This window comes from Lepidochelys kempii, chromosome 4, assembly GCF_965140285.1.
Source record: "Lepidochelys kempii isolate rLepKem1 chromosome 4, rLepKem1.hap1, whole genome shotgun sequence".
In the NCBI taxonomy this organism is placed as follows: Eukaryota; Metazoa; Chordata; order Testudines; family Cheloniidae; genus Lepidochelys; species Lepidochelys kempii.
Genome location: NC_136383.1, coordinates 125,767,708 through 125,839,796, shown reverse-complemented (window position 1 = coordinate 125,839,796; position 72,089 = coordinate 125,767,708).

Sequence of the window (72,089 nt, the reverse complement as noted above, 5' to 3'; positions counted from 1 at the left end):
TGAGAAGAGAAGACTGAGTGGAGACCGGATAATTGCCTCCGAATACGTTAGGGGCTATAATAGAGAGGATGGTGACCAGTTGTTCTCCATGTCCGCTGAAGGTTAGACATGAAGTGATCAGCTTAATCTGCAGCAAGGGAGATTCAGTTTAGATATTAGGAAAAACTTCCTAATGATAAGGGTAGTTAAACACTGGAATAGGCTCCCAAGGGAACTCCTAGAATCACGATCATTGGAGGTCTTTAAGAACAGCACTGTCAGGAATAGCCTAAGTGTACTAGGCCCTGCCTCAGCCCAGGTGGTTAGACTAGATAACCTCTCAAGTTCCCTTCCCTTTGCTGCTACAAATCCAAGCAAAGGGCATCTTTCTCATAGCTTTTAAGGCCAGAAAGAACCATCAAGATCATCTAATCAGACTTTGTGCTCATTGTAGGCCACAGAACCTCTCCCACTCCCTCCTGTAATAGACCCATAACCCCTAGTGGAGTTACTGAAGTCCTCAAATCATGATTTAAAGACTTAAACAGTGGAGTCTCTGTAACTTTACTCGAGTTTAAACCAGCCCAATGCTGCAGAGGAAGGTCAAAAACCCCGAGGGGTTCTGCCATTCTTACCTGGGGGGTGGGAAATACCTTCCTGACCCAAATACTGTGATCAGGTGACCTCTGAGCACGTTGGTAAGACCCACCAGCCAAACATCTGGGAAAGAATTCTCAGTCTCCAGACACTTATGTCCTTAACTACTTTTTCTTTCAAAATTTGTTCCAAGACCTTGCATACAACTGAGGTCAAAGTAATGGGCCTGTAGTTTCCTGGATCACTTTCCCCCTTTCTTACAAATAGCCTATCACTAGAGAATTGCTAATATAGCATCTATGACCCCTGAGTTTACAGATTCATTTAAAAATCCTTGCTTTTGGGCTTGCAAATTATGTACCAGTTCCTTTAGTATTTTTGGATGGAGGTTTTCCAGGGCCCTCAATTTGGTCCCATTAAGCTGTTTGAGTTTCACTTCCACCTTGGATGTGGTAATTTTTACTTCTGTATCTTCATTTTCATTAGCCACCCTACCACTACCCCCTAAGCTACTTATTACCATTATAAAAATGGAGCCAAAGTATTAATTTAGGTATTGGGTCATGCTCAGATTAACTTTAATCTCCACCCCTTCATCAGCATTTAGTGGTCCCACTTCTTTCCTTGTTTGTTTTTTCTCTTTTTTTTTTAAATATGGCTATAGAATCTTTTACTACTGATTTTAATTTCCTTTGCAAGGTCCAACTCTGTTTGGCTTTTGGCAGTTCTCTCTTTTTCTCTGTACTTTCCGACATCCAAGAAATTGCTTTTCTTGCTGATTCTTCCCATCTTCCATTCCTTGTAGACTTTCTGCTTTGTTAATAACCTGTTTTGAGATGTTTGCTCATCCAGCTTGGTCTGCAACCCTTTCTATGATTTTTTTCCCTGTTGCTTGGGATGCAGGCTTCAGATAGTTTCTGCAAATTGACATAAGCAATTCCAGGCCCTCCACATTCAGCTCCTTGAGTTCTTCAGTACAGCACTTCCCTAACGAATTCGCTTACTTTTTCAAAGTTTGTTCTTTTTGAAATCAAGGACCCTCGTTGCAGATCTATTTTTGTTTATCCTTGCATTTAGTTTTTAAACTGAATTAGCTCATGATCACTCGAACCAAGGCTGTACTCTACAACCAGGTCTTCTATGAGGTCCTTGCTACTTACCAATACTAAATCTAACATAGTATCACCTCTTGTAAATTTGACTATTTGGCAGAGGTGAAAGTAAGCTGGTACGGTCCGGTACTGAATACCGGCAAGACCTGGTACACAGCCAACCGTACTGGCAAGGTGCAGCTTCCCCAGGCTGGCAATTTAAAAGGGCCCTGGGCTCCCGGTGAAGAAATCTGGTGAAGAAATCTGTCAGCTATCACATCCAGGTATATCTGAGCCCTACCATTATTAGTAGCACATATCCTCCAGTTTGTATTTGGGAAATTAAAGTTTCCCATAATCATGATTCCCTGTAGTATTTATTTCATTAAAAATATTAGAGATCTCCCTGCCCAAATTGGATCCTGGGGGTCTGTAGCAGACCCCAAGCACTATCCCAGTGAAGCCTCTGTTACCTTTCTTCCCCAGAGTACTTTTGACCCAGACAGATTGCTTTATCCATTCCAGCACTTCTAAATTCTCTAGTTTACCTCATCGTTAATAAACAATGCTACTCGTCACCTTTACCTTTGTTTATCTTTCCTGAACAACACAGACCCTTCAGTATGTGTGCTCCAGTCATGACTATTATTCCACCGTGTTTCTATTATCCCTGTAATAGCTGGCTTCACTTCCTGCATCAGTACCTCTAGTTCCTCCATTTTGTTACCCAGGCTCCTTGAATTGATGTACAGACCATTGTTTCCGCTCAGCTTCGCCTCAATTCCTGGACTGAGGCATCCTCTCCTTTCACATGCATGAAGGTGCTGAAAGCTTTTCTCCTTTCCCCAGTCCCAAACTCTGCATCTTAGCTGTGCCAAGATCCAGAGTCAAACTGGATCCCAGAGCAAAGATATCAATGAGTAACTTGACTCTTTCATTTCCCTGTTGCTACATTTACAACGTGGCTTTTGTACCTTTTGGAAACACCTTGTAAAGCTACTGTGGCCTAAGAGTCCCTCTCCACACTCATTCCTGAGAATTTGTCTAACCAAGTCTAATTGCCTTGATGTAATGTCTCTCTCCTAGCCAATGGCGTATTATGGCCTAGGCCGACAAATTTGCAGGGGCGACAAATTTATAAAAGCAGCATTTTTGTAATCGCGGCATTTTTGCACAAGCCCACTGTCTGTTGGACGCCGGTATCGCCGTTTGTTCATGTTGTAACTGCGCACCAAACTGAAGCATCGGTGATGCTGCGATTCTACCAATCATAGCGTGTATTGAAACCATCAATGACTGCGCGACTTCATTTAGTAAACATACTCGCAGCAATCCTTAACATTAATAATATGACCGGAAGGAAGAAATTAAGCTGTTCTTAGTTTAAAAAAAAAAAGAAGCTCTAAGAAAGAAAGGGAAAATGAAATGATAGCAAAAATGCGCAAAATAGATTCCTTTCTTGTATCAGTTAGTGCCATTCAAGTTCATATAGGGGCAACAATTATTTCAGGGCCTCGGGGCAGCAGAATCATTCATCCGCCACTGCTCCTAGCCTGTGCATTTGGACTTCTGTTACTTTGGGCTGCAGTGTGATGGGATTGAAAGGCAGCTAATGGGGGACCGATTCACTCATAATACATTCCGGACTAGATCCTGTGTTGTGGCTGCTTCGCACCCCACTGGTGGCGCAAAGTGGCCCTTCTGCCATTGTAGCTGGCCATGAGAGGATCACCCCATATAGTGGGATCCTCCGAAGGTATAGAGAGTCTGTACAACGATTCCCTTCTCCTTGCAGGGGGGAAGCAGGGGTGCATGGCAGTGGCATCCTGATGATTCCTGACTGCCTTATCAGTCCCTTGGTTATGCGCTGAAGAATTAGCTTGGCACACAGTTGTCCCTGGAACAGGAGAGCACAGAGATGTCTTCTAGCAGCAGCCTCCTTCCTGAGCAGCCTTGCAAGTTCCTTGGCCATAGCTGTGGATTTGGCTGTTGTCTCTGATCTGTTACCCGGGGGGATGGGCAAGAACAACGATGAAGAAAACAGAGGCTCTAATCATTTGAAAAGTGTGGACAATGAGAAATCAACTGAAGTTCACCCTCATCTAAATCCTTAAGGCCAAATTGTGCCTTTTGGTGTCCACAGGCTACTCCCATTGTGTCACATTCAGCCTGGTGTAAGCCCAGTAGCTTCACTGGACCTGCAGATGCTTACCTATGGCTGAGTTGGGCTCATTGACTTCGAGGGTAGTGCTCAGGCATGCACGTCTGAGAGCAGCTGGTGTTCAGAGGTCTGATTCTGCCAACAGTGCAATCGACGAACGGGGCTTCTTGCAGAGCACAGCCCTGCATCCATGTGACCGAAGAGGACCTGGGGAGTTGGGGAAGAATAGATGAAGAGTTACTCAAACTTAAGTAGGCTAAGCTAGAAAGAGGTTCTTGTGGTTTCTGTGTATCACAACAAGCCTCCCTCTCTCCAAAATAATACCTAAACGTACAAGTATCAAGGGCCAAAGCATGCTGCTCTCTGCGTGGGTGGGTGCTCTAGAGGAGCAAGAGAGCGTTACAGGGAGAGAATCTGTGCAGAGGCCAGGCTAAATCTGCCTCCTTGTGCTGGGAAGCTCAAGGTGTGTCCAGGCAGAGAGTCCTGACCCCGCCTTGTGTGTCAGGATGGGTGTCCTGGGGGGAGAACTGGTTGCACCTGTCATGCAGATTTCATCAGAGGCTCCTCCATCCAGTGCCCAGTAGGCATTCTGCCTTCCAAGACAAAATGATCCCCCAGCCACCTTTGTCAGGGTCGTGTCCCTCCTTGTTCTCTCCAGCTTGGCTCGGTCATAATTTAGGCCCAACTAACTAACCAAGAGTGCAGCAGCTTGATGTTTAAGATCAATATTGAATCTCCTTTTCCCTTGGCTCACCATAGTTTCCTGTTCAGTTTGTCAGATGCTGCACACACTGATCCCAGCTGTCTGTAATAGGAATGGATGGTGGGCAGCACCTACTAGGAAAATAGGGCCTGACTTTCACGGGGCTGGAGAGCACCATGGAAAATGGGCCTGGGGCAGTGTTTTCCCCAGGAATTGAAATGGGGGGGGGGAGGGTCAGGGCCGATGAGGGGTGAGACTGTTAGGGAGAAAGTGGCTCTATGGCATCATAGTAAAAACTGAAAAATGTTTCATGACCATTTTATTCGATTTAACTCATGTTTTAAAATTCTCACAAAAATTAAAGTTGGATACTCAAGCCTTCTATGAAGCACTACGTCTTCATCCTTCTTGGTTTCTTGTTATAATTTTGCACAACTCTGTTAATGAACTTCTTGAATGCAATGCATTCATCTTTGGTGGCTTCTCATGTGTCCAGTACTTCCATTCCTTCAGTTGATATGCTCATTGGTTCATTCACATGATCAGGCAGAAGGCAACTTCTCTTAGAGCACAAAATTCTATTCAATGAGGCAAAAGAATGCTCAACTGTAGCTGTTGTGACTGGGAGTAGCAAGAGATAAATTCCTTCTTCTTTCATCCCAAGAAACATAGCACAAAGATTGGGTCAAGCCACTAGCAATGATAAAAAAAAAAGTTGAAGTCAAATCTTCATTCATTTGTCATATGATATTCCACTGTAAGTTCAAATTCTGTATTCTGTCCTGAGCACATGGCAGCCCCATTGCTGGTAGTGCCTCACTCCACTCAACTGTTGGTGTTTTATAGGACAGGGATCTGTAAAAGCTACGTAGAGGTTGAGTAGAATCTAGAAGTCGCCATTACAGATTTTTAAGAATCAAGTCTGTGTACTTTTTCAGTTATGTTAACAAACACTTCTTGTCCTCTTCACTTAAGGATTCAATATAAATGCCTTCATTACTCAACTTATGGACTGAAGTCTTTGCTTCTTCCAGTACTTTTTCAAAGGATAGCTCTCTGATTGATCCAAATGTAGCTTTTATGCTGGACAAAGATCTACTAGTGTTGTAGCAAATGCCTGGATGGCATTGTTTAATGACCCAAGTGGTTTCGGCAGTAGACTTACAAGGGAGGAGCATGGCAATAGTTTTCTCTGAATGTAGTAGCAAATATAATCCACCAGCCTCACTACTTAGATCCATCCCATCTTGGTAGATACTTTCCAAAGCCAGTAATAATGGCTGGCATAATTTTAAGACAACAGCCAAGGATGCCTCATGAGAAAGCCAGAGGGTTTTCCCAGGTTGGACTAATTGGAACTTCAGTGCCAGTGTATCTTCTATATTTTTGAAGATATTCAGTCTTTTTGGACTCTTGCTGAAAAAAGAATATAATGAAGACATTACATTTACAGCTTTTTAAATGTCTTTTGAAGATTCTGCCGCTCGTACTAGTGCTAGTTGGAGTAGATGGCCTCTGCGGTGTGTATAGGAGAGATTAGGGTTACACTTTTCTCTGAGCAAAGCTTGTACTCCACCATGTCTTCCAGAAAAGTTTGCAGCTCCATCAAATGCACAAGCAGCCATCTGTTTGGAGTCCCATTGACAAGCATTTAACTCTAAGATGTGGGCTGTCACAGATGCAGCCGATGTGTCTTCTATAACTTGAACATCTAGAAATGCATCTACTGGCCTACCCCTGACATCAAGATAACGTACACAATGACTTGATGCCCATTCGCATCGGTGCATTCATCAGCCATGTATGCAAATTTTTTGAATGTGGTGGGAGAGTTCTTTACTTTTTCAACTGTTGAGTCTTTCACTGTCGCACCACATGCGTCTAGCCAGTCAGTTGAGTTTCTTGCAGAAAGACAGTGAGCGTTTGCTGGTGTTGTCCGGAACCAGTGTTCAACTTCAGGATGAACAAGCGACAATGCACTTAACATTGGCCTCCAGTTTGTAGTGTGTGTGGTATCTCTTGCTTAAATAGAAAGTAGGATGCCACAGCCATGTTTGTTCGCTTGAATTGTGTTTGTGTCTCCAGCGTTCTTAACAGCCTCATTAACACTCACCGGTGTTGTCCTTGGTCAGTGGCGACTCAGAGTTCACAGGTGCTTTCACATGAGTTCACTTCCCAGGTGCGGGGCAAGAAGGCACCTTGCTCGTTCCTCCAGCTGCTCACTGTTCACTCCAACCACTGTTGTTCGTTGTGCCACTGTTCACTCCATTGCTCTGTTGCCAATGGCCCTGCGCTGTCACCTTCTGCTGCCACCTGCCTCTGCGAGTTGGTCTCTTGAGGTTCCACCCAGCTCTCAATGATTTCAGCTGAGCTCTCAGTGAGGGAACCTCACTGCTAGTGCAGACTGGGCCGTCTCTTCCGCAGAAACACTGTCCCACAGCAGGTCTAAGCACTTAGACCTGATTATTAGTGATTTCAGCTGTAGTGGTCACTTAACAGAACAAAAGACTATCTGTGGAACCTAATCAGCTCTGTCTTTTAAACAGTGGAGGGGGCAAGTCTAAGAGTACTTGTGACTCAGGCAGACCACCAAGCAAAACACCTGTCCCCACCCCCTCTCTCCATGCCCTCAATCAGCACAGGCTAAGTACAGATCTACTGCCCTTTACTCAGACCATAAGAATAGCAACATTTCATTACCCCTCCACTCCGCATTCAGGTGATTTGTAACCCAACCCCAGCCAAAATCTATTACTTGGGCAACACAGCTCTGTTTGCTGGATACCTAGGCAGATTAGGTGTGAATGTAAATACAATCTGGACCTGAAGCCTTTTCCCCCCAGCCCCAGCTCATCACTCGCTTTCAGGAAGAGCTCATTTAGACTTTACTTTCAAATCATCATTTGAAATTATTAGGTTGGCCAACATCACCGAAATGGATGCACTGACATTGTCATAAAAAACAGCTGTATAAGGAAGCTAGTCCATGTTTATACTTTTCAAATCTATGATACTTTTTCAGATACACATATTTTATCATACACTGTATATGCTTTTAGAGTGTGTATTAATGTTTCAATTTCAATTCACATTTCCAAACAATCACTAAACAGGCAACACTGCATGTAATTAGTTCACAAAACTGTGTGTGTGTGTGTGTGTGGGGGGGGGCGTTTGGAGAACCCTGGCCTGGGGTGTAAAAAATCTTCTTGGCTTGAATCTCAAATGGGTGACATTTCTCTCCCCTCCTCTGTAATCTTCCTTAAATTGTTGCCTGCCCTCCTTCCTTGAAAAGATCAATGGAATATTTCAGTTTACATGACCTTACAGAATAGGGGATGCTGGAGTGGCTTTAAAAGGATAATGATTTTAAAAAGGGAAAAGGAAAGACAGCATTAGAGATTTAAATAGCCACAAAGCACCCCCCCATCCCAAAACCCATGATACTAATAAAATCATGGCGCTTTACCTTCTAGATACATTTTCTCCACAAGGACTGCAAGTTCATTTGTTTGTTTTTTTACATCACCTGCTCAGAACACTGTGGCTCGATGAGGTTAAAAAGATCCTCCGAGAAAGATCCTATTGATTTTAATTACCGAGAAACAGCCCACAGGGACAAAAGGACTTTGGCTGTTTATTTAGCCATCGTTGTGCTGCAGTGTGGTGTAAGGAGAGATCAAATCAGTTGCCCTCATTATTACAATAATAATAAGGCAGAAAAGGTGCTTCAGGGCCTGAGGATTTTTTAAAAGGCAATAACCTCCACCCCTCCTCCCACTCATACAAGGCAGGCTTGAGGAACAAGGAGCAATTACTAGTCGTCAATATTAATTCAATTAAATGCATGTTATTTATATCATGAAAAAGGATTGTTTAATATTTTAGAAATACGCTGACCAAAAGAACCGACGCATCTGTTTTACTAGAGATTGATTTTTATCGCTGCTAAATGCATATTGAATGGTTTTACTTCCTTTGGACTGATGCTAATGTTAATTAGTTATTCAGGATAAACAGCAACCTAATGTACCCAATGGTACAGTAAGTGTTTATAATAGTGATGGGGTTGACAAGACTCCTACTTAGGTGTTAAGCTGGAAAGATCTCAAGGGATCAGGGAATGTTCCTGGGTTGGATTCTATTAATTTTATTCTGGAGTAATTCCATTGACTACATTCACTTAATCCTTTTAGGGCCAGATGTTCCACTGGCATAACCTCATTCACTTCAGTGGAGATTTACACCAGCTAAGAATTTCACCTTTTATTTCTGACATTCCCTTGTGGGGTTTTTTTTTCCCCTTCAAATTTAATGATCGTTGCATATCTTCATTTACAAAAGTACAAGGGGCCAAATTCCAGACCCATAGATGAATGCTCCATACACGGACAGGCATGCACACGCGCTCCCAAAGAGTGTTAAGATATGATGCCAACCAGAAAATGGACTTAACCCTTGCTAAAATTGTTCTTGAGAGGAATGAGTGAGCCATAGAATAGGACTGCAGGCCGTGGCCATCGTTGCATCAGTCCAGCAGCTGCACATAAAGACATGGATTATAGATTCTCATTTTGTAGGCCCCACGCTTCTCTCTGTGGAGGCCTTGCAGACTGGCTGTCCTGTCTGTTTTTTAACAGAGCTAGACTAGGGGTGGTTGACTTCTGCTCCATTCTTCCCTCTCCACATATAGATTGTCTAGCACCCTTCTCTGCATAGGGGAGTGTCCAAAATTGACTCAAGGCTTTTAAACTGACTGAGGAACTGATTTCATTCTTGTGTGTGTGTTAAACCTCTGAGTTAGACTAAGGTTCTCGACCTGCTTGCAGCTGTCTCTTCTGAATGTCACATGACATAACGTGTTCTCAATTGATTCACTATAAAGATTTCAAATGCAATCTGTAGTGATTCTCTGGGCTGCCAAATCAGTGTTTCAGTGAGCACTGCTGTGACTAAAATGAAGACCCCCAAGATGTCTCTACACCACTCAAGAAACCATGTTTCAATCCTCGAGGTTAATTCAGCACAACAGGAGGCAAAGAATACTGTGTTCTGCTTATGATGCTTCCATGAATGTCCATCAAAGTGGCACGTGTCTGGCCAGAAGGCTGCATTCATATTGCATGTTTCTGAGCTATTTAGAATTTTGTCATGGCACGGTGGGCGCCATATGAAAATTCATTGTGTGCAGCAGCTTTGGCATTTTCTTTTTTTATTTAGTTCTTTCTTTATTTTTTTTTTTAAGAAGGTAGATAGAATCAGCTGATCATCAGAATACACTAGTGTTCTCTTATCTTTTTTTCAGTTTGGAGGGAGGGGGTCCAGTAACTTAGCCTAGTGATCAGTGTTATGTCCATTCTTATATAGTATTTCAGTTAGAGAGCTGGAAGGAGAAACAAACATCTTAATTAAATAAGAAGGATTACTAATGAGGCCAGAGAACAAATACATAGGAATTTAGAGAGATTAGAAGCATGAGCAGCTACTAACTGAACTAGATACATCTTGGAGAATCATAATCCAAAATACAGGCAGTAGTATTGCCAGCTAAAAGTATTTGTTTAAAAAAAATTAGTGTGTGCTCCCCCCAATCCTGAGACTAATAAAATTATACATTTTAAGTCTGTTTATTTGCCTTCCAAGTTTTCAGGCTATAGCATTCACATTTTCCAGCTTTAATCTGCAACAATGGCTAGAAATTTACTACATACACACACAAACATCTGAGATTTTCACAACTCCGGGAGATGGGGCTTTAAGCAAAAACCCAAACACCACAAGACTCAATGACATGAGGATAGATAGTCAATGGGAAGGAAAAAACTGGACAGTAAAAATGCTTAAGGAAACTGGGGATGCGGGTGGTGGTAATTGCAGCAGGTTAGTTTGCAATATGATATAATTTAGTGGTTGGATTAATGTTGGCTCTGAGCCATCAAATTCCCTTTTTATGAGCATTAATTTGAACAGAATTCCAACTATACGTAAATAGTGACTACAAAGAGGTACAATGTGGCATACAGTCAGCGTGAAATTCTGTTTGGAAATTGGTGTAATGTTTGCAAATAATATTTCATAATATGATTCACACAGGAGGGATTCAGCAAGAAAACAGACCATTGTCTCAACCTGTCCTTCAGTTTACAATAGGATTGTTTTCATTATAGTATAACAATGTTTCCTCATGGGGGCTAATTGGGCATAATTGATTGATTATTTGTACTACAATAATGCCTAAAGTCTCCAGGCGAGATCAGGGTCCTATTGTGCTAGGCATGGCAAAAACACACAGTAGACCAATGTTTGTTCAGGGCAATGAGATCTTTAGCTGAAAGAATCTATTTAAATAGAGAATATGGTTTTTGAGTTTTTTATAATTTTTTGATAAACACTGGGTGAGGTTTTTATTGAGGTATGTGGCTTAAATTGGATCTTTTAATTGTCTCCATTAAAAATGGCTGGCTGCCTGGGAGTTGAAGGTTTTTGATTTAAAACATTGTGACTAAGATTTCCCCCCCCCCCCAATCAATTGCTAAAATAGGGCTCCTAGGGGTGTGACTTTCAAAAGCACCTAAACAATTTAGAAGCACCAGTCCCATTGACTTTCAGTAGGCCATGTGCTCCTAAGTCATTTAGGCACCTTTGAAAATCTCACACTAAATCCATATTTAGGCAGCTAATTAAATAAATGGCCTGTTTTTTCTCTCAAAGGTGCAGCGCACCCCTCCACTGCCACTGAAGTTAATGGAAAAAAATCAGGCCTGACTTCCTGTATGACTTTGGGCAAAATCATTCAATCTCTCAGTGCCTCAGTTCCCCAGCTGTAAAACAGGGATGTAAACGATATTCCCCTTGCCAGTCTTGTCTATTTAGATTTTAGCCACATTAGATCAGGGACAACTTATTTTTAAATTATTTTATTCTGTATCCCTTCACGCCAATCTCCAACAGTAAGTCCTCCCTTTTTACTTTTTTTTTTTTTAAACTATCAGGTCAGTCCTTGTATTCCCACCCTCCCACCGTCCATTATCTTTACCTGCTCTATCTTTTAGTTCCATTTCATCTGCCTACAAGCTGGCTCTTGTTTTCTGTATCTCATACATGCTGGCTTTTACCCCACCTGCCTCTGACTTCTCCACGAACTTCCTCTTCTGCGTTATCCTTCCAAATACTTGAATATGCCATCTATACCAGCTACCTTTAATTCCCTCATCTGGCTCCTGCTATGGTACATCTCCCCAGTCCCCTGAAATACTGTGTGTGTTTTTACAGTAAGTATAAGTAGCCTGTGGAACTCATTGTCACTGGATATCACCAAAGCGAAGAGTTAAGTAAGCTTCCTAAAAGAATTAGGTATTTGTATGGACAATGGGCTTGATCCAAAGCTCAGTGGGGGTAAGTGGAACTCTTTCAGTGGGGTTTGGATCAGGCCCAACATCCATAGTAACATTAGACGGGACACAGTTTTTGGAAGGGATATACCTCCTCAACTGATAAGGGTGAAAAAATCTTTCTCTGCATTCAAGTCATTCCATAATTGTTTGAGCAAAGTTTTCATGTACCATTCTCTGAAGCATTTGGTGCTTATACTCTCTGAATGTGACATTGTTCCCAAAAAATCCCATGCTCCAAATTTGAGACCATCTTTATGAATAAACAGTGAAGGGCCATAAGGAAAGAATGTTTTTCCTTTGTTGTTGTGCAACCCATAGAGTGATATGTTCTATCTTGTAACCTCATCAGAGCCTTCCCAGAAGTAATAAACAAAGGCAGGAAAACCCCAGACAGATCCAGAGATACATACATCATTCCATTTTTGATAGATAAATCACTTACGGAAAGTAACTCTCCCTGGATTATCCTACAGCATCTCTGGCTCTGCACTCAGAGCAGAGCAAGGTTGGGCATGCACCAGCCCTGGTATATAATAGAGGGAAGTGTGCAAGGTGCTTCACCCACTTGCAATCCCACCTCAGGGTTGGGTCCATTGACAGTCCTTCTGTTCACTCCAGCTAAAGGCTTTGGGAGGGTGGGCGTGTTGCCATTAGTAGCTTCTTCAATGTGGATAGGGAGGAGTAAGTGCTTTGGCCTTGTTCTCTTCTACCTCGGATAATGGAGCTGACCAGGCACTGAGGACTGACCATGTTGAAGACCTTGATGTAGGCTATATAGTGGCCAAACTTGCCCTGTTCTCCTGGGAGGTTTAGAAGACCTATTGTGTTATCTTTATGCACAGTGCCTCCCAGTGCTCCTGCTGGAGTGGCAAATCCATGCACAGCCTAAAATGCACAATGCATCCCAATCCTAAAGCTTGTAAATTCTTCAGGGCAGCGACTGTCTCTTTGTGTGTGTGTGTCCTGTGTCTAGCACAATAGGGCCCTGACTTCTAACTGGGAGCCCAAGGCACTACTGCAGCACAAATAAATACTAATTAATTTACAATCCATCAACGTTGCTGATCAGGAAACATTGTGGCTTCCTAAAGAAAGTGAGCAGGGCACACAATTCTAAGCCCCACAGACCTGCATTTCTTGCGGCATTGTTTCTGAATACTGGGCAATGCAGGATGGCTGCCCAAATCTTGGTTTTTCACAGAGGTTTGCACCAATATGTTTTGTTTGCTCCAGTTCTTAACCTTGCAGGCAAATGTTCATAACCTTAACTGGCGCCTACCTGGGCTGTGTAGACAAAATCTTTGGAAAGGAATTGTACTGGCTTCCTATGGAAATTCACACAGTGGACTCAATCCTGATTCCCATTGAAATCCAGGGCAAAACTTCCATTGCCTTTGATGGCAGCCCATTCTTAGCATTATGCTCACTGGATTGATACAAACATCAAGGAATGGAAATAAACATCTATTTTGAAGCACTGCAATATAAGGATCACTAAAGAATTATCTTGTTATATTCTCGGCCAGGGTTTTTTGCACTCGGGTCTAACCAGCAGAACAAACAACTGTATTTTGTTTGTGATGACCTACATAGTACCCCATGGATGGATGGAAAGACAGAAAAATCTAAGGCTCTTCTTAAGCTGTGCTCATTGTCCTGCTATCTGAGCACCTTTCTAACCTGTGTATATCACTGCAGACAAGGAAACCAATTGCTAAATGTAAACTTTATTGAATTGCCTAGTAATAAAACTCCTAACTAGCATTATGTTCTAAAGGCAAACCTATCAAAATTACTTAACATTCAAAAATGCTGCTAATTTTTTACTGCTCCTTCGTATCAGACCTAATTAAAATATGCCACTGATTTTTGTCAAAAGCTCTCTCTCTATAAAACCACTTGTGCATATAGCTAAAAGTTATCGATAAAAGCTATGCGGTATACAACTAGTTTAATTTCAGAGCGGGATAAATTTTTTTTTGTTCTCTCTGTTTAAAATTCATATTACGTACGCGTGAATGGGATTTCTCCTCCATAATTTATAGCAAGGCAAGCCTTTAAACAAACATGTTTATAATTTATTTTGTACATTTTACTGTGGTAAGTGGTTAAAGTTGGTTCATTCTCCCTTGTCCCAAGTTTAGCACTCTCAATAACTCACAAGTTCAGGTCACCCTGCAATCCCTATTTTCCACTTTGGTCAGATACCATGTCTAACGGAATGAAATTGACCTGTTTAGGCCTCTTCACTCCAGCTAAATTATTTGATCATAGCCACAGACATCTGTTTGGGGCAGTAATTGGTTGTTTATAAGACCTATAGGAGGAGAGCCACCAGCAGCAGCAGCAGTAGCAAGAAAATAAAGGCAAGGGACAAGCATGGAGGGCATGTAGACAGGTCCTGACAGACCACTGTCTGCTTGAGATAAGCAATGCAGATTAGTTATATGCACTCTATCTCACCGCTGGGGCCTAATAATCCCCTTTAGCACTCATTCAGTTATGTAGCAGACAGAAAACTAATACAGGAGAGAATCAGGTCCTACTGCCTTTCCACAAATCTCAGACACAGTTTCTGGAATCTGGTAGATTTTACCGTACAATTAGTTTTAAATGTCAATTTCATGGCAGCTCATGAGATGGAAAATAGAAGAATACTAGGTAAAGATACCCATTGCAAACTAGATTATTTGTAGCGCGAAAGATGGGTATTCAAGATGTGGCTGTCACTACTGCTTCTTTGCTTGACAGCAACAACTTGAGCAGTAGGGTAAAGGCAAAGAATGATAAAAATTTAACTTGAAGGGCTAAATCACTGCAAAAATGACATGTAATTGATGTGCTCTTTGTCTATATCACTAAGACCATGTGAATTTTAATTGATTTGTGAAGGCATGTTGCAATTATTAGGGAATGCAATATGGTCGTGCTTCAGGAAGACTTGCAGCTACAACAAACACGAAGGAGTGTGCAGTTCACTGTTTTTGCCATGTTAGTGCTGTGTATGTGCTCTCATTTGTTGTCAGACTAAGACATGACACCTGAAACAATCTGCTATTCTAAAGGAGCTGGGAGATGCAAGAATTTGACGAAGGGAACTCATGTCTTTTCTATCGGAGTTTAGAAGTGTACCATATTCCATTAAACTCGTAAATAATGGGGGGGGGGGTGCATACGCAGTTTGTGTAGATAACAAACTCTCTCTCTCTCTATGTAGTTTATATTTTTTGTATGTGTACATACACACCACACACATGGAGGTAGTACCTAGCCTGTGATAAATTGCACAGCCATCTGATAAATACATTTATCATGGACCATTGACCACATCACCTGCACTCTGCCTATTAATCTATCCGTGTGTGTGTGTATTATTAAACACACACAACTGTGTTCAAAGAACATTATTAAAGTTGCAAAGTCAAGCACTCAAAAGAATGAAGGCTGCCTGTGCAGCCTTAATTTGGCCTGGTTGTGTGTTTACACTCTTTAATTAGAGGATCACGTACCACTTTTTCCCAAAGGACCTCTGCACAGGCATGCTTAACGCTGACATGTCCTGACTTCTGAGTGCTTAACTTTGCAACCTTAATAATGTTGTTTTTTCTGTGTGTAACTTACGTATACTGCTACACCCCGAGCCATCCCTTGGGTATGGCGAATTGGGGTGACTGCTCTGGGCCCTGTGCTTCGGGGGCCCCCGTGGGCTGGTGCAATTGGCTGGCACGGTTGGTCCTGGAAGTGAGAGGTCGGTTTTGGAAGAGATGGATTCGTCACTTCCACCCTGTGCCCCGCCCCCGGGGACGGCCCTGGCTATACCTATGGAAATTCTAGTATGGCCGGATACAAAACTCATTTGAAATCAGTGGAGAGACCCACCCCACTGACTGCAATGGGTTTTGGATTAGGCCTGTAAAATGCACCATGCATACCCAGGAAGAGAGAGAATATATAATTGTGTGGTACCAATGTAAAGGTTTTATCAATGCGTTTGGAATGGTTGCCTTGCTTATCAGTGGTATACTTCTGACACAGGTCATCCCAAATAGCACTGATTATAATAACCTTTATACCCACCTAACCTTCAAGTATTCTGTACATGCCGCATTTTTAAAACCATCTACTATATTTTGGAAATGTTTAGGATTTTGAAAATGTATTGATGCTATTTTTCAGAACCCTCGACCTGAATTTTTATTTCCTGTATAAGAGTAATACCTGCACTCCACAGTGAGTTTGGGGCTCCACTGTGTGAACATATAATAATAATAGTAATAGCTAGCTTTTATATAGTGCTTTTCATCATAGATCTCAAAATACTTTGCAAAGGAAATCAGAATTATCCTCATTTTACAGATGGGGAAACTGGACACAGAGTGGGGAAGTGACTTGCCCTGGGTCAGTCAGCAGGCCAGTGGCAGAGCCAGAACTAGAACTTAGGTTTTCCAAGTCCCAACCCAGTGCTCTGTCCACTAGGCCAAACTGCCTGAGCGACCGTTCTTGTCCCATGGAGTTTACAATCTGAATGAAAGCGAGATGCAGCACGGTGTAAAGACAAATGGAGGAAGTGGGGAGGGACATAGCTTAGTTACCACGGGCCTGTGATTTACATCAATGGGGAATCTGGCCTATGCATGAGTCTATGCATGAGCCAGGCACGAGGGCTTTGAAAGAGGAAAAATTAAGACTTATATATATTTTTAAAAAAAGCTTTTCCATAAATAGTAGGGTAATTATTTTAAGCTTAAAAGTATCATTTGACCTTCCAGGACTAGAAGCAAGTGCTATTTGTTCCATTGAAAAACTGGATTTTTCTCTTTTCCAGAGGCATAAAGCTTCCACTTGTGCCTTTGTAGAATTGTCAGATGCTGTTGATGTTTATCATTGATCCAGGACTGACTACTGCTGGTTGTGGGGTTCAGGGCTAATGTAATTCCAGGGAGGAATATTAACATTTATAGGGGAAAAATATTTCCTTGGTAGTCTGTTGGAACCTGGTCAGTCATTTGGACTGTTAGAAATAGTCCTGGAGGAGATGGCTTAGTGGGCAGAGTGCAGGTGAGGTTGTCTAAAGCTGCCTCATGATGCAATTTATCATATAGCTATTCCCCACCACACAGCTGGTGTATATAAAAGGATTATACAACAGTGTAGTTTAAAGGTTTCGTTGTCATAAGTTTGGGATGGCAAACAACTAAAAGCTTTATACTCCATGTTTTCTCTCTGCATGTAGATGTTTTAGGGATTTTTAACTTTTTTTTTTAATAGAACTGTTTTTGATACTTCTTCTGTAAAACTGGGGGTGCCAGAGTACAAATTGACAGTATTCAAAGAACAAAATATATCTAATAAAAGATCTCTAAAATGAACCAAAATAACCTTTTTTCTATTCATAAAAATGTCATCACATTGAAGTGCCATCTCCCAGGACCTTCCCTGGTTAGGCGCAAGAGCTGTGCATTCTACTGTACTCCAGTAAAGCTCTTATTTCTAGATTTGTAAGAGTTCAAGCCACAAGCCTTTTGCTGGCCCAGACATGGATGTTGTCTGTAGTCTCAAGTTGGTGGAGGAAAGAAACAAACATTTTTGTGGCAGGTTGACTTAAAAAAAAAAGGGGGGAGGGGAGTGAGGGGAGCAGGGGTAGCTGTCTTAAACTGCTTAGAGATTTGGAATGTTAGAATAAGAGTGGGGGAACATCTCTCAGAGGTGTGAAAAGTCCACACCCTGAGAGATGTAGTTATACTGACCTAATCCCTGGTGTAGACAGTGCTAGGTCAATAGAAGAATTCTTCCATTGACCTAACTACCTCCCCTTGGGAGGTGGATTAACTACACTGGTGGGAGAACCAGGGCACCATTGTAGTGTTGTAAGTGTAGACATACCCTGAGTTCCAGAAGGATGGATTAGTTGTCAAGTGACGGTGATGACATGGGCACACACACACAAAATAGCTGCAGTAAAACCAGTGGGAGAGTGGAAGTTTTGACTGCACAAGGAATGCAGCACTGGGCCTTGAATTTTTCAAATGAATCTTTCTGAAATGTATTCATTCTCCATGCAGTAAGTTGTGAAAACCTGTCGTAGGCATTGGATAGAGAGGAAATGTCATTTTTAAATAGGCTTCTTTAAAAATCCTTTTACTCCAAGGTGACATTCTTTTTACTGTATTATTTTTTCAATTTATAGTTTTTATTGAAATTTTTCAAATTAATAACCAAGAGCCAGCAAAAGGAACCATGGTGCATTATTCCATTAATGACAAAGTACTGCACCTTCTGCTAATGACATCTTTACTTCGATGTCCAATTTATTCTCTTTATTAGCTGAGATAAACTTTCATGAGCCAAAACTCCTTTTGTGTTCTCAGCATGTTCACCTCTTTTCTACCCTTACTCCCTCTGTATCCAGTGTAGAATTAGCAACACGCTGAAAACCATGTAAGCCACCATTCTGAATCACTTACTAGTAGTCAAGTAAAAGCACCTGCCTGCAGCTAATATATGGTACCTGCTACCTAGCTAGCAGAGGTACATGGTTTTCCTGTACATATTACCAGCAACCCCCAAAATATTTCTCAGTGCTGTTTTCTCCTTCCCCTTGTCTGTCTGTCTTCCCCTATGCTGTCCTGCCTTTGCCTGCCACTAGTCTCGTGGGGTATATAGACCCTATTCAGAGGTTAGCAGGGAAGGGATTACCCTTCTCCCTCTGGTTAGAGGGAAGATCACAGCTGGCTGCTTTAAGTGCAGACACAATCCCTGAATAGCTGACAGAGTAACATCACATCATGTGCATTTTTTTCCTCTCTCGGTGACTATTGCATAATAGAAATCACTGACCTAATTCTTTAAGTCCTCTTCAGTGCTCAAGTGTGACCCTACCCTGCCTTTTTCCCCGAATCAGATGCCAGATTGGTTTCAGCCCCCGAGACATTTTGCAAGCATCTTATTTGGTCATCATGGGAGAAAAAAAGAGATTCTCTCTGATTCCATGATCACATTAATGCCTGGACTGTGCGTATAACTCTCCCTCTGTGCATCTATGGAAAACTTGCATCTCTGGCATGGATCTCACGTGCAATCTGGAGTCTGATACAAAAAGCCCATAAAATTTTCATGGGACATATGCGACTCACATGCAGAAGGCATTTTTATTGAGTTTCTTACTTAATTATAGGGCTTTATAAACTCGCCAATACAGAGGTGGATCCTTAGCTAGCGAATATTGGCATAGCTGCATTGAAATCGGTGGACCTTCTCTGATTTATGCCAGCTGAGCATCTGGCCCATGACTTCTATCCTAGAATTTTTTTTATTCTACATTGCCAACCAGAGGCTTATTGTGTAAGCAGGCAATAAAGCAGAGTAATATTTTTTTACTCTATCTGCATGCCTTTATTTGTTATCTAATTGCCAGTAGACCAAACTGCGAGGGGACACTATTTTTCAGCTAGATGACCTGCAAGTAGCAGGAAATCATATACTCTCTTCTTTTCAATCAAGACAAAAGCATTCACACTTATAATGAGAGAACTCCACTGTTTTTATCAGTGCTTTTTGGGCAATTGCAAATCCTTAAAACCTAGCAGCTTTTTGGATTTGACAACTGCACTGCAACCCACCTTATGTCTTGGACATGCAGGTAGTTTGTTTATAATTGCAATGAATGTGATAATTTAGAACTGCGTTGGGCTAAAACATACCTCAAGATGTGCATGCAGGGCTCTCATGGAGGTCAAATTGGAGTAATGAATGCACATCTGAGAGTGGATTTTGGTATTTTATTAGCCTACAAAACTGATGTTTAGTCAAGTTTAATTAAATAATATACATTCATAGATATTAAGGTCAAAAGGGACCATTATGATCATCTAGTCCAACCTCCTGCACAATGTAGGCCACAGAATCTCACCCACCCACTCCTGCAATAAGCCTCTCACCTATGTCTGAGCTATTGAAGTCCTCAAATCGCAGTTTAAAGAGTTCAAGGAGCAGAGAATCCTCCGGCAAGTGACCCGTGCCTCATGCTACAGAGGAAGGCAAAAAAAAACCCCAGGGCCTCTTCCAATTTGCCCTGGAGGAAAATTCGTTCCCGACCCCAAATATGGCGGACTATTGGCCTGAGTCTCCTTTCACTTACACCAATATAAATCTGGAGTAACTTCACTGAAATCAATGGACTTACACGAATGTAAAACCAACGTGGGAGGAAAATCAAAGCCTGCCAGTCTAGCATTCTTTTTGGAAGCTGAGATTATTCTGATTGCTACTGCGAGGACTGGGTCTAGATTTCTGGGGGACTGCAGATAGGTTGGTCTTAAAATACTCTGCTCAGCTGCTTCCTAGACCACTCATAGTTACTCCCACCATCGCTGATTGAGTGGGCCCCTTCAGTGGAACCACCTGGGTGCTGAAAGTTAACCATGTGTTTAAGTGCTTTGCTGAACTGGAACTAGAGTGTTCAGCAGCGGCTTGCAGGATTCAGCCCCAATTTCTTAGTTGCAATAGGCATTTCATATTGTCAACTGAGAGCCGAATTTGACCTGTTTGGGCCTGATTCACCATTGCTTTTCTTCAGTTTCACACCATTGTATTTCCATTGGTTTAATGCAGTGCAATGCTGCAGTGGTGAATCGAGTCCCAGGTATGTGTATCTTCAGGGGAACACTGGGAAATAACCAGTTCAACTCTGTTCTGCACATGCATGCTGGATGAATGGTTTTCTTTGCAAATGGGACATTTGTGAGACATAGCACAGAAGTTACTGAGCCTTATGTAACTCATGAACTGGAATTGAAGATGTTAAAGGTTCTTGGTATTACTCCAATCTTCCAGTTCATTCAAATGAATAGTCTCACCAGTCACACTTCCGTTTGCCTAGGACCGATAAGCCGGGTAGATTTGCTGGTGTTTTCCCCTGTTTCTTTTATCCTAATGCAAATGTAGATATCCCATATAGGGTGACCAGACAACAAATGTGAAAAATCGGGATGGGGAGGAAGTAATAGGAGCCTATATAAGAAAAAGACCCAAAAATCAGGACTGTCCCTATACAACGGGACATCTGGTCACCCTAATCCCATGTTTTACATAAAGCTCTCATTAGAAGGATAATTCAGCTGAATATTCCATCTAGTTTGTCTAATTTTTCAAGCATGGGTTTATAATATCTTAGATTAGCCAGATCAGAAGGTGGGCTCTAAATGGAAAAATATAATTGATTTCAAACTGCCCGACCTGATCAGCAGGGGCTGATTAGTATCTGTTTGAATCTGTGCTTTTGTGTTGTGAATCAAACTTTCAGATTGAACCAAACCATTTCAAGGAACCATATTATCACCAGTTGGCTTTAGTGGCCTGTGTGAACTTTGTAAGATCTCTCTAGATAGAAGGCAGTGTGTTCTTTTCAGTTGTTCTGTTTAATTAAAAAAAAAAAAAAAAAGCCTGAAGAAATTCTGATGGATCTCTGTTATACTCAAATACATGGTCAATTATCCAGATGCCTGGTCACAGCATACCTAGAAGGTAAACCTAGATTATTCTGGATAGGTTCTTACACTACCCTCATCATTTATGTGGGGAGGGATAGCTCAGTGGTTTGAGGATTGGCCTGCTAAACCCAGCGTTGTTAGTTCAATCCTTGAGGGGACCATTTAGGGATCTGGGGCAAAAATTGGGGATTGGCCCTGCTTTGAGCAGGGAGTTGGACTAGATGACCTCCTGAGGTCCCTTCCAACCCTGATATTCTATGATTGTAACATCTGAGCAACTTCCAGTAGTGCATTAAATAATATGACAACGGTCATGTGTGGTTCATTTTCTTCCCAATGGGAGAATTTTGCATGCAGGGAGAATTTTGTTTTGGTAAGTGTTTTAATATCTACATGCTGCTAGAAAAGGCAGATCAGAGAAATGTGCCTTGCATTTGCAGTGGAAGGTGGTGAGATTTGTGATGGCCCTTAGATCCTGTGGGGAGCTTGTTCCATAGACTGGGAACAGCCCCTGGAAAAAATTCTGTTTCTTTACAGATGAACTTTATGCTTATTGCAGAAAGTTCCACTATGCCAGAGGAGTTATTTTGTTGACCATGGTCTTCATCCCGAAGTTTCTGGTGGTCTTTTAGATATGCTACTGAGTGCCTTTGAAGATCGGGATGGAGACCTTGAATTTGACTTGATATTCTATGGGAGGCCAGTCTAGAGAACCGAGGACTGTTCTGATGTTCTCACAGTAGCCTGTGATGCTGAGGACACAAGCTAGTAGTGTTCTGTACTAGTTGGTGTTTCCCAATGGCAGATGGCTTCATGCCCAGGCATATTCTATTGCTGTAGGCCAGCCAGGAGGTGAGGAATGCATGAATAATTGAAGCCATGTAGCGTGACCAGATGTCCCGATTTTTCACACTTGCTGTCTGGTCACCCTGAAGCCATGTCATCATCAGGAGGGGACAGAGCCTCCTAGCCAACCTAGATGGCAGAAAGTGTTACTTGCAGATGCTGCTGTGTGAGAGGTTGGCGTCCGCATGGAATGCAGGAGCGCTCCTCGGTTCCAAACTGAATTGACCAATTGTGGTTGTACACCATTTCTGACCAAGCATTGATCAAAATTGCCTTCTTGTTGCATACCACAAAAAATGGGGAGAAACACAATATATCTGTCCTCTCTTACTGAGATTGTAAGCTCTTTCAGGAAGGGGTCATCGTTCTGTTGTGTTTGTGCAGTGCCTAGAACAGGTGCGACTGCAACACATAATAATCATAACCGTCTCTCGCTAACTGACCGTGAAGGGTACAGAATGGCTAATTAGGCTAAAAACAATAAACTTGGTTAGCTGACCACTTAGCTATTACATGGTTTTTATACTGAGATTCAGTCCCATTTGTCTACTCAGATAATGCCATATTAAGATGTGCGGTATTGCTTAGGAAGGTTGTGGGGAAAATGCTTTTGAACCCAGAATTTAAGAGTATTTGTTACCTGTGTGGCAAACAAACTGACATGTGGGAAATGTACTGGGATCTTTCCAAGGAGAAAGCAAGTGGAAGTTTGGCTATATTGCCATCATTTCTTGATGGGCCACTTAATTTTCCATTTCTCCAAAGAGAAGCACAAAGTGCAATTTAATATATTATACTTTGCACTTCTGCAGAGCTTTTCACTGGACTATAACATAGTGCTTTATAAACGTTAATTTTCACAATTCCCCTGAGAGTTTGGTGAGTAGTAGAATCCCAATTTTACAGATAGGAGGAACTGAGGCAAAAAAAATAAGGGATTTGACTAAGGCCACATAATGAGTATATGGTGGAGGTGGCAATAGGGCCCAGCTCTTGGCCTTCCAGGCTTGTGTTTTAACTTGTAGCTAATGCTTCCTCAGTCAGTGACAGAGCCAGAAATAGAACTCAGCTTCCCAATTTCCTACTTTAACATTTTGACAGCACTTACCTCCTTTCTACTTCTCTAATTTCTAGAGAACTGTGATATGAGGGAAGGTGGAAAGGAGCAGAATTTGTTCCAACACTTACACATGTACCATGTATTCTATCCCCGCCCTACCCATAATTTCGATGAATATATATTTTCATGGGTATAATACTTGGCAATAAAGGATGCTTGCTTTCCTACATACAGTTGTAAATGGTAATAGTATAACAGTAGAATTAAATGAATGACTTTAATTGTTCTTCAGATTCCAAAAGGAACCAAATTAATAGACTGGCTGTACTTTACCATATGTGCATTTTATTGCTAGATGAGCATTTTGGAAGCTTTATTGCTAGATGGGCTCACTCTTTTTAAATTTAAACTTATGATTTCTTAGCATTAGGGAAAAACCAAGCAGACGTAAGTTAATAAAGTAGGCAAAGATCTTGATTTTTGTGGGGCAGCCTTGGCTCTGTGACTGCACTTTTGGGGAATGCAGAATGGGATATAGTCACAGTTATTATAGTAACTTAGATTGACATAACATCTTTCAACCCAGAGGAGTCTAAGAGCTTGGCAAACTGTGGGCAACATTAGTAAGAGGCATCATGTAGCTGCCCAGCCCAGAGAAGGAATTATGATGGTCTCTGAGAGTTCATATACTCCTGCTCTGTAATATCTAGCAGAGAAATAAGTGTACCCAGTGCTTCTACAGAGCCTTTACTTCAAGGTTCTTAAAATGCTTTACAAGCACTGAGCCTTACTGCACCATATGAGGCAGATCCTTATCTTTGCTCCTATTATACAGATGAGGAAGCTGAGTCAGTGTTAGATCCAAGAATAATCAGAAATTCTGCCTCAAACTCTTGTGCTCTTATTAACAGACACCTTCCTCTTGGAGGGAAATAACTGTATATTATAGGAGGGGGAATTAAATGAGCACAGATGTGTGTAAGCCCTTGTCTGGGTTAAACAGACCATATTTGTTGGAATTACAGTAGGGTACAGAGGCCCCAACTGAGAACAGTGGCCTGTTTTTTTGCGACATACTGTACGAACAACGGAAGAACAGGCCCCCCCCTCCCGATCGTACACTTTCAATCTACAAGACTGACAAAGGACAGGAGGGGAAAATGGTTACAGAAAGGTGAAGTGACTCACCCAAGGTTACACAACTTGTCAGTGATAGAGCCAGGAATAGAACCCAGTGTCTTGACTCCTAGTCCAAATTACTATCCACTAGGCCACATTGTCTTCCATATGTAGCATCATTTCAGTTCTGATAAACCCTCCCAGTAGCTGATCTCTGCAGAGTGATCAACTATCACAATGATTATAAGTTCCACTGCTAGTAGAACCTGATCCAAATCCTACTGAAGACCATAGAAAATGTCTTATTTATTCCTGTGGGCTCCTGTATAATACAGGCCATGGAACTTCGCCATATAATGGTTAGAGCATCTCTCTCAGAAAAACACCCAATCTTGATTTAGAATGAAGAATCCATCCTGGCCCTCGGTAAGTTGTTCCAATGGTTAATTACTCTCACTATTTAAAAAAAAAATTGTTTTTTTTTTTTCCAGTTTGAATTTGTCTCGCTTGAGCTTACAATGCAATCCAATGGCTGGATCTTCCTCCGCTAAATTGAAGAGGCCATTATTAAATATTGTTCCCTATATCAGTAATTTTATAGGCTCTGATCAATTCATCCCTTAACCTTCCTTTGTTAAGCTAAATAGATTGAGCTCCTGAAGTCTCTCACTGTAAGGCATGTTATCTAGTCTCCTAATCATTCTCGTGGCTCTTCTTGAATTGTAGAAAAGATTCATAGAAAAATGTTGATAAATTGGGCACCAGAGCTGAACCCAGCGTTCCTGCAGCAGTTGCACCAGTGTCAAATAAAGAGGTAAAATAACCTCTCTGCTTCTACTTGAGATTCCCATTTATGCATCCAAGGATCGCATTAGCCCTTCTGGCCACAGTGTTGCACTGGCAGCTCATGTTCAGCTGATTATCCACCACCCTGTTAAATACCATAAGGCCAAGAACCAATCCCTGCAGGAACCCAGCTCGAAACACATCCGTTCAATGATGGTTTCACTTTTGCAATTACATTTTGAGACCCATCAGTGAACAAGCTTTTAATTAATTTAATGTGTGCCATGTTACTTTTAATTTTTGTATCTTTCTAATTTTTTTAATCAAAATGTCACATGGTAATAAGTTAAATGCCTTACCGAAATCTAAGTATGATACATCAACACTTTTACCTTTATCAATCAAACTGTAATCACATAAAAAAAATCTAGTTAGTCTGACAGGATCTATTTTCCATAAACCCATGTTGATTGCCATTAATTATATTACCCTCCTTTAATTCTTTATTAATTGAGTCCCATATCTGCCATTTCATTATCTTGCCCATGATCAGTGTCAAACTGACAGGCCTATAATTATCCTGGTCATCCCATTTAATTATCTCTGGTCATCATTTTTTATTGGTACAACATAAGCTTTCTTCCAGTCTTCTGGAACTTCCCCAGTGTTCCAAAACTTAATGAAAAGCAACATTAACAGTCCAGTGAGCTCCTCAGCCTGCTCTTTTAAAACTCTTTGGGTGCAAGTTATCTGGACTTGATGATTTAAAAAATCTAACTTTAGTAGCTGCTGTTTAACATCCTCCTGTGATACTAGTGGAATGAAAAGAGTGTTATTATATGATATGGCTACATCATCTGCTTTTTTCCCCCAAATACAGAGCAGACATATTTATTGAACACTTCTGCCTTTTCTGCATTATTGTTCTACCATTTCCATCTAGTAATGGACCAATACCCTTGTTAGGATTCTTTTTGTTTCTAATATACTTAAACTCTCTTATTGTCCTTGACTCTGCTGACGATAGATTTCTCCTTGTTTCCTTTTGCTTCCCTTATAAATTTTCTACAATTCCTATCAACTTCCCTTTTCTTCCATTTGTTATATATATTTTTATTTTTTATAGCTGTCTTCATTTCCCCTCTAAATCAGGTGGTTGTTTTAACCAATGTGGCCTTCTTCAATTGTGGGATTTTGGTGTGTTAGGCATCCGGTAAAGTGTTCTCAAACAATTCCCAATTATCATTCATATTTTTCTGATTAAATGCTTCCTGCCAGCTGATTTGGCTCATTGTTTTCAGCATTGTGAAACCTGGCCCTTTTAAAGCACCAAGTATCTATATCATTGTTAAACACAAAGGTCTAAATTCTGTGCTGAGTTACCCCCAGTGCAGTCCTACCAAAGCCATCTGGACTTGGCCTAAGCCTCAAAATTTTAAATGTATATTAATATTGTTAGAAAGTGTTTCACTTAATCAGTGTCAAATTGAAAGCTCATTTTATAACTGGCCCAGTTTAAGTCCCACATGCTGTTGTTAATATAAGCTTTAGTCCACCCATCCAGCTTGGGTATTACTTTTAAACTCTTAGAGTAAGCAGCAAGCCAGAGAACTCAGTAAGAATATTCATTTGTTTTACAACCAGAACTGCCCTTATCTTCTGATACTCAAATACGAAAGTATATTTGTCTCCCTCTGATGAAATATAATATTGATGTCACCTCCAAGAAATATAGTGCAATGTATTGCTTTTCCTTCTGTTTTGCACTTTGTGTAAACATGCAAACGTTTGGCTGACACCCCAGTGTGATGGCAGCCAATAGACTAAACACTTACCCTCACTGCTGTTGTGTAACCGTGGGCAATTTATCTCAGTCTCACCTCTCTTAAAACACTTTTATCAAAATTGGCGGTCAAACAGCACTGAACCATGGTGGCCTCAATCTTAAATGCTGTGGTGCAGATTTTAATTTGGGAAAGATTAATGCGCTCTCAAGTGTTAATGCTACAGCTTTCTGTTATCTACATTGATGGGTGTCAGCTAATTTCTGCAGAAGGATTGTAAAGCAAACTGTGCATGCTGATGTTTCAGAAGCCTAAGCTGCGGAATGGCTAGATAATAGAGAGGGGAATGGAACTATTTTCTCAAATTTCTTTTAAATTAGAAAATGTTTCCCCCTGTCTTTCTAAAGCTTGAGCTACTGAGTCAATTCCACTCAAGCTGATTCTTGAAGATACAGGGAATATTTCATTTAAAGGAGCAGTAAAAGTGTCAAAAGATACTTTATCAAGGTCTCTTTTAGATTGAAGATAACAAACCATCTTATAACAAATATAGACCCCCAACAGGAAGCTTTGTAATTTCCACTACAGCAAAAGCTCCTACAGTCTCTGTCTCCATTATCGCTCCTGGAATTTTTTGCCTTGCCCTGTACAATCTGTTTTAATCACTGCAAGCATTTTTTTTTCATTTAGTACATTAATGCTAGCTATTATTTGACTGGTTTATTTCTCAGCATCATATAGTTTATGGAACCTGGTTAGAGTTTGGGCTGTTTCTTTGAATAGGACAAACAGACTTCCATAACTGTGAGGGAGACATCAAAAGATGATACACCATAACATTCTATTTGTATAGAATAATTTATACAGGAAGAGGGGGGAAAATGCAATTAAGCTCATAAAACTTGTTCCAGCAATGATCCAGGTCAAGGGGCTAATTGTGAATTGCATGAATAAAAGTCACTTGCCCAACCACATTAAACAGTCTTGATAACATCATCCAGAATAGCCAATTATCTTGTGTGTTGTAAAGAGGTCCTGTTACCATTTAAAAATTGCTTATGGGGGGGGGTGGGGAGGTAATGCTGGGCATGTGTGAAAGGGTGATTTTAAGGGAGTCTGATGCTGATGGCAGCCATAGTAAAGTAGCTTTATACCAGAGGGCTGAAGCAGAAACTCTTTTAGAGAGTGAACTGTATATATTTTAACATTGATTTTATGCATTGAATGATCAGAAAACCCACCTAAGCTAGAGCTAAGGCTGAATACACCTTAACTGGACAACTTGAAAATTCCACTTCTTTCTGAAAACCATGTACCTTTTCTAGTTACAAATAAGAGCGAAGATGACAATCACTGGACAAAGTTGGTTAAAAATGCTTTTTGCAGTATTTTTTTTTTTACCTTAGTTTGTTGGATTTCGTGCATTCTGGAGAGCACTTCGTGCATAGCCGATTTCACTGTTCTCTGCTGTGTAGTCAGATAGACCCTGGTCCTGCAAGTTTGTCTGGTGGGCCAGGCCACCACACCAACATGGAAACCCATTCAAGTCTACAATAAACCTCCCCAAGAGAGTGCAAGTGTGCAAAGATTGCCTGCCCAGGAAGGCATCTACCAGGGAGACCCTGCTAGCTTAGGAGAAGCAATCTGTATCTCTCTGCACCCGGGGGTGAATCGTACTCTTGGTTTGTATCAAAACTGTCAGGGGAGTCAAGGAAGTAGCTCCGGTTTATTATTTATAGCTTTTCTATGGCACTCTTTATCGTGTCTGAGCACCTCAACAAAATTAATGAATTCATCCTCTCAACACCCCTGTGGTAGGAAAATTTTAACTCCACTTTTTACAGATGGGAAAATTGAGGCTCGGAGAAGGAAATGACTTGCCCAAGATCACAGAGAAAGCCTAAGACCTTGTCTATGCTACAACTTCATTTGGTATCACTTACATCATTCTGGGTCATGAATAATCCACCCCCCTGAGCGTCATAAATTATGCTGACCTAAGCGCCGGTGAAGACAATGCTATGTAGTCAGGAGACCTTCTCCCACTAACATAGCTACCGCCTCTCGTGCGAGGTGGAGTAATTGAGCTGACAGGAGAGTTCTCTCCTGTCAGCTTAGAATGTCTTCACCACAGCAAGGGCTGCAGTGTGCGTAGGTGGTGGGTATAATAGGCAAGGGGAGGCTAAACCTTCCTTGGCATGTCCTCCACCGGACACTTGGGCTGTGGTGGCTCTGCCTGCACGCCGCCTCTTCCAGTCCCTGCTCTGCCCCTTCCCTGAGGCCCCCCACACTGCCTGGTGAATCCCTCCTCCCCTTCACTGCATCCCCTCTCTCCGGAGGTCCCTGTCGCTCACCATGTCCCTCCTCTCCTGTACCCCCCCCACCAGGCCACTTGCCGTGTCCCCGGGGGAGGTGGAGTGAGCGATGGAGAGGAGGAATGTGGGGAGTGGCAGGCAGTGGGGGCCTCATGGGGAGGAGAGGAGCAACACGGGGAGCGGTGGCGGGGGGCGGACAAGTGGGGAGGTGGCACAGTCTGGGACGGAGCGTGGGTGGAGTGTGTGTGTGTGTGTGGGCTTTGGCAGAAGAGGAGGGACAGGAAGCTAGCCTCCCCCAAAGGAAGCCTCACTCGCTACCTTGGGCAGTTTAGTGTGCAGCAAGCCAGGGTGTGAATCTATAGCCCGTGAGATGGCAGCACACTAGCTGGCCATGATGACTCTGCTGCCATGGAGTCGCATGTAATCTCTATCCCACAATGGTCCATAAATAGGGTGACCATATGTCCCTTTTGGCCGGGACAGTCCCTTTTTTTTAAGCCCTGTCCTGGCTGTCCCAACTTTTTTTTTCCCAAAAGGAGGTATTTGTCCCGTTTGCTCTTGCTGACGTGATCAGTTGGCAAGAGCAAACGGGACAAACAGGACAAATGCCCACTTTTGTCAAAGTGGGGCGCCGTGCGGAGGGAGTGAGCGGAGATGCCAGTCCCCTGCAGGGGGGAGACAGGGCTGGGGGGTGGAAACAGCCTTCCAGCATGCTGTTCCTCCCCCTCCCCCCCCCAGGTTCTAGCAACTAGGCAACAGCATGGGGCGGGGGGCCTCTCAGGTGAGCAGCTAGGGGTGTCCTGTTTTCTCTTTGGGAAATATGGTCATAAAATGTTCATAAAGTTAATACAACAGTCCCCCAAAATAGATTTTTGACTTTCAGAAATTTAGTGTTTTTTAAACTGCATCAATCTTAGGTTTTATTGCTTGAGGTTCCATATGTTTCCATTCTTAACTCTACATTAAAAGCTTTGTGTTGGAGTTTCCTGTGTGTTTTTTTTTTTTCGGGGAGTTATTTGTTTCTTGTTATGGCAACATCTCTTAAATATGTAGTCAATTCATATGAACGTGTTTAATATTATTATTAATTAGCAATACAACACAGGAGTTGAAAGTTCAAATTTTCCTCTCCAGATTCCCTGGGGAAGGTAATTTTTGAATACACTGAAATTAGCAATCCTTTTCAAAATTACACTTGAATGAAAGATTCTCTGCAGACTCCATTTTCTGTATTTGCGACAAACCTTGGCCAATGTGTCTTGAAATGTCATCAAATCACAGATAGAGGGACACTGGTAAATAAATAGTTAAGGCAGAAAGGTTGGTTGCCTAAAGTTAGGCAGCTAAATTCATATTTAGGAACCAAAATAAGTGCTTGATTATTAAAGGTATTGAGTACCTGCAGCTTACGTTGATTTTCACCTGAAACAAAGGACGATCTTGTGCTTAAGCACTCAGGAGATCTTGGCTCAGTTTCTGACACTACCACAGATGACTTAACCTTGATACAACCTGTCAGTCTCAGTTCCCCACTGGTAATATGGGGATCACAACAAATTTATTTCTTCTTTTCTTTGTCTTTCTTGTCTATTCAAGCCCTGATCCTGGATATGGATAGCTGGCTGCACCCATAGGAAAGCCCCATTGTAGACAATGGGACTCTGCACGGGTTTAACAACACAGATCCATTGCAGGGCCTCATGCTAAGGGTATGTCTACACCGTGCCACCCCCCTCCGAAAAAAAAAAAAAAAGCCCACAGCTGTGAATCTCAGAACCTTGCCAGGCTCGTGCTATGGGGCTAAAAATAGCAGTGTAAATGTTCCTGTGTGGCCTGGCACCTGGGCTCTGAAATTGGTGAGGGGGTAGGTTTCAGAGCTCTGGCTCCAGCTCAAGCTATCAAGTCTACATTGCTATTTTTAGCCCCATAGCCTGAGCTCCGCGAACCTGAGTTAACCCAGGCTCTGAGACTCCCTGCCACGATTTTTGGCAGGGTAGACATATACTTAGATTGTAAGTTCTTCTGGGAGGGGCTGTCTTACTATCTGTATGTACTGTGTCTGGTACAGTGGGATTCCAATCTAGACTGGAACCTCTGAAGCATTACAGTAATATGAATAAATGTTGATAATGGACTCATAGATACTAAGGTCAGAAGGGACCATTATGATCACCTAGTCCGACCTCCTGCACAACGCAGGCCACAGAATCTCACTCACCCACTCCTGTGAAAAACCTCTCACCTATGTCTGAGCTATTGAAGTCCTCAAATCGTGGTTTAAAGACTTCAAGGAGCAGAGAATTCTCCAACAAGTGACCCATGCCACAAAGGAAGGCGAAAAACCTCCAGGACCTCTTCCAATCTGCCCTGGAGGAAGATTCCTTCCCGACCCCAAATATGGCGATCAGCTAAACCCTGAGCATATGGGCAAGATTCACCAGCCAGATACTACTGAAAATTCTTTCCTGGGTAACTCAGATCCCACCCCATCTAACATCCCATCACAGGCCATTAGGCCTATTTACCATAAATATTTAAAGATCAATTAATTAATTACCAAAATCATGTTATCCCATTATACCTCCTTCATAAACTTATCAAGTTTAATCTTAAAGCCAGATAGATCTTTTGCCCCCACTGATCAGAAGCCCTGAAAATTAGGCCATTTTGATTTGGGTGGCTAATTATGGATTTGGTTCCTAATTTTAGGATCTCAAGTTTGAACTTTTTGGCCCAAGTTTGGTAACTCTGGACAAATGGTATTGAAGTCAGGGGCACCTCTCTGATTTCCACTGCTATAACCAAGAGAAAAAACCCAGCGCTCTCTAGGTATAAACCATTAATAATAAAATAACAATAGTAATGTACGTTATTTCTGAAATTATCACTATGTCTGGTTCTCTGAAAAAGGGCAAGAGAAATCTCTGGAAAAACTACATACACAGACCTTTAAAAGGGTACCAATTCTGCAGGACACGGGGTCCTTGAGGGAGATTAATTTTTTTTTTTACTGGGAACAAAATCTTTTGTTGTTGTGTTCAAATTGTTTCAAATATGCTGGAATAACTTGTCATAAAATTCTGATTGAATTTAAGCCCACTGCATGTAGTTAAAGAGACAGCTGTTAATTGTTCATGAAATTAATTGAATGGTGAAAATCTAGTTGTTTTCATGGGATTTATTTATGGTGCCTGTAATCATATTTTTGTAAGCGGAATCTCAATAGTACATTATTCTTTTCAAAATTCTAACACCTTCGTGTATCTATTGCCGTCCCATATTCTGGAGCTGAGCAGGCACAATTTTAAAAATGGGATCCCTGAAAGTCTTCATATCAAACTAAAATGCTTGTTTTTCATACGGGAATTAGAGTGTAACATAATTGGGCTCACTGAAATGAGTTCAGCATCTCTCAGAGAACGAAATCATTGAGCCTGGAGACTAAATTTAACAGCCTAATAGAAATATGCAGGTGAAGGTACAATTAATTTTAATTACTAGACTATACATTGTTAGTTGCACAGCCATGAGTAAAATTAAAATGGCAATCACAATTAGAAAATTGCAACCTCATTGTGCAACAAATTAGTCACAAATTAAAAGTCCAGGAACTATTATACATCCACCGTATTGCTTTATGACCATTATTGCCCTGATATGGACTTTTTTTCTTTAATGTCTTGTCCACCTCTTTACACCTTACCTTTGTTTAGGATCTCTGGCTCTTTCCCAGACTGCAAATCTATAAAGAGAAGTATTATAGGTTAGAGGGTTATGACTTCCCCATTCACTGTTGGCAGATGCCCATACAGGGCCAATCCTCATAGAAAGAGAGCACAGTACAGTTTGTCACACATTCATTTCAATTACATTTCCGTAGCCAACCAAATGGTATTCAGGGGATAATAGCTGAGGTCCATATGTGATCTGACCCTGTTATAAGATATCAAGCCAGCTGAAGAGGTGCATTTAGAGGCAGTAACTTACACCTTTGTCTCCCCCACTCCCTGCTGTATATACATTACACCAGTAGGGGCCTTGTCAACATTGATGATTTCAGCCACTGGTGTAGCTGCACTGGTGCAAATTCCTAGCTTAACTATCAGTCCTGGTTTGCACTGGTGCAGCTCACAGCTTATAGCAGCTTTGCCTGTCAGTGCAAGGGACTAGTGTCGCTGCATGGGTTGCCGGCCACCAAGGGCAGTAACGGATCAAATCCCAGCTTTAGACAAGACCTTCGACTCCTTTAGACTCACTTAAATTCTCTGGGACACATCCTTGCCTTTGTTCTGAGTGATGTAGTGTGCTGGTGATTCTTCCAGCAAAGGGCTGCTGTTGAGCCCCTGTTGTGGACCCTACGTCACCCCTCTCATAACCAGCCTGGTCAGCACTGGGGACATAGCTGAGCATTGCTGTGCTGGGGAGATCCTTGGAAGGCAGAATGGCCCATTGGGTGTGTGAGCACCTGACCATTATTAGGAACAGTGGTTCTCAACTTTTTTTTATACTAGGACCCTTGAAACCATCCTCCCCCCTAGCCTTGGCCCCCTCCTATTAAGCAATATGGGAAGGGCAAGCTCCTGACACCTGCTTGTGACCCCGTGATTTAGAGTAACATTGACCTTGTTCTAAGTTATGCCAAATTCCAGGATGACTCTCAGCCAGCCCCAGGATTGGTGGCTCTCCCCACCTCTGCTCTCACCTTCAGCTGCACTAGGTGCACCTTGGCTGCAGTTGGGGATGAGGGCCCAATCTTTTTATTCACATCAGACTTATGCTCCCTTTACACATCAGTTTGGAGTTTGTTCCAGTGACTCCAATTGTCCTGAGGGAGTCTAAGATGGTGGAATGCACATGCCAAGGGTATGTAAGAGAGGAATATAGCAAGATAACTAACAGGAGTGTGTAAAAATCTGTAGTGTGGTCTCCATGCCCATTTGGTCCTTGAGATCTTTCCTGAGATGACTATGAATTGCAGTGGGGGCATATCAACTGGGGAGCTGGACTGAGAGCACAAAACGCCTTTCAAATAAACCATTGAAACAGCCAGCTGGTAGTAATGACATATGGTCACTAGCATCTGGGGCTGGATTTTAACTGGTGACCTAGAGGTGAAGGACTTTGTATCCCATTATCTGTAATTTCCATTTTTTCTTAAGTAAACCATACTGACTGGTGTTGTGATGTAATGCTAGAAGGTGATGCTTGCAGGCAGGATGTCACAGTGGGACTTGCAGACACCCCAGCTGTTTTGGGGGGTGTGGTAGCTCTGTGGCTATCCAGCTCTGCTTGGATTCTAGAGACTTGTAGGTAGCATAATCCTGAATTCTGTTAATTCCACGTAATTGGAACCAAATTGGTGACTTTGCCAAGCCACCATTTGTCATGTTTTGTGACGTGCTTGTCACTGGTTACAAAATTCCACACACTTCGAAAGCTCCAGTTGATGACGTGCTCTCTCTGCTCACTAGCTAGGAAAATACACTATATATATATATATTTTTTTTTCCCCTCAGCAAAAATTTCCTTTAATTTCACAAGTGAATGCTAGCTAGGAGTTACTGTCTCCTCATCAGATCCCAGGAATGGGCAGGGATGGCATGGCCATAGACAATTGGGGGCTTGAGAGAACTTGAACCCCCTCCAAACATTTAGGGTATTATATTAATAAATAAAGGAAACACAAGTTTGGAACAGAAGTTCACTTATCTCACTTTATCAAAAGTGGACAAAGGTAGTTAAGTACAAAACTATCCATTAAAGAAATATGCAACAGCTACTACAGTATCCTTTTTAACTGCAGCCACCACCACCCCTTGTTCCAAATCTAAAAAAAAGTTGTCTGTGTCCCTGGGCTATCATTGACTGTATGTTTTTACAGCTACTCGCACAAGGGGGCAAAATCTGGTTGTGTCGTGTAGGTGCTACTACAATAACAATAGACTGATAGATAATAGCTTGTGAGAATTTCAAATTGCACAAGGTCCTTGAACTCTCTCATGATCAGGAAATGAGCCTTGTCCTGGAACTCTCTCAACATTAGGCATTCCAGATGGACTAATGAGCATGATCTTTCTCATTACTCTACAGGAGTCCCATCAGCTCTAGAATGCCTTAAAAATATGTAGACAGAAAAATGAAATACAAAACCGGTATTTTGGATTTTTTGTACAATAAATGAATGCACATCATCGGGAGTATGGTGCCAGTTTGGCATGACATATCCTCTATTAGGTAACTAAATTCTGCCCTGGCATCATCGTCATCATAATAAATATTTAGCATTTATGTATCATTTTGCACTTGCAGGTATCCAAGCACTTCAAAGGGAAGATATCATTAACCCCAATTTACAGATAGGGAAACTGAGGCAGATGTGACTTGCCCATGTTCACACAGCAGGCTAGTGGCAGAGGTAGGAACAGAGCGCAGGCTTCCTGATTCTCATTCCTTGGCCCTATTTGCTGGATCATGCCATAATTAATTTGTGATCTAGTAAGTGTTTTTCCATGTCTAGATATTATGATCCTGTTTTGTTTTATGGGAGCTAGAAGCCCTCAGCATTGTGGTGATTCTCTGGGTAACAAAACTGACAGGATGATACCTCCAGCGAGTGTATTTGTAGTAAATGCAGTCTCTCAGTCTAAGGGTAAAATGTTGATGTGAGGAGTTATTTGCTTTCATTTCCCTCCCCTGACCCCAGCTTTTCACTGGTAAGAAATTGACCCTAGCCATGAGTCTGGGGTTTTCTGGTGTTCAAATGCATGGAAGAGCTGAAACACAAATATCTTGTGATTTGGGTCAATGGTTTTGCATTAATATTTGCAGTTAGTAATAAGTGGGTACGTCCTCATGGGACAGCTGCAAAAATGGAAATGTCGTCTTGTAGACGTGTCTTCAAGAAACCGAGGTCTGCAACTGACAGAGCAATTGGAGAGGTGTCTTTTAGCTTTACTGTTTCAGCCCTAGAACTCTATGTGACTTCTGAACTCCTTGGCATTAAGGGTGAAATTAAGGAAGATAAAGACTAATTTGGGTTCAAAACTTTCTGTTGATTTAACAAATAGTACAGATGTGGTGTTCAGCCATTTGTTTTTAAACCCCATAATTTGAAACATACCTTGCCAAACATCCCAGAAGAATCTCCTGTAACCTGAAAGGTATCCTTCAGAAAAGCTCCAGGTATCATGTATGTTTCTTAATCTCCCCATAAAGACCTAATTGTAAATCTGCACGGTAAATTCTTTTCTTTTCATATAGTCTAATGGAGTTCAATAGAAAACATAGATCTGAGCATGTAGCTTTGAAATTAACTAAACAATGTAACAGCCTTTTTAAAAAGGAATAGGAAACCTTCATCTCTGATTTTATTTTATATTGGTATAGAGACTACGCTTCAGTGCCTTCTTTTCAGCTAGTCACTGGACTGAAGAAATAACACAGAAAGGAAAACCTCTTGAGTATCTGATGTATATGGTAAATGGTCATTTCAGGGACTGTGCACTATGGGCCACAAACCTAGAGTTTAATTTAATTGGTTGAAATTAAAAAAAACATTCATGCCTCATGAAATTATAACCTTTGCCCCTTATGTGTCAGCTATGTCTGACACGAGCCTTGTTGTTTAGAGATGAAATCCCTCCCCTATTTAAATGGAAGCTCCTAAGGGACCTAAGTATGCTTTACTGAGAAGGGAGGCAGGTGGCTCTCCTGTGATTGGATCACTACTCCATTCACTGTTAACTTCTGCAGCATTGTTTTCAAAGGGCTGTTTGGTTTTAATCAACACCTCATGAGTTTGAAAAGCTTGGTTTTAAAAAATGGGGAAAAATGTATGTTACAAGGATGCCGCTGAGTGCCCATAAAGGAAATTAAACACAAGTGGGTAAAGCACTGCATTAGGACTCGGGAGCTCTAGTGTCTAGTTCTGGCCCTGCTACTGATCTGCTGTGTGACTTTGGGCAAGTCACTTCACCTCTCTCTCTATATATTTCCCCTACCATCCTTTGCCAGTCTTCTTGCTTTAGAATGTAAGCTTTTTAGGGCAAGAACTATTTCTTTCTATGTGTTAGTACAGTACGTAGCACAATGGGTCTCCGGTTTCTGTTGGGGCCGTGAAGTGTTACTGTAATACAAATAATAATAAAAAGGGATTTTTTTTTTAAACAAAAGCTAATATGAATAGATGCATTCTCATTACTGTTTTGGGCTAGAATTTTCAAAAAGGCCTAATGGAGTTAAGTGTCAAACTTCCATTGACTTTAAATGGGATTTGGCTGCCTCACTCCATTACGCCTCAGTGTTTACATAAGATGCCTGGCTTGCTTCCTATACTACATGCTGGGTAATAACATGAGAAGTCTCCACGTTTCTAAAAATTAAACTGGCTCTTTATTAGGAGAACTATTTCCAGAAGTGCTGCAACTGCAACTAGCATTCCAGCCATATGCACGCAGACTGACTTCCTGGTGTCTCCTCCAATCTCTTCCCTCCTGCAGCCTGTGCTCCTCTCTGTCAGTTCCATGCAGGTTGATACATGTCTGACAGAGCTAGATGTTGCAGTCCTGTGTTTATTCAAACAATGGGCATAGCACAAGAAGTGCAGGTGGACCTATCCTGGCCCACCATTGTGCCACATCTCCATCCTGGAAGTAATGTCAATTGGTATGAAAGGCTAGTTTAATCCACCTTCCTTCGCATATGTGCTGAGAATGCAGCAAGGGTACCAATCAGTGCCAGTTCTATGGCAGTTGCGTGTTGTGGACACCTGTTCAGTGCTGGTCACCCCTTTCAAAAAGCAAATGGAAGAAATAAAGGGTTTTCGGAGATAGTTGATGGAAATGATGAGCAATATGGCAAATGTTGTTTTATATGGAGAGAGACTGAAAAGACATAGACTGTTTACTTTAGAGAAGAGATGAATAAGAAGGGACATGATAAAAGTATACAAAATGAGTGGCATAGACAAAGGTGTATGTGGGGAACTTTTCTTGACCCTTTTGTATAATACAAGAACAAAGCAATATTCAATGAAATGGAAAGTTAGCAAACTAAAAACTGACAAAAGAAACTATTTTTCCACACACCATGCAATTACTCTGTGGAACTCATTGCCACAAGATTACCAGAATTAAAGAAGAGTTTTCAAAGGGAAATAAACCACATTTTTCAGGGCATAAATTGAGAGATAGGAAGAAACTTTCCTTGGGGCAGATTATCCCACAACTTCGTGCTGCAGGGTTTCTTGCATCTTCTGTTAATGCAAGTTGAAAAGCCACTCTTGGTGAAAAGTTAATGGACTAGATGGACCACAGGCCTGCTCCAGTAAGGCAATTACTATGTTTTTTAGGTTAATAGTTCATTTCAAATCCAAGGTATTTTCAGTGTTCTGTCAGTGTAGCATCAAAGACATAATGGAGAGTCTCAGGGATCTATATGAACATGACTCAAATATTTTTAACTTCGTTTGCAGAGGTACTGAACACCTACAACTCCACTGGACTTCGGTGGCACCTCTCAAAATCAGGCACTTGGTCAAATTTTTTTGGCTTTGGGACTTAAGAAGATTCAGGCAACCTCCATATCTCTGTGAAATAGCTAAATGAAGGAATTGATCAGAGAATCTTATTTTAAGAGTAGCAAAAGAGTTCCTAATTTGTTTAAAACCCATTAACCCAGATTGGTGTTTATCATTGACAGATGGGACAAACACAGACCTGTCCTGAGACTATTGTATTTAACTTTATTGTAATGTAAGGTTATTGGTATGTTTGCGCCAACCTTTGAAAGCTTGAACACTTCAAAGACCATTCTATTGAGAGGGGCCAGGTGATATGGGTCCAGAGAATTTTTATAGACCTTTGTATCAATAAGTGTTTGGGCATTCCTGGCTCAGAGGGGTGGGGGGTTCGGGGGAAGAGAAAGGAGCATAGATGTGGGGTGTCCCTGTGGAATTTGGAATCACTAGGGGATGATTAATACAAAATGACAACGCTGATTATGTATATACCCAATCCTTGGGGGCCTGACCCCTGGGGAAAGGGGCAGTGACTGATTTTATCTCTGTTCAAACTCTCACTTTAATGTCCCAGCCTGCTGGAGTATAAAAAGCCAGTTTCAACTGACTTTTGATTCAGCAAATGGACCTTTATCTTTTGGCCAAGAAGAGGTGGAAACTAACTCTGCCAAAGGGTTGGAAGGACTCTGACCTGCCAATGTCCCTCCCCCTCACCACACAATGGGGAAGATGGTTAACTTTTGGTATGGTTAGTGTGCGTCTAGACCTTTTTATTGTTTCCGGTTTTCTCCATCTGCTTTTGTCCTGAAATAAAGGAACTCTGCTTTGGAAGAGCTGTTTGGGCATATGTAACTACTGGCATTCTCTGGCCAAGGTCTTTGACGAGACAGTTAAGAATAGGAGCTGGACATTAGTCAGAGTTGCTGGGGAGATATGAGTAGAAGGGGATACAAGCCTAAACCCCTGGACAGGAGAGGAAGGGACATGCGTCCCTCCCCAGAGAGAGGTGACAACTTTAGAGGCCTGGAAGAAGATTCTTTGAGTAGACCCTGAAGGGAGAGGAGTCCAAGGTGCAATTACCTGAAACTATAGCAATCGGGTGCACAAAAGGTGAGTGCTTGTGTGTTGGAAATCTGTAAGGTAGCCACTTGGTTTTTGGTATACCCCCTGTGAACTTCACATAGTTGACATCCAGGCATCAGCGGATGTCAAGAATTTTGATGAGCAGCTGTATGCACAACCTCTGCTAAATATTTCGTAAGTACATTTTTGGAAATTTCTAAGCATTTACACTGGTATAGAAGAGAGAAGGAAAAATGTTCCTTGCCTGTTTAATTGTCTTTGAGACAGTTCCTACTAGTCCAGACTCACTCCCTCAATGATCAACTCGTGCTTTACTACTGCGTGTTACAAAGCTAGTCTGAAGTTCATTTATAAAGTTTGCTTTTCTGCGTTACCTTCCTTGCTTTAAAAGTTTCAACAAAACTGCATAAAACACAGAACAAAAAGACAGTCCCTGCCCCAAGGCGCTTATAGTCTAAGTAAACAGGGATATATTATCAAAAGACTCCATCTACCAGCAGTAAGGAACTATGCTTAAGTGTGTCGCCTGGAAGAGAGAGAAAATCAGAAAATTAAAAGACAGATATTTCTCCTTGTTGTCTGTCCCGGCTTTACCCAAACCTTAGTCAAACCACATCCCTAGATGTTGCTGTAAATCAGTATAGCTCTATTAACTTCAGTAGAGCTAGCTGGTTTGTATCAGATAAGGATCTGGTCCATAGAGCTGAGCTTATCCAGCCTAACTAACTATCTTGGAAACCAGGTTTTTTTGGGGTGGGACAGGTTTTCAGTCCTGCCGTACCCAGGCCTCCATTTTTTTCAGGTGTGATTTTTGTATCCACAATTATTAGCGAACACAATTTAGCTCACTTAAATGTCTAATTTTCTGGCTGCCCACTGGATGGATTAATGGGGGAAAAAGGAATTGGAGACTTTTTTGAACATCCAGGAAGATGAATATTCGATTATAAGAGAGATGATGATTAAATTCCCATATGACTTGGCTCTGGTCCAGGATGTACTGTGTGTGGCCGAACTACATGGATCAGCTGATGCCTAATTTATCTCTAGCCTTGTGATCGCATGACAACAGACCCAAGAGAATGAACCAACCTTAGGGAGAGGATGAAGATTTTGCTACCCAGGGATCCAGAGTTCCAAACTAGGGTTAAGAAGGAAGGAAAACTATTATGATGTAGAGTCTATTACTGGACTTAACACAATGGGATTCTGATCTTAGAAGTCTACATGGCCTGAGGGCCAAATTCAACCATGGCATAAAGAGGCAAAACTCACATCAAAATCATTGTAAATTGTAACTGCTTTGACCAGAATATTCTGTTTCATGGCTGATCTTCTGAAGATTTGGATAAGTGTCAGAAAGTTCAGTTAAAACGCTGAATGTATCCAATCCTCTTGGTCTGTGGATCAGGTTTCCCTTCTGAGATATTTCATTTAAGGCTGGCAGTCTCCCAAGAACAGCCTCTCTTGTGGTATCATTCTGTATCTGCTTCAAGCCCTTTTCAAAGCACAGAGGAAAAAGGGGTGTGTGTGTGTGAGATATATAAAAAACCCACAGTGCAAAAGGACTTTTTCAAAACCTTGAATTCAGGTCAAAGTCAGTTCTTCCATCCCCAGTGTCCTTTCTAGAAGAATGAGTGATATTGTTAGCACTTACTATTTGTTGAGCACTGGCTGTATGAGTGGCCCTGGAAAGAATATGGAGGTGACAGGACCCTTGTCTCAAATATCTCAAAAGCTAAGGGTCAGATTCTGATAACTTACTCATACTGAATAGAAATGTTCTTACCCAAGAAGGCCCAGAGATTTCAGTGGGACTGTTCAGCATAAGGGCATCACAATCTGGAAGGAAATTAAGGTAGCGATGTAATACACAGGGTGGCTATCCTATGCTTAATGACCTCTTGTGTGCAGTGACAACCCTTGGCCAAAGTGTTAATTCCCCAGTGGTGCAAACACATTTAAAAAAAGTTAGGAGCAAGGACTGCGAGGAGTGAAAATGCATTAATGCTGCAGGGGTAGTGAGAGGTATCTACAAGAGTTAACACTTCCCCTTATCCCTTTACAATGGTTGCAATCTCTGGCCTGATGGAAAGCCCACTGAAGTCAATGGAAAGACTTCACATTGAAGTCACTGGGTTAGGGAGCAGAATTTGCTTCTAGGTCTTAAACAAGTTCAGTAGAGGGAAAATTTATTTCAACAATATGCGTGTGTGTGTATGGGATGTCTATTTTCTTCCTGAAGAGGGTTGGATTTATAAGTCCCCTTAATGGGAAATGAAGGTGACAGACGTGAGTTCTCCTCATGTGAACAGATGTATACACCCAATAGAATAAAAGGAATGGGACCAGTTACCCAACAACTCCATCAACCTAATCCCCTTCCAAAAACAAAACACCAAAGTTTGTGTGAACCCTTCTTGCCTGAAAAAGGAATGAAAGGCCCCAATGCAGGGGTGAAAGTAATATTAAATTCTTACCGGTACGGGGGCGGGGCCTCGGGCAGAAGGGGCGGGGCTGGGGATCAGCCTCCTCCAGCCAGCTGCCTCGCCTGTGCCGCCCGGGGCCCCGGCGGTGATTTAAAAGGGGCTGGGGCTCTGGCCATGGCTGTGGTAGCAGGGGCCGGGAGCCTTGGGCCCTTTTGAATCGCTGGCCCCAGGGCAGCTGCCCCTTTTGCTACCCCCGTCGGCAGCCCTGGAGAGACAAAAGGGGCAATTATGTTAAAGCGCTTCCATGGTGCTTTAATGTCACTGCCCCTTTTGTCCCCTCCCCCGCCACCCCATCAGCAGCCCTGCCGGTAGGGACCCTACTGGCAGGGTGCAAAAGGGGCAACAAGGTTGAAGAGCCACCGCAGCAGCGCTTTAAGGAGGGTCCTTTGCCGCGGCAGTGCTTTAACACTGGCTTCTTTCTGGTAGATGTGGGGCTTTTAGCATCTCTTCGGAGCCTGCTTCTGCAGTGTGATGGTGAAAGGATCCATCCATGATAAAGCCACACTTTTTGAGGGAAGAGTCTTCACTTCCTTGAGCATAGATAAGATGGCTTTTAAAAAACGAGCAGGCATCGAGCAACTGCAGCCCCACTGTTTTAATCCTTTTGCTGAAGATTGGTAGAAGATTTGGCAGGGAACAGGGTAAGTCTCTTCTTGTTATCAGAGAGTAGGACAATGCTATAAGAAGGGAAGCAGGGAGAGAAATCTTGCTTGATGATAGAGTTAAAGGGAGGTAAAGGATAAACGCTTTCATTTATTGGGGAGGGAATAATGAAGTGTCTGGGGTTAACTGTAGTGAAACTTGTTATTCTGTCCCTGACTTACCTGTCATCAGGCATTTTGTGCACAGGACTGCAAATGGCATTGCTCCACTAACTCAGCTCTGTTCACCAGGATTTCATGCAGTGAGGCGATGTCTGGCTATATTTGCTTCTTTTGGTCCACTGAATGACCTGTGTTGATTTCTTCTTTCTGGGAAATGGCATTTGCATTGCAAACTTATTCTGACAAAGCTGCTTTTTCCTTCAGAGATTCTATACTGTGCAAAATTGTATGATTGTGTCAGAGGCTGCAATGCATTATAGGGCATTATATGTAACAAACATGGCTTCATATCCACAGAGGCCACAATGATCACCTGGGATAGAATTTGCGACTCTCAGCACAAAAATACCCCTAACAGGTCTCTACCACCTGAGCTGAAGGAGATCTTCCCTAGGAGTGTGTGTGTGTATATGGGATGTCTATTTTCTTCGTAAATAGTGTTGGATTTATAAAGTCCCATTAACAGGAAATGAAGGTGACATGTGAGTCCTCCTCACGCAAAGAGGTGTACGTACCGAACAGAATAAAAGGAATGGGGCTGGTTATACAACCGCTCCATCAACATAGTCCCCTTCAGAAAGCAGGCTGCTAGATCACTGGTGCCAGCCACCAGAGGGAAACAAGAACATATGCATTGAGCCAGTGTATCGCATACTCCTCCTCTCTATAGACAAGCTATTACTGAGTGTCTGAGATCCACTAGTGTTCCAGTGCCATTTTGTAATAACCCTGGCCAAAGAAAGGCCACATCATGGCCACGAGTGGGGACAGAACCCAGAACCTTCATGTTTACAGACCACTACTGCTTGAGCTTCGGTAGGGCTCCCTTACCCCCAGCTTAGTAGCAAGCTGTTCTAATCATGGGCTAGCCACTAAAAGGACACCCCCCCTCTAAACTAGTGCATTAAATACAGTATACTCGGAAAGAGTTGTGTGCCTCTGGAAAATCTCCAGTCATGAACAGGCTTGCATATTTTTTTTGTCCCTTGTAATTGTCCAAATCAAAACTCTGATCAAAACTCCTATAAATTAACAGAAGGGGGAAAGGGATACTGTTGCCAGCAGCACCCTTAGGATGATGCTACCAACATGGCCAAATAGGGCCCTGGATCCTGCCATGAGATATCGAACAGTTTTACTTGCAATAGCCCAGTTAGTGGCAGGTGTCAAAGCGCTGACAGCTCCTTCAACTGCGCATCCATGGTCTGTTTAAGGCTCCTGTTCCACTCTGCTGCCTCCTCCATAGATCTTCTAGCTAGCTGGGTGCCTCTCGTGCCAAGGGTCAGTGATCTTTTTGAAATGACTCCAGTCTTCACCCCAGTTTGCTTGTGCATTGGACATGGTGGTTGGCTAGCATGTATACTCTGCAGTCGTCCTTGTGCTTGCTTGGTGACCGGGTGGGTGAATATTGTAGGAACATAGAGTCTAGGAGAATCAAACACAGGGAGCTGGAGGGGGTCCTATGCTGCTTCTTTTGTGTATGGTCCCATAAAAGGAAGACCTGGCCTTGACTATATTGTCTCACTGGCAAAGATGTCTCCAAAATCATTGGTAACAACTATCCAGGTACATGATTCCAGTTTTAAATAATCAGAATTGCATGGGGTGTGTTCCTAGAACATCTGGATATGAGTTTCCCATTTTCTAATATCAGGGCAAAATTTCTCTCTGATGAGCACTGTGGAAGTCAGAGCTCTGGGTCTGGCAGCCCTCCCTGTCTGATCACTGTTTGGCACTTATATTCACTTACATTCAACATCCCAAATAGCTGAGAGTAGAAAACAGTGTGTTTTGGGTGTAAAGGGTGAGTCGGGAGAAAGCTAATGCAGTTGGATGGGTCTATGGCAGCTTTTGGCATGCTGGTTTGGAGCAGGAGAGCTGGGGTTAGAACATGGAAGAGCCACTAGATCCATGTCCAAGCCAATCCAGCCTCAGGACACACCACATGTGGGGGAGGGAGGGGAAGGAAGTAGTAGCCACTTTCCCAGCCATAGTCCAGTGTACCATGCATGAAGGGGTTGCAATGGGCCACTATGGCCTACTCTAGGCGATGAGGTGGATTTTCTTCCCTGCAGTCCCTACGTAGGATGCCTGCATAAAGCCTGATAAATCAGGCTGGTTTCCACAATCCTATCCTTAAAGGACATAAACCTGCTCTTCTCCAAGGGTGAAACAAAGGAGGGATGAGGAGAGAAAGAGAGACTTTTTTATTTCTTGCCCCTGGCAGGGCAGAAAACCCCCTGTTTTTATTACCTCAGAATTCTCCAAAATATAATTCAGGGCGGAGAGGAAAATAACCCCTCATTGCGATGAGGCAGAAGCACAGAGCCATGGCATGTGTCCCTTTCAAGGAAGTGCTGGTGCTTTTTCATGAGCAAAACAAAATGAGTCTGAGACATGAGAACAAGTTCTGGAGAGCTCATTCCCCTTAAAATGTTTTCAGTTAAAAATGCTCCTCCCTCCTCTCTGTGTCCTCCGCTGCCCCCTCCTCCTACACACACCTATTTAATTTTGCTCTGGCATGGAATAATAGAGTGCTGTGTATCTATTACAGATGTAAAGAGATTTAGACTGCCACAGGTTTCAGTAGCACATTCAAAGCCCTAACAAAGCTGGGTATAATAGACTCTCCCTGCCATTATCCATTCAGCAACTGTAATAAATGACTCAGCCGCAGCCTGCCATATACCACCCGGCCCAGATAACAGCTGAAAGGAGAAAATTAAATTTTGCTTTTGTTGAAACATTATGATTTATGTATTTGTAATATAGGCTGCGGTGGGCAATTGGGGGGGGGGAAAAGATTGCTGAATATACTTCAGGGTTACTGATTGTACCACAGGCCACTTAGAGTTGCTAGAAATGCTGCACTTCTCTCTACGTTCTTTAATAATAATAAAATCATACAAATTTATATTAACCTTTTCAGTCATGTTGATTTCCTCCACCCCGTTTTACTTAAGTCTTAAGCCTTGACCATTTACCTTCAGCCTCATGAAAAATAATGGAGCTGTGGTTTATGGAGACAGGACACGGAGTACCTATGTGAGTAAAAATGATAGATGTAGGTCAAAAAATCTATGTATCATTTTTAGTATTTTTATAATAATTTTCTTTAAAGGAGGTGGTTTTCCCCCCTCCCCCTTTCACTGTCGTATTTAGACCCAGTGACAAGATACTCTGATATTCTCATCCTTGCAATATCTAGACCTATAAAAATAATTAACTTCTCCCACCTTAGAAATATAGAGACAGAAACAGGAGTGCTTCACCCTGTAATTTATAATATTGCAGCACCGTCTCTTAAAGCTGTAATCAGGCCTGCAAAGTCTTATCATGTTGTAGAATATAATGAACTTACTTATTCATTTCAACATCGCATTTCATCTTAGTTGGTCTTCACATTACTTCCCTCCTCTCCCTCCCCCCACCTCTCCTTCCCTGAACACTAGAAGGAAATAGTCATTCTTTTTTCTTTAATTCTGGGGCTGAGCTAAGTCAACAAACCCCATCCAAGAGGCTGAAGGCATGCATGTTCCCTTTTTTCAGGCACAAACGGCATGCATGATGAAAAGGAGAAACCTAGCAGTGTGGCATGTCCACAATTAATTTATTTGCTAGGAGTTCCTGGGTATGCAAACACAGTTGGTTTTTATTGTATTTTTTTTCAGGCTGCTGGGAACATTTCTTCGTCAGTGGGTGTGAATAGCCAGTCTGTGTACTCACGCACCCCCCCCCCACACCCCCCCGAGCAGATGAGCAGCAAAACTGACCTGTCAAAAGAAGACTTGACCAAACATGAACAGGCAGTGTGGGGATTGGCGTCCCAATGGTGCTTTTAGCTATGCAATGGGGTATCATTACTAGCATTTTTGTACCAATGCCCAGAAGTGATGTCCATGTGAGGCGCACTTACTGGTCTAGAGCACTCAGTGTGGGGTGTCGAACGCAGGTCATTGCCATCTTCCCTGTCTTATTGGTAGATGGCAGAGGGGTCCTGAAAACTGTTTTCTGTCATCATGGGGTGGAAATAGCTGAGGCTCACTGGCCTAGTAGTATGTCTCTCACCCAGGGTGGGGGAAAGGATGTTTCCTTTTTCACAGCGGCCATGGCTGGCTGTGGGTGCCACCTGCAGCTCCAAATTCAGTGCTTGTGGTTGCCTCTGTCCAAGAGGAGTAAGTCCATCTAGAGGCCACATCTTCTCCAGAAGCCACTGCTGCAGGCCCTGCCTTGAAATCTCTATAGAGAGGACAAAATGCTCTGAACACTTCTGCTTGGGACAACTGTCTTGCTCTAGTTCAAGCTAGTAATTACCCATGGGCAATGCAATTGAGTGAGAATGTACTTTTCTCACTTCATGAGCAGCACTGACATTTATCAGCTTTCTTAGGCCAACAATGGAGAAAAGGATGTGGTCATAAGAGGGCATCACATTCGGACTTGGGGAGGGAGCCAACAAATAATCCAGGATGCCAACCCATGGACAGGAAATATTGGGAAGTGGGAGCCACTCGAGATGAAGGCAATAGACAGAAGGGTGGAAAGTCATGTTATAACAGTCATCAACTCAGACTTTAAGGCCAGAAGGGACCATCATGAACTCCCCCAGGCAAAAAGTAACTTCCTTATGCCATCATGATGCACAAATGTTTGTCTCTCCATCTTGGGATGTTGCAACAATGCTTCTTGGCATTGCATCCTCATGTTGCAATGGTATGTCATATCAGTGCATATTGAAAGATGCCTCTTCAAGACTTGCTGCATTGTGGTGATTCAGTGCCTAAAATAAATTCTGGACTCTGACTGTCTGTCTTGAGAAATTGTGAAATGGCTTGTGATCCCAACTGTAAGAGCCTCTAGAGGTTAAACTGCGTTGAAAGCCATGCCTTGTGGCCAAAATGCACATTTTCCAAACCTGGGTGCATAGAGCTAGGCACTTAAATAGGTAGCCTAATTTTCAGAGATGCTGAACAGCCACAGCTGCATTGGCCTGTGTGCTCTGGAAGTTCTGGTTTGTAGCGGATGTTTTATGGCCAGTTCATCTTTTGATCAGTTATGCTGCTAATGTTCACTGACAGATATTTTGTAAAGCAACATTCACTCTCCTTATTGACCTACTTGCCCCCAAATGCATGCATACAGTGGAGTGCTTCTGCTTACATTTAATGCTGAAACGTTTGTAAGTACTCTGTATCCTATGATCTATTGGACTAATGAAAAAGGTTTATCACTGCAGTCCAGTGTAAATCTGTGGATAACCTTAGTGTACAGTCAATTTATTCCTTTAACAGGTTTATTCCTTTATCAGGTGTCTGTGGATGGTTTCACCATAAGTACAGCAGAGACATAATTTGCTGTGGGGCAGATTTATTTGTTTCACAGGGTTATTATTTTTAACAGTCTGATAATCACAAAGAGTATGTTTCACCATTTGGGGTGTGTGCGTGTGTGTTTATTCATTCACTGAACAGGTTCATTCCCTTATCAGCTATTCATTTTAAAGAGTTTTTATTATGTATGCAGTGTGTGTGTAGGGGACTAGAGTGCAGTAATTTTATTAAGAGATTTATTCTGTGTCAGATATTCATTTAACTGGGCTCCCTGTAACACAATCAGACACTTTCACCTGGCCAATTCTCTTTGTATCTCGCTGTTTGTTGTAAACAATACTTTTCTTGCATGGCAGCCTCCCAAATTCCTTCTTTGCTCATTACAGTACACCGCCACCTCTTTTCATTTCTTTTCTCATAATTTCTTTTTCTGTTGGGGGGTTGTAAACTGTGTTTTTGGTTTTTAAATGGGTGGGCTCAAAGATTCTCGTAAGAGGAGGAGGTTTTATTACTCTCTTTTTAATGCTGTTCCAAGAATGCGTAAATCCCAATATGCCAGGTTAGCAACTGGTTTGGGAGGAAAGCGGTGAGAAAGGAAGCATAGCGGCAAACAAGACTGGGGCTTGTTGGTGAACTGTTTGACTATTTGCTAATAGTGGTTTGTGTTGTGCAGTTGGTGATCCAGAGAGGAGCAGGAAAGAAACCACAGGTAATTAGTAGATCAGAGTCCATTTGTTAACCCAACATAACACAAGGGATTATAATACAAAAAGTCCTGTTAGATCACTGGGACCTGTGCAAGAGCAGAGTATAGAGCCTGATTCTGCTCCCATTGAAGTCAATGGAAATTTTGCCACGGACTTCAATGGTAACCCACTTGGGTCGACACACCCTTGGTAGGGGGCCACCTGATACCTTCATGCTGTGAAGACACACTATGACTGCTACTGCTGTTCCAGGACACACCTCACCTCGTCAAACTTTTTTTTCCACGGTGACCTTTATTGTGACTACAGGGCCTGAGTCATTACAAAGATATTTTCAGGGTCATTGATACAAAAAGCTGTGGAAATAGTTTTTAGTGTCTTCCATGGCCTAGCATGCTGCTGAAACTGGACTGGCATGCCCATTTCTCCCCTTGTTGGGGTGCAGAGTAAAGAACTTTTCAATAAACTGCATAAAAATCTAGAGATACTCAAACTATTGGTGATGGATCATGTTTATTATTAATTTAGCCTGGTTTTGGTTAGCAAACTGATTATGAACAGTAAGTATTTGTAAAATAGTTTGGATCTGTACTTTTGAGACTTTTTGTAAACCATTCATATTGATTATGCACTTAGCAGTATGTGGTGGGTCACCTCAATCCCGTCATTTTTTCTGATCCTTGATTGGCTGATTAAAACATTTTAAACTGGAGAGGAACAAGTAACAAATGACAAACAGTGAATAATGAGGTTCTGGTGCAAATGTTTAGTTGATTAATTACTGATATGAAAATTCACAATTTTCAGAATGTGTGAACATGTTCATGTTTACACAGTAGCTGTTCAAATACTTGGTAACAGATAACGTGACCTCAAACTCACGGAGAACCAAACTTGGTGCTAAAGGACCTGATTCAAAGTTCACTGAAGCCAGTGGAAAGATTCCTATTATCCTCACTGGATTTTGGTTCAGGTTCTTAGTAAAAATCTTAATTTGTAAATTATCTGACCAGCATTGTAAATCTAGATTGGAATCTTCCTGGGTCTGTGACTGTTTGTTTTTTATTTGTACAGCATCTAGCATGTTGGGTCCCTGATGCTTAATTGGATTGAAATGTTTTTTCTTTTTTTAAATAAAATACCACTGGAGTCAGTGGGAGTTTTGCTGTTGGTTTCAACTGGTGTAAAATGAGGCCATGCTTAATTATCAAAGCCAAGATTTTCAAAAAAGATCTTAAAAGTGGCTGCCTAAACATAGGCTTCTTAGTCCATAATAATGTTTCTTTGGAGAGGCCTGATTTTCAGAAGTCCTGATTGAGCATCCCAGCAGCTCCTATTGCGGTCAACAGGAAATGTTGGGTCCTTAGTGCTTTTGAAAATCAGGTCATTTATTTAGCAACATTTAAGAATTTAGGAGCCTAAATTTAGGTAGGCATTTTTAAAGATCTTGACTCAAAATAACCATTTTTGAAATGCCCAAATTGAACCTCTCTTTACTTATTTGCTTATACTTTGGTAATTCTGCTGATTTTTTGATTCCCAGATAGTTTGGAGTATCTACTCCATCTTTTCCCCTCTCCTACCTTTTCATCTCTGCTTTTGATTTCTCGTCTCACCAGCCCTGCATGGTTTATTTTTATAGTGAGCTTTTGGCTAAGCCAACTTTTCATTCCTTTTCCTTGAAACTTTTTCAAGTGTAGAGAAAACTATGTAATGCTGCAGTATTTCATTCTAATAGAGGAGCAATATAACCGGTACTGTGTTATCAATACAGGATCAAAACTATTGATGAAGACACAAAGGTAAATCAACATTTGTCTATAAACTGTATTGTCCATTTACCAGGTGCAATTATGTGATTTAAACATTCAGCCAGAGCATCACTTAGCATCATCTTCTATCTCTTCTTACCATTTCTACACTCAGATGTATGGTGATGTGGTGGGTTCTGCAACTTCCTTTTTTGCTACCAAAACAGCATGCTAAAATCTATTAATGTTTACAATACCTATGCTTTGAATGCTATGGGTAAGTGTTAGAACTGGCTGGAAAATGACAGTTCCACTCACAACAAAACTTTACAAATCATCAAAATGTGATTTTGATCCCACAAAAGTCCGTTTTTTCAGTTTAGGTCACTCTAACTCTCAATTTCCTGGAGAGTCCACCCTAGATATCAGAAATCTTATCTGAAACTTCATCAAAATCAACATTTTTTTTTCTTCAAAAAATTCTGTTTCATCAAAGCCAAAAGTCTTATCGAAACTGTCCCAACCAGCTTTAGAAAGTTACCATTAGGTTACTCCTCACTGATGATTAGTATGACATTAAATTTATAAACATGCTGAAAAAATATTTAGCTATGGCTAATGGAGACCCTGTTGTAAAGAACTGTATTAAAATGTATTTAGTTAAGCCGAAGGATAATGATATTTAAGTCTCTTAAGAGCGGATTAGTAGTTGAAAACATTTTTACAGTATTTATTATTAATTATTATTATTATTGTTGGTAAGCTCCAATAAAACAGCTTGAATCCAGTGAAACCCTGATTGGTGACAGTCCATACTACAAGCTATCTAACAAAGCAACCTCTCATTATGGACTAAATTGTGGTGTTAAGGAACGGCTGGCATTGGAGATGTCAGGGTGAAAAATGACCAGAGTGAAGTAGGAGCAGCAGAGAGAGTTTGAGAAGATTCAACCAGCATTCCTAATGGGGCTCCAGGAGAATACTTGCTGTACTATGAGCATGACACATAGATGCACATGTGTGTAGCAAGCCATACTCTGCTCCCGCCTTTGGTACCACAGAAAGCTGCTCAGGCTCCACTGGTTCGGTATCCATGCTGGACACTTTATTTAAGTTCCCTCCACCTGTATCTTTAAAGCTCCATGTGGAAGTACTATTTGTAGCATCCCTTGTCTCATAAGCCCTCTCCCCAGGAACTGAGAGGAGAAGTGATCTCCCTTCCTTGAGATTTCTCTGAATCTGGGCTCAGTTAGCCTTGCCACACTTCCTGTTCCTTTTTATCAGTTCTCAGCTGATGGGGTAATTAATCCTCTAGCGCTCCCAGCCTGATTAGATAATTACATCCCGGTCCGCAATCAGACCTCTCTGAGGGACCTAATCAGAGTGATCAGGGTACTGGCTCACCTGCTAGCTCCCAGCACTCTGTTGCCATGGTTACAGGTCCCCTTCTGCTCCTGATCTGCTGAGGATATGAGTCTGTCCCTAGCTGGTTCTTTAGCTCAAGCTGGAGAGACTCGTGCTCTCAGTTCTGGATGTCTCTGTGTGCTGGAGCATGGGCCAAAATAGCAGTCATCATATAAGGCTTAAGATCTCCAGACTTTAACAGAGATATTGCCTCTGTTGGTGTGTGTGTGTGTGAAGCCATGGCCCCACCTTCAGGTGGTGTTAGTCTAGCACTGTGCCTCTGTAGTTTTATTACAAGTGAATAGAAGGATGGCTCTTTAACTTGGACACTGGATTAGGATGCAGGAAATCTGGCTTTAATTTACATCCCCCCTGGACTTCTTGCATAACATCTCAGTGCTTCAGTTCCTCATCAGTAAAATGAGGATAAAAATGGCTCCTTGGGAGACAAGTGTCTAGTAGATAGGGCATTGGACTGGGACTCCAGCCATAAAACAAGTAATTTTACATGTGGGAGCAAATAAAACACAAGGTCCCTGCCCTAAAGAGCATGCACCCTAATTTAAATGTGAGGGTGACATATAAAGAAGAGTAGGGAGGGGAGGGTTGACATTAAAAGGGCCACACAGTTCCTCAGTGTTGGCATGTGAACATGGTGATGCTTGTGGTCCTGTACATTGAGGCTGGCCTCTGAGCTGGGACCCAAGAGGAAGAAGAAGGCTGCTTGTGCTCTTATCTTCTTGCACAATGTACAGAGGAAGCCACAATCTGGCCCCACATGTTTTAGACAACGGTTGAGTTATTAAGAGTTACACAGTAGTTTGAAACAAATCACAGATTTATTTGCTCAGAGTAATATATTTTCAGTAGTGAGCTCACAGATTTGTGCTTGCCCCGTGCACGCACATCACCCAGCACATGCATTTTTAGCTGGTGTGCACATGCACAGATCCAGGACTTGCATTACACATCATGTGTGTTCAAGTCACATCCTTTCATGAAGAAATTACTCCAGTGTTCCTTCCAGTCTGAATGCATTATTAAAAAGCCAGTTACATTAGCCTGGCTCACCCAGGAAAACAGACATGGCTGGGGGCTGGATGGTGGGAACCCACTGATGGAGTTTTCCTCAGACTATTACCCCAAGAACAAGCAGTGTTGCCACCCCTAAGAATGAGCAGCACTCCTGCCCCCAAATTCCATGAATCCCCTGCGATCGGTGCGCACTCAGAGGCCCTGTGCCTTCCTGCTGGCTCTGAGCCCTTTCTGGATCACTGACAATGTGGATCCAACCAGAGCTGCAGTGCCAGGATTTCTAACCACAGCTGCCCCTAGAGTGCCCCTTCAAGGGGAGTTTCCTTCTCAATGGGACCACAGAAGAACTAACCACCCTTCCCCGCCAGCTGCATAAACTCTATGGGGCTGAGGTGAGAGAAAGAGGTGAGAGAAAGTGATGCGTGTATTCCACGCCATCCCGGCCCCTCCCTGCAAGCTGAGACCCATCACTTCCCCTGCTGGGGAACCCTGACCCTGCAGAGCGGGTTCTGTAAGGTCTGGGCATAGGGAGATGGTGCCATGAAGATGGCAAATACCTTTCCCTGTGGGAAGAGATGGCCCATGCTGAGGGCATCTTCTGTAACCCTAATATCCATTTCTTTGAATTAATTACATGGAAGCAGGATCAATTATTACACTGGGCTGAATGCATGACAGAGAGGTACCCCTAAAATAGAGATGAACAGAGAGAGATGTCTTGAGAAAGCATGAAAGGGAACACTTTACACTTATCCAGCTAGGGAAGAGCTTTTTTTTTTCCCCCACAGGGAAAAAAACCTCTCTGCCATCCTCCAGAGAATAAACTGCACACTCTCTTCAAACAGTAGTGTATTTGCAGTAACGTGTGCATCAGGAGGACCAGCATGAAGAAAGTATTTTTCTCAGAGATGAAGCTGAAGGAAAGTGATTTTTCGGATCCTGTGTTTTCGTCTGATTTTTCAGGGCAGATCTGAAGTCTAGTTGAACTAAACATATCTATTCTTGTGATCGGAGCACGGTATTTCAGTGCTCTGTGGCGTACATTCTTCCTACTCCTGGGACAGAAAAATAATTCAAACCAAAGTCTCCACTACATTTGTTTAGCTCCCTGTTTCTCCTCCTCTTATTACAGTATTTATTTGTAGAGTGCTACTGCCCAGGAGCTCTAGTGGTGCCTCAGGTAATTGAGTGGAAAGTATAAAGTTTGCAGATGACACCAAGTTAGGAGGGGTTGCAAGCACTATGGAGGACAAGATTAGAATTCAAAGTGATCTTGACTAATTGGAAAATTGATCTGAAATCAACAAGATGAAATTCAATATAGACAAGTGTAAAGTACTACATGTAAGAAGGAAAAATCACATGCATGGATACAAAATGGGGAATAACTGGCTAGGCAGTAGTCATGCTGAAAAAGTTCTGGTGGTTTGACAGGCACCCTCCATCTCCATCCTCAGATGCCTCAGGAATCTCTGACTCAGTCCACTGAGTGGCAATTTTGTGTGATTTAGTTATATTACCATCACCAGCAGCAATATTCAATACTGTGCGTCTCTACCATTAACCTTATTCTGTGGGGCTGGGGAGGAACAGATGTCTCCTTCCTTTCCTGGAGATCTGTGCACACACTGTGCTCTGCTAGTATGCATGCATGTGTGTTCTTTCTCCCCGCTCCCCAGTACTTCCTTCCTGTGTCCTTCTTATACCCCTCAATTTATGGATTAATCGGCTCATCCAGCCTCCCAGCCTGCACCTCCCCTAATGAGCCTTCCCCAGGGGAGCTGATTGATGCCTAAGTGATCAGAGTGCGGGCTCACTTGCTTGCTGCGAGCACTTTGTCACAGGATTACAGTGGATCACAAATTGAATATGAGCCAACAATGTGATACGGTTGCGGAAAAGGCCAATGTCATTCGGGGTGTATTCTCAGAAGTGTCATAAGAAGTGCGGGGAGTGGGGGAATGGTCTTGCTCTACTTGGCACTGATGAGGTCTCAGCTGGAGTGCACGTTCTGGGCACCACACTTTAAGAAAGATGTGGAAAAATTGGAAAGAATCCAGAAGAGAGGCACAAATATGATAAAAGCTTTAGAGAACTTAACCTATGAGGAATTAAAAAATGGGGCATGTTTAGTCTTGAGAAAAGAAGTCTGGGGAGGGAGAACCTGATAAGTCTTCAAATACGTTCGGGGCTGTTATAAAGAGGACAGTGGTCAATTGTTCTCCATGTCCACTGAAGGTAGGACAAAAAGTAATTGATTTAATCTGCAGCACTGGAGATTTAGTGGTAGATATTAGGAAAAAATTTCTAACTATAAGGATAGGTAAGCTCTGGATTGGGAGGTTTTGGGATCCCCATCATTGGAGGTTTTTAAGAACAGGTTAGACACAGACCTGTCAGGGCTGGTCTACATTTACTTGGTCTTGCTCAGCACAGGGAGATGGACTTCACCAGGTGACCTCTCAAGGAGCCTTCCAGCCCAACATTTGTATGATTCTAGGGATCAGAATCCCATTGTCCTAGGTGCTGTACAGACACAGAACAAAGAGACAGTCCCTGCCCCAATGAAGTTACCTAATACTTAGAGGGTGAAATTCATCCTTCTGTAGGGGGTCTATACTGGGGATATTTGTACTGCTGTCACTAGTCTGGTGCAATCTCTCAGTGGAGATGTGTTGCACTGGGGTAATATGTGGTCTGCACCAGTGCAGTGTGAATCTAGTCACAGCAGTGCAAGACCCATATTACACCAATGCAATGAATCTACCCTGGGAGTATGCACTGGTACAAACCTCCACCCCCATTACTGACAAGCCCTAAAATAGGGATTTAAGAGGCACATAGCCTTTGCAAGGGCCCTCTGCACAAGGGTTGAATTTTACCATGAAATTTGATGTAGGGAGTTTTATCTCTATTCTTGGTGTTCATGGTGGCCAGTTTTCTTCATCTTTGGATGTTCTCTTCCACCTCCTGTCTTATTTTAAACCTGTGGTTTGGCTGTTTAAATTCGTTATTACTCAGTATTTTCTCCTCTGCAGAAAGCTGGCCTTGCCCACAGAAGCGGGGCACGAGCAGTTCTTTGGTCATGTGACTTACTTCCTGCCATCCCCTTTCACGCACTTTAAACTTTGTTAGATTTTTTTGTCACCGCAGCTCTGCTAACGACTCCTATTGCATGACACCTCTCTGCTCTGATGAAGGTAAAGAATATACCATAGACAGCATTTGACAAGTTCTTCACCAGCCAGTTGTATCCTGATCTCATCCAAGCACATGACTTGAGATCACACTCTCCTTTCCTACCTTTGACCCTGATGATTTTTGTGGCCTTGAGCGTTTCACTTAACTTTTCTCCCTCTGTTTCCCCATCTGTAAAATGGTGCAGTTGATATTGGCTTATCTAACTCACTGGGCTCTTGTGAGGATGAGTGTAAGAGGTGCTGTAGGAGTGGTCTAGTGGGCCAGCGGGGAAGCTATCTTGAAGGCCATCAGCTATTCATCTCACTTCATCTCTCAGCTTGCATCAAAATGGCTTCATCTAGAGATGGTTAAAAAAACTGTCCTCCCTTCCCCTGGAAAATAGTTCTTCCATCAGAATGGAAATGTTCATGGAAAACGTTCATTTTGGACAAACTCTTTAGTTTTCCACAACACGCCATAGAATCTTTTGAAGCAAATTAATTTTTAACCCCCGTCATATATTTAACTCTTTTTGACCAGCTCACCTCTGATCCTTTCTTATGCCCAGCTCACATGCATGTGAAGGGGCTCTGGAGACTCCTTTGAGATTTCCCTACACTGTCATGTCAAAGGGTGGGGTTTGCCCCCCATATTCAAAACCTCCAGGACCTGCCCATAGGCCTGGGAGATTTTCATGGATCCACATGGACCTGCAGGATGTCACAACCATACATGCAGGAGCCCTGTGCCTATACGCTGGCTCTGACCTCTCGCAGAACCCTTTGGATCCCTGGCAGTGTGGCTTCATTGCAGCCACACTACAAAGGTCTTCCCCAGCTGTGGATGCCCTTGAGAAACCCTGGAGGAGGCCGTGTGCATCTCCGCTACCCCTATTGCCTGCCATGGGGAAAGGTGCTGTGGAGGCCTACCACATTAAACGGTCTTTTTCTGATTTTGCAATTTAAATGGAGAGATCAACCTTACCACCTAGGCCAGCAATAAAAGTGAAACTAGGCTGCATGATATCTGCTTTCTGTGCAGTAGCCATTTGTTGATAAGAGTTGGCATGTGTCTTTCTCCTTCACAGGCTCACTCGTAAATAATCCTCACTTTACACGTGCTAGCACAAAACCCCTGCCTGCAAATTGCTTCTTCAGAGATTTCCTTTTCCTCTGCAGCCACCTTTTCTAAGTGTGCTGAAATTACATCTTTTTCTTTTCTTTGAAAATCTCTCACCGTGCTGCCCAATAGAAAGAGACGATTTGCATAATTCTTTTTTAAAATGACTTCAGGTTGATACAGGTTCTTTAGTGAATTGTTATTCATCAGGACCTAGTCAGATGCAGATAAGGTGCTATAGAAGATGGAAGTTAACATCCTGAAATTTGATCAAATAATGTTTCAGTTTTAAACTGATACTGTAAATCATGAGGAATTACTAAACTGTAATTTGATTCATCAGTTGAAATGGTTTTTGAGGCTTAGTATGGAAGCAGTCTTTCATCCAGCAGAGGATCCTATTCTATGCGATTCTCAGAATGGTAGCAAGTTTAAATTATAATGCTCGCAGATCATCTCAGCCAACCAGAATGGCAAGCTACTATACTATATTTCTCTTTGCAGCTCTGCCTGCTGACTGGGATTTTAGATAACCACATAATAATAACGAGCTACTTAACCGAGTAAGGATCTTTTGATCTTATCTGTCTTAGTCATATCATCACAAAGCTCGATCTCCTCATTTCCTTTAGTTTGGAAATGTGTCGATCTCTTGTATACCAATTAAGATCAATAAAATAAATAAGCTTTGAGTTTTATGAGTCCTGTTTAAGCCTTGATCCTGCAAGGTGTTGTATTCAAGGATAGCTGAGAGTGCTCAGAACCTTGCACAGTTGCAACTCTGGTGTGAAATGCACAGCTTCACCATTTCTGCACTTTTGTGTAAAACTTATCATGATTGTATAATAACCACAGTCCTAATTTTTCAGTCTTATCTGAGGCAAAAGTCTCCGTGAAGAGTAAAGACATGCTTGAGTTAGCTGCTAAGGAAAGTGGTGGAAACTCCATGCGCTGGTACATTGAAAACAAGCTTTGTTCCAGACTAGTATCTCAGCCATCTCACACTGTTATGGAGATGGATTAGGCTACCTAAAAAGTCTTTCTGTTACTTATTTTTTGTATTGCAGTAGCACCTAGACTAGGCTGGGGGAAAAAACCCTCCAGTTATCCTCATGTGATCATTTCATCCTCTGTACAAGGATAAGGTGGCCAATGCAACAGCAATGCCAAGTGTGAAATCTGCAATTTGAGTGATAACCAAGCAAAGAAAAGTTCTGCATTTCAAAGTCCTCATTGTATAATGAATCTTCAGGTTTACTGAGAATGAGGCCTCTACTTTAATCCCTACCTTTTCAGGTCACGCTGGTCAAACGAGAGCTATTATAAGGTAGGCATATTTTTAGCTTCACTGAAGAACTAAAGAAATTGGCAGCAGCATATTGCACTAAATCAGGACTTTTCTGAAATTATAAAAGATATTCATCCCCTGGTTAACATGTTGTTTAGATGCAGAAATCATCCAGTGTGTTGCTTCTCTAGCTAACAGGAAGAAGGAATGCTGTTGATGACTAATTTATGTGTGCACACGTGACTCTAAAATAACTTTGTTCTTTCACTCCCTTTATTCACATGACACGTTTTGTCTAAACCTTAGATTGTGAGCTCTCTAGGTCAGGGACTGCCTTTCTATTAGTTGTCTGTACAGTACAAATCAGACGTCAAGAATTATAACATTCAAAAACCAGTCGGAGAACACTTCAATCTCTTTGGTCACTTGATTACAGACCTAAAAGTGGCAATTCTTCAACAAAAAAACTTCAAAACCAGACTCCAACGAGAGACTGCTGAATTGGAATTAATTTGCAAACTGGATACAATTAACTTAGGCTTGAATAAAGACTGGGAGTGGATGGGTCATTACACAAAGTAAAACTATTTCCCCATGTTTATTTCATAGGTAGCAGGTTGGGTGACGTACCCCCATGACACACTGAGCCTAAAGGCAGATCTGGGCGTAGAACGCCTGACTCCTAAGCCTTGCCTAATAAAACAGTTCAAAGGAAAACAAATCTTAGAGGCTGGCCCAGGTTTTCCAGGGTCTTATGGGTATGGAAGCTTCCCAAGTGTGTCTATGGACTACGTGAGGTTCACAAACTTAATCAAAATAAAAATAAACGTAGGTGAAGGCTTGTCTTTTGGAGTGTGAGGTGTGTTTTTTGCCAACTGATGTCTCTTCCTTGTGGCATGCAGCCTCATGACATCCCACCTCAAGTGACAATGAGTCCACACACCCCAAGAGGAAAACAGGGCATCTGAACCCAAAGAATAAGCACTTGGATCGACTGGTTGTATACAGATGTTACTGTGCATAAAAAGTATGCCAAGTAAGGTCTTTTATGAACCTGATGGTCATTATGAGATAAGTACATATGTATACAGACTGTGGTTATGGATCTATGTATATAACATAGTATGCGCATGACTGGTACTATTATTTAAGGTACACTTCACAGCAGAAAGAGGCTCCTTCCAAGCCAGTTATTTACACGAAACTAACTTGAAGTACCCATCCATTGTCCAGCCAGGAAAAGATAATGGTGGACCATTAGAGTCAATGGGAAAACGTTGAAACAATTTGAAACTGAGACGAAAACCCGTCTTGGAAAATTAAGGCTTTGTCTATTTTTTTTTGGTCATTTGGGGAAACCCCCCCCCAACGACAAACGTTTTGCCTACGAAAAGCCCTTGTGTGAACAGCACTTTCAGGAGAGCTCTTGTTGGGGGTGGAAGCTTTTTGTCGGCAGGAGAGCTCTCTCCCGCTGACAAACAGAGGCTACACTGCGCGGCTTTTAGTGGCATAGCTGTAGCGGCCCAGCTGTGTCGCTAAGGGTATGTCTACACTGGAAACTTCACAGCGCTGCTGCGGGAACGCTTCTGCGGTAGCGCTTTGAAGTGCGAGTGTGGTTGTGTGCGAGTGCGCTGGGAGACGCTGGTAATCCAGCTCCACGAGGGGATTAGCTCCAAGTGCTGGGAACGCGGCTCCCAGAGCTTGGAGCCTGTCTACACTAGCTCTTTAAAGTGCTCAGACTTGCTGCGCTCAGAGGGGTGACTTTTCACCCCCCCTGAGTCAGCAAGTTAGAGCTCTATAAAATGTAAGTGTAGACAAGTCCTAAAAGGTGCATAAGTGTAGACCTTGCCTACGGGAGGAGGGAATTTCCCCACCATGAATCATCAAAGAGAGGAAAAAAACCTGCCGGGCCTTAAAAGAGACTGGGCTGAGTGAAGGACATCCAGAAACTGAGGGCCAGCATCTAGGCTGCGTGCTGCTCATGGACTGCTGGATCCCCTCTATGACAGAGGGCATGCTGGGAAACTGTTCAGAGGCAATAGGTTACTTATATTAAAAAAGGGAATTCATCTGAAGTGATGAAGTCTGAAGTGGTGTCTTTGTTTTTCTGTGTAATCTGTATGTTTTTGCTTTCCCTTACTAGTTCATCTTTGAAGCTGTGATTTTTCTATTAAATAAGCCTTTTGTTTATCCTATCCCCGCACCCCCAAGCAGGTCTCTGTTGTACAAACTGTGTAGAATACATGTGAACTGATAACTGGGGGCAGGTTTCACTCCTTTGGGGGTGCTGAACCAGAGGGGGAAAGTCCAAGTGTTAAGAACTCAGGGTAGAGAGATTTGGGAAGACTTGTGACTGGAAGGGCAGTGGTGATCGCCCTGCCAGGAGCAGCTAGGCAGGTGAAAGCCAGGGTGAGTCCTTTATGCTTGTAGGATGGCTACTGGTGCCAAGGCTCTGAGTTATGACAGCATAGCATTAGGGCATCCAAAATTACACAGCAGGTGGTGACAGAACCCCTTACCTGTCTGGTAATCCCCCAAATGTCACACTATGCACTCAAAAAGAAAAGGAGTACTTGTGGCACCTTAGAGACTAAAGGTGCCACAAGTCCTCCTTTTCTTTTTGCGAATACAGACTAACACGGCTGTTACTCTGAAACCTGTCACTATGCACTCAGACACTAGCAATGAGCTCCATATACACAGACAGACGCAGAGTCATACAGCTGGCATGGCTTCTTTGTGCTGCTTGCATAAGAAAGGGACATGGCCAAGGTTCCTCTGCTCTGAGCTGATACAGCCCCTGGGAACCATTTCAGCCAGCTCTTCTCACTCATCAGCGCTGAACAGTGGGAGTGCAAAGGTGAGTTTTAACCCATGTTTGCATACCTAATTTGACCTGCACATATCAGCTTCACCCCGTCCCAGGATCTGGGCCACTGATTGCCTGGCATGTTAACATCTGGTGGTGTTTGGTCCAGGGTGTTGATTTGACAACATTTAAAGAGAAGCAAAATTTGTATCCTGATCCTTGTTTGGAATATGAATAACCTCCACCCTTTCACAGTTCACTGGTATCTGGAGTAGGCTTTTGGTTTGGGCCATCTCTGTAAACCGCTTGAAGAGCTTGGGGTGGTGGTGGGGGGAACCCTCTGAAATGGGTTTGTTTATAAGAATGATAAATAGAGGCAAGATTGCTCAGTCTTTCCAATGTGTGTAATTGTCACTGGCTTTGCAGAGGTCCCTTATGTGGACATCACTATGTGGCACAATCACATTGCTCCTCTGTCCCGATGGTTCACTCAGTTATCATTTTAAATGCTTTATGTTAAACTCCTCATTCTTTTTCTTGTTATCACGAATCGTTGTCTGAAAGTCACTTTTTTGGCATTATTGTTCGTTTCAACAAACTTTTTTTTTTTTTTTTAAAAAAAGCAGGGGCGGGGGAATACAGAGCTGACATAGACTCATAGACTTTAAGGTCAGAAGGGACCATTATGATCATCTAGTCTGACCTCCTGCACAATGCAGGCCACAGAATCTCACCCACCCCACTCCTGCCATAAACTCTCACCTATGTCTGAGCTATTGAAGTCCTCAAATCATGGTTTAAAGACTTCAAGGTGCAGAGAATCCTCCAGCAAGTGACCCATGCCCTGACATGAAAAATATCAGCTTGATACATTATGATTTTCAGGTGTGCAGAGCATTAATGGATTTTAATCTAAATAAACAGATGATTAGGAAATGTCTCAATAAAATTGGAAGACAACTTCTTCCTTTGCAACACATCAGCAGTAGGCTGCGGTGTTCTTTTTGCAAAATTTAAGGAATGATTGATAGGGGCATTATGTGCTTTTCTGTTAATGCAACTTTTTATTTCTGTTCTTAACTCCTGAATCTGCAATAGATGCTTCACTTTCTCTTGTCACGAAGAATAATTTTTTTTTTCTAATTTCTTCTGGTTAGTTTTAATGCTGTGAATTTTTTCTATAGGCTGCAATTTCATTTTTATGTTTCTCATTTTACCAGGTTTTATAGTGATTGATTGACCTTTTATTTTCTCTTTTCTTTCTAGGGGCAAAATTCTCCTCTCTGATCAACACTGCGGATCTATTAACTGCAGTGCAGAGCTCTAGTGCGTATTTGGCACTCATTCCGCATGGGCACTTGCCATTGAGGTTTTGAACTTGGATGAATATAGAACATAGAGTAGGGGCCAGATTCTGATCTTGGGGGGCCTACGGTTAAATTGACAGTAACACCATTGACTGCAGTGGGGTTACTGTGGATTTGCAGTGGTGTTGCTGAGATCAGAATCTGGCCCTAGATAGTGACAGTGCAAGGATGAGTTCCTCAGTCTAGATCGTAGAGCAGAATTGTTTCCTGGTCCTCTTCCCCCCCTTTCCATTCCATGTCCTTTTTGGTTCAGCTTTTTAATTTTCCCTTTTAAAATTCTGAACATTATCAAGTATACATGTCTCTGCATTACTCCTAGCAGTGATACAGTTATCAGTTAAATACTGCTTAGTTAAGATTCCCCTGACCCCATCAACCCCCTCTTTTCCACCTGCCATTGGTGATTCCACTGGGTGCATTGCTGTGAGGTGTGCCCTTTGCTGGGAACTGGCTCACTGCTGGTTTTTAATCTCCAGAGTCCAGTGAAGCCTATTTGTGTTTGGACTGTATTTTGTAAGTGGTTTAGATCTGGGGCTAGTGCTGAAGGTGACTGCCATAAAAAAACTCTTTTAAACACCGTGTTTGAGATGAGATCATGAGATATCACATTAGATCGTGCCTGTACTAGGGGAATTTGCGTAGTATATTCCTATCAGTGCTACCATTGGTTGAGCTGCACCAGTGGGAGCTGGAGTGTAGACAAGGCTCCAGCTGAGTCCAGCATTTGTATCACTAGGTTTGATGAGTGGTGGTGTTGTTACTTTTTTTGTATTAGTGTAGTGCCTAAGAGCCCATGCCATTGTGCTAGGCACTGTACAAACAAACAGAAGGACAGTCCCTGCCCCAAAGAGCTTATAATGTAAATAACAGCACAGATGCAGGGTGTGGGAAGAAGTAGAACACACAAGCAGAGAGAACAACGTTGTGGTGGCAAACATGTTAGTTCCAGAATTTCTTCCTCAACCCCATTTTATGGGGTTTTCTTCTTTTTTAAGGGTTTAATTGACACTGTGGTAAAAGCTGCCAGAAGCTGCTGGATCCTTGTCCAAACTAAGGATCTCCTAGCAGAGAGAAGGCCTAGGAATGTTTTTTCTGCAGATGCTGGATTTCAGGGAGAGGAAGAAGGGAGTAATTCTCCAAGCTGATCTAAACCTAAAAGAATTTGGTCAGTGCTGAAGGAGAGCTCCATGTAAGCTCGAAAGCTTATCTCTCCCACTGACTCAATAAGAGAGATTACCTCACCCATCTTGTCTCTCTAATATAGGGGTGGCCAACCCGTGGCTCTGGAGCCACATGCAGCTCTTCAGAAGTTAAGATGCGGCTCCTTGTATAGGCACTGACCCTGGGGCTGAAGCTGCAGATGCCAACTTTCAAATGTGCTGGGGGGTGCTCACTGCTCCACCCCTGGCTCTGCCACAGGCCCTGTCCCATTTCACCCCTTCCCGCCCCCTCCTCTGAGCCTGCCATGCCCTCGCTCCTCCCACTCCCCCTCCAAGCCTCCTGCATGCCATGAAACAGCTGATCTGGAGGTACCGGGAGGAAGGGGGAGGCGCTGATCAGCAGGACTGCCGGTGGGTGGGAGGCACTGAGAGCGGGGTGGGGAGCTCATGGGAGGGCTTCTGATGTATTACTGTGGCTCTTTGGCACTGTACATTGGTGAATTCTGGCTCCTTCTCAGGCTCAGGTTGGCCACCCCTGCCGTAATATCTGGGGACCAACACTGCATACATAAAAAGTGCACACCAGTAACTCTAGTTAGCTTGAATATATTTGACGAGCCCCCCCCCCCATTTTTCATTGTAGATGAAACAGAGCTAAGCACAATTTAAATATATTAATTTTCCAATGTATAAGGTGGCCAACATTTGCTGCTTATGTGATTTTAAAAAGCAACAACATTGGTTTTCACCAGTTCTGAGGTCAGAAGGAAAATACTTGGAGTCTTTGTCCGTGTTGAGACCTGTCTGCGCTGTGCTTTTGTGATGGACCCCGTTGTGGCTGGCACATCTGGGTCTGAAGTGGGGACCTCCAGAGCTAAAATTGTGAGCTGTTGTGGTCTGAGCTAAGGCTCTCTAGGCAGAGCTGTAACAGACTCCTATCCTGTCTGTATCAGGCATGAAGGGGGACACTCATCAGTTGGATGCACTTTGATCAGAGAACATATAAGTTGTAATCAACTAGCTTGGTCCACTGTCCAGTGGTGCCTGAAAAATGCACCACTTTCACCTAAAAGCTTGCGTGTTAAACATATATACAGGTCTGATAACTGATGGATGGTTTATTATCCAACTTGCTCTCCTCTTTTTAACGTAGACAAATACTTGTACAAGTACTTTCTTTAGAGTTAAATTCTGCTCAGTTATACCTGTGCAGCTGCATTGGCTACCACTGGGGTTGCTCTGGTGTAAGTGAGGATACAGTTTGGTCCTGTCAGTCAGTGTAAAAGTCATGGGCTAACTGTTATTCTCAGATACACTGGTGCAACCCCATTGGACTGGATCATGCCCAGGAGATTTGTGTATGAGGGTCCCTTCTCCACGTTACTAATAATACCTAGCTCTTATACAGCACTTACCCCAGTAAGTCGCTCTTTTTTCTAAAGTGGTTTATCATTATCCCCATTTTAGAGATGGAAAAATTAAGGCACAGAGGTGAAGTGACTTGCCCAAGGTCACCTAGCAGGTCAGTGGCAGAGACAAGAAGAGACTCCCGGTCTTCTAAGTCCCAGTCCAGGGCTCTATCCAGTAGGCCTCCCTCTGAGAAAAGCAGAGTGAAATTGAGGAAAGTGGCTAAGCAACTGCCACGGTACCCTCCTCACCTATCTGCAAAGTCCATGTTGGGAGAGACTGAGGTGGGCTGAAGATCGGAAGACTGCACATGTCCTTTTCTTGATCCCTGCAGACCTTGCCCAGAAATGGTGTCAGACACTTTAGTTTATCCAAACAGAAACTATTTTTTAAAAAACTAAATAGGCTTTCAAACACTTTTGCTGTTCGCTTCCTGTGTGCATTTCCATCCACTTAGAAAGCAAAGCTAGATTGGCCAGTTTTGCTTTTTGTTTCTTATAGCTAGAGCCGGGTGGGAACTATATTGTCCAGTTTGTGGGAAATCCCATGATTTTGAAAGTTTTTTTTTCCATTCCAAAATGGAACAGAAACAAAGAAATGTCAAAATATCCCACGAAACAAAATTACCCCCACACTTCATTCTGGGTAGGTTGAATTTGTTCAGAATTCACCGTTTAAAGCTTTTTAGAAGTGTTTTTATGTTAAAATTAATCATTCTGAGAAGTCGTTTCAAAATGAAAAACTGAAACATTCCATTCCAAAAATGTTAAGAAAGGATGTTTTGACATTATTGAAATGATTCGTTTTTTTCAAAATAAAATGTTGTCAAAAATCAACATTTTCCTAAATTATTAGCTTTTCATTAAAATGTTTTTTTCATCAAAAACTAAACATTTTGGGGAAAAAACCATGTTGAGTGACAAAAATGACGTTTTTTTAATGGAAAAAACATTTTGATGAAAAATTTCCAACTGGCTCTATTTATGGCCCAGTACCGGAGTTTTTTGGTAGCCCGAACTGGAGGGAGGATGACCAAAGAATCCAGATAACTATTGTCAATGACATTTAAAATAATTCTTAAAACTATATCCATTCATACAGTGTTTCTTTAAACAGACGAAGCCCTTTTGAATAAACACTCAAAACAAATTAATTCATTGAGGCTTTTCCCTTGGACACATCTGTGTAATTCACTTGGCTGTGGTGCATTTTGGAAGAAGTTTGGTGGCTCCTGAGTGGCTGTTTTTCTGGCAAAAAGAAAAGGAGTACTTGTGGCACCTTAGAGACTAACCAATTTATTTGAGCATGAGCTTTCGTGAGCTACAGCTCACTTCATCTGGCAGTTGTTTTATCTAATTAGGTACAGATGCTTTGCTTTGATGTATCACAGCAGAATGCTGTGTAAAGTATCAGCAACCCCCTGCTACTGCTGTTTCATTGCTAAACAAAGAACTCAATAAGCTTATCTTATATAAACTACAAACAGGTGCTTGCAATCCCACCCTTTTGCTTTTCCAAGGGTTAATGTTTCTGTTGTTATGCTAATTGTTCCTATTCATCCCTTGGTAAGTCTTTCAAAGTGAACTGGGATAATTACACACAATTTGGAGCATTACAATGAAACAAAGAAAATGTTCTTTAGGCTAAAAAGGTTAGGACATTAGTATCAGTGCTTTTATTTAAGAAATAAGACACGACAGGGCATGTAGTTATTCTGTAATAACACGAGCCCAGTGAACACGGCAAGATATTAGAGCTTTGTCATATGCTTTCTTCACTTCTAGATTTAAGGTAATCGCGAAACCACCATAGGACTCTAGCATTCTATTCCTATTATAGTATGGGGGTTTTAAATAATAACTGAAACTCAAATTATTTAGACCCAGTAGTTTTGTTTTTTTTCTGATTTCTCTACCATAATAAATAATTCTTAAAAAATGCAAAAGGACAAAAAACAAAAACCCCACCAACTGCTGTAGAACCTCTTTCATTTGTATTAAAGCCAGGGAGATGCACCGCGGATTAACGAATATTCTGATTAATGAATGAGGACCAATTTCCGATACCCTTACTCATTGAATAGTACCTTACTACTTGAGTCGTTTGATTGAAACTAATAGGACTACCTGTGGAGTAAAATGCTATACGGCATAGCTGTGTGATAGTCTCTCCCTAACTGTATTATAATGTGCTGAGCACTCTGGCTCTAATTCAGAAAAGCACTGAAAGTTAAGCATGTGCTTAAGTGCTTTGCTAGATAGCTAAGCACCATGTAGGACAGAGTCTTATGTGAAACAAACCTCATAAGAATGCAAGGACAATATAAAGAGAAGCAGATGGTCTTGTAGTGAAGTCACTGGAGTAGGGCACAGCAGATTTATGTTTAATTCCCAGCTTTGCATCAGACCTCCTGTGTGATCCAGGTCAAGTCACTTAAACTCTTTGCGCCTCAGATCTGTAAAATGGCGGTAATAATACTGCATTATCTAATACGCTGCTGCAAAATTGTTTGCTCAGGCACTTTGGTGACAGAGGTAATGGAAGCACATAATGTATTTAATTTTTTCTGATAATATAGTATAGTTTTTGCTTATAAATGTACCATAATATATTTAATGAAAATAAGGACCTATTAAATGTTTGCTCAGAGTGGGAAGAAACCATCAACTTTTTGTTTACAGTGGTGGTTCAGCAAAGTGTGGGTTAATGAGATTTTGAATACATTTATTTATTTATTTTTCTTTTACTGATTGCGGTGAATGTTTTAATGCAGGAACTGCGTGGCTCGCAGGTAAAGCTGATCAGAAAATATTTTAATGGAAATTTTGAGTTTTCATTGAAAAATTAAAATCTAAAATATTTTGTCTGCATAATGAAATATTTTGATTCTGAAATATCAGCATTGTGTCTCCTGGGAAGTGTTTGGGTGCGTTATGCTTTCATTATCCTCTCTAGGCTGGGCTCCCTGGCAGAATTATGTCTTTATTGATACACCATCTCCCTTCTTGGTGAGGAGAGGCACAGTATGGCACTCCTGGCTGACGTGCATCTTGGGAGATTAAGTGGCTGGGGACTCTGGTCAGTACAGGAGAATGGGATCACGAGGTACCATTATGGCATTTTAGAATTTGAAAATATTTTTGTTTTCAACTGAAATATTTTGATTTTTGGCTTAAAACTAAAAATTTCCTTTTTTTGGACATTGTTTTTGACAAAAGCAGAGAAATGTTTTTGTGAAAAACTAGTTTTTCATCTAAACCAGTATTGACAGAAAATTTTATCCAGTTCTTCTCACAAGACTGGTAGTGGCATCTGGACCCATTATACTCTAAAACAATAATTTGAATCTTGCCCAAAGGAATTGGTAGTCTGCATTCTTTCAATTGTAAATTTTATTGCTATAAACAAGTGACATCCAATTCACCAGAAATTTGAGTAAAGCTATTTTTAATGCAAGTACGTCAAAGTGTAAACATATAATTACCATTCTGGATGACCATGTTGGTTTTGGTAAGAAACGATGGGAGATGATCTATGATTTACTTACTAACTATCTAGTTCCTGTGACCTAATAATTCTAATCTGGGGCCGGTGGCCAGGACCCCGCACAAAACCTGGGGGTGCTGCAGAACCCCCTGCACCTCTAGTTCCAGTACCTATGGGTTTCTGGAAAATAAATCTTGTCAAACTAACTTATCTTTTTTTGCTGAGATTAAAGTTTTGGTTGATAAAGGTAAAAGGGTTGATGTGATATCCTCAGATGTCTGTAAGGTGTTTGACTTGGTACTACATGACATTTTGATTAAAAAACTAGAGCAATATAAAATTAACAAGGCTCTCATTAAATGGATAAAACTGACTAACTGATAGGTCTCAAGATGCAACTGTAAATAGGGAAACAGATCTGCTTGATGATTCCCCAACGGGGTCTTACAAGGATTGGCTCTTGGCCCTACACTATTTAACATCTGTATCAATGAGCTGGAAGAAAACATAAAATCATCACTGATAACGCTTGCAGATGACACAAATTAGGGGAGTAATAAATAATGAAGAGGACAGGTCCCTGATGCAAAATGGTCTGGTTCACTTGGTAAACTGGGTGCAAGCACACAATATGCATTTCAATATGGCTAAATGTAAATATATGCACCTAAGAATGTAGGCCATACTTACAGGAAGCTCTCCCTCCAACATAGCTGCTGCTGCTCGCAGGGGCTGGAGTAGTTAAGCCAACAGGAGAGCTCTCTTCCAGCAGCTTAGAGCGGCTACATTAGAGAGCTTACATTGGTACAGCTGTGCCATTGTAAATTCTCTATTGTGTAGCCAGGCCCTAAATATAGGACTTTTTTTAGGGCTGCCAATCCAGCACCTTTCAGTCAGACTAGAAGTGGACATGAAGAATTTTAATAGAAAAAAAGCATTTTTTTAAAGGTACATATTAAGAATTGCAGCATATGGCTTTTGCAAACAGATATAAGAACTAAATACATCAAATCTAGGGGCTTTCCAACCATCGCAATGTCTTGTTCTTTCCTGTCCTGCTTCTGTGAGCTTCATATGTTTTTGAATTTTTCAGAGCGAAGTTTGTTGTTGCTGCACAGGAAGGAATATTTCAAAAGAATTGATTAAATTTGGCAAGAACCATAAGATATTGGAAAATAAGCTCTTCTTGTAATCCAGAGCAATCTTTGGTGGATACAGAAGATTTAAAAATATCAGGAAACAGTCTGATTTGAGGTGACAAAAGATGGTACTGTTTTCTACCAAGAACAATGATAGAACAGCAACCAAAGACAGAACTGATATCCTGCAGAGACCAAAAGACTTTTATCAGCAGCAATAGACGATAAAGTCCAGAAAAACTCTACTGAAGAACTTAAAATGCACCAACTTGTACTACGTCATGAAGAACAAAGACAGATGCTTTTTTTTTAATGGACAATACAAAGTAGAGTGGCAGAGCAAGCAATGGAGAAGATCACCTTAAAAAGGACAGGAACTCTCCACCAACTCCTTCTTGGTTAGCTAGAATGAAAGCCATATTCACAGCATACGTTGGGGGGGAAAAAGTGGATTTTAGACAAGTGGTTCTATACTCCTCACATTTACAAATAAATTGGGCAACAAAAGAAACCTACAATTCTTCTAATCTTTGGTCTGCAGTCTACAAAGTTCAGCCAAGGTACTGAGTCAATACTTTTTGCAAGACTAGGTTTTACTTATTTATTTATTTATTTATTTTTAACCAACCAAGAAATCAGGCATCCTTTTGATCAGAATTCTCCACAGTAGATTACCTCCAAGTGATAAATGAACTACTGGAGAAGATGAATGAATGGAATAAACCCCTGTATATACTACTCACTAACTGTGAGAAAGATCTTAATTCACTTGAAAGAACTCTGTGTCTTGGAGCTCTGTAGAACTAAAGAGGCAGAGCGTGGATGATTACTTTCAGCGTCTGAGAAACATCAATGTAATTGAATCAACTATGTTATATTTAACAGTGGAAAAGATCAAAAGAGAGAGGTTCATGGTAAAAATACTTCACCACGCTCTCTGTGACTAGACTAGAGGGGCAACGTGAATTTCAGCTTGAGAGAAGGCGCAGCAAATATCCAGCAGCTTGGAATCATTTCAGAGGTGCAAAGTGTACAGGTTGTAGTCTGGGCAAGTGCTACATCAGTTCACGAGGTGGCAAGCCTGTCTGTGCTGCTGTTGGTACATCTTTGTGCAAGGAACACACGAGATTTGCTGGTGGTGGCATGCTAGCTTAGCAAGTGCTTCAGATAGCTATGCAAACAAATAAAACACACCAAAGAATGCTGAGGCCAACTATAAAAACTAGAAATTGGGACTGAAAACCAATTTCAGCATGGATTCTGCTAACAGATACACTCGATCACCGAATGACTTACCAGAACAGATAAGTATAGTTTTTTTTAATGAAGCAGAAGAATAAATCTGCTTAGGTACAAGAGCAAACTTATGCTATAGTTCATACTCAGGCAAAACTTCCATTGAATTAAGCTAGAGTGAGGGTGGCAGTATCGGGCCCAGGATTATCTGCCAAATGAAGCAATTCTTATATGAATTAAACTGGATCTTGCTTGCAAAAATTGGAGCCAAATTCTGAAGTTCACAGTCAGTTTTTACTCTGGCAAGACTCCGTCACACAATTCAACAGCTTTGCCCCTCCCTACCCATAGCCACTTCCTGCCCCACTTATTTGCAGAGAAGAGAATAAAGTGTGCAGTCCCTGATCTCCCATCCCCCCCCCCCAGACCTACCAC